Source organism: Lycorma delicatula, chromosome 7 (genome assembly GCF_047948215.1).
Source record: "Lycorma delicatula isolate Av1 chromosome 7, ASM4794821v1, whole genome shotgun sequence".
NCBI classification, from domain to species: Eukaryota; Metazoa; Arthropoda; class Insecta; order Hemiptera; family Fulgoridae; genus Lycorma; species Lycorma delicatula.
In genome coordinates, this window is record NC_134461.1 from 110,867,469 (window position 1) to 110,931,754 (window position 64,286).

Below are 64,286 nucleotides of genomic sequence, written 5' to 3' on the forward strand. Positions count from 1 at the left end.
TCTCAACCAAATAGAAAACGATACTTAATATTTATTTTACTGTAAGTATATACAACCGTATACAGTATATACGGTTGTATATACTTAAATGATATATAATTAAATGGCTTGTTAGATAGATCAATATTACATCTCTATCTCGTGTTTCAGAGATAATTATCATTAGAAACCCGTTATTGATAAAAACATGTTTCTGCTTTAATTAGATTAGTTTCGAATTCTCGGCTGTTTCTTTTACACTCTCACTGCGAATAAGCATGACTGCTATTATAATAGAAACTAATTAATAAATCAATAACTTATAGAAATACTTTTTTATTTATTTATGTTAAAAATAAACGTAAGGCAGTAGGGTTTTATTATTTGTAAAGTAAATAAATATATGTAAATATTATAGAATTAACAAAATTTGCATTTCTAAAATAAACCACATGTGGTTACATATCTTTATTAAGGTGGAATTACTAAAATGAATTTAATAAGTGACTGAGGTTACAGGATGCCGTAAAAATATTATCATAATACATTAAGATAAGATTTGTTTAATTTCAGTATTTTGTACTATGAAGTTTAAAATAATAGAATTTAAAATATAGAGGAATAATATGAATCTTGAAAAGATTAATTTCAATTATATACGAGAGGTTATCTTTAAAGTAAAGGCCATTTCATTCTAAAATGTTATTCAGAAAACTTTATACATATTTTTTATTTCTCTTAAACTACATACCTTATACTACTTCTCTATATAATCGCCACATGAATTGAAGACATTTATCGTAGTGATACATCAGCTTCATTATACCATCGTCGTATTCCCCGCGAATTGCTTACCACTCAAAAATTCTTTCAATTTCCCAAACTAATTGTAATCAAAAGGAACTAAGACCGGACTATATGGTGAATGATCGTAAATTTCCCACCCAAATGTTCTCAGTAAATCACGCGTGGACCCGCAACAAGTGGATGTGCATTATCGATAATCGCGGCATCCCGCATCCTCAGTTATGTTACATAAACTCGTATATACACATCTTTATAAATTTACTACGTTACATGAAAACAACGTATTTTTGTGTCACTGCTCTAAGATTTTATCATGGTTTCCAAGATCCGTCCTCACATTACCTTTTGTTATTTTTTTATAGTAACTTTCATTTAATCAAAAATCAAATTTTTGTTTGTTAGTACCAATTTCTTTCCTGTATACCTTTCTTATCCATACTCCATATTCTAATGACCTATTTATTTTATAGAATACAGAGTATATTCATTACTATTATTAGGGCAATTTGTTAAAAAGTTGTGAAATAACTTTATTTATTTAAATATAAAATCTTGATACTGTATTAATCCTACCTCTTTCATATTTATTCATTTTTTTGTTGTTTAAAGAGCTGTTGAATTTTGACTTATATTTGTTAAAATATCGTAATTATTATAATTTTTGTATTAAATTTACATATTTAAAATTTAAATTTAAAATCAAATATTTTTTTTTTTAATTTATATTTTTACATAATTGATTATAACAAATTAAAAGAAGCTAATTAAATTTAAATTAAAAGAAGAAACAAAATTTTTTGTTATATATTTTTATTGTTATACTTATTTTACAATTAATATTATTTACGATCCAGTTATCCAAAACTATTCTGAAGAGTATTTATCAATGTTTTTTAGCATATTAATTCATTACGAAACCTCAAAGGTTATGCCTAGGAATTTTTTGCGGCGATTTATTTCGAATATGAAAAATAGCTGTGATTCAAACCCGGGAATTTCCAAATGAAAAACTGTGATAATTCCACTCCTCCAAGATGTTCAACATATTTAGTCAATATTTTGCATATCGAAACATAATAAAATGAAAAGTTTGTAAATATTTCTCGTAATTTATTTTTTATTAAACTTACATCAAATGTTTTGTAGTTTCCGATATTACATTTCCACACTATGATTCTATTAAAGTAATAATAGTTTGTTTTTTGTCAGAAAACACTCTGGCAAAAATTCATTCATAAATGAATCCTTTAATTTTGCGTGTGAACAGGTTTTAAAAATAACTACATGCTAATAAAATCCATCACAGCCTGCTGATGGTTCATTCCAGAAATTTATGACGGTAAATAAAATTAATCGTTTATTTTTAACCTCTTACGGCAGCTGAACTATTTTAAATTAATTTTATCGGCTAATTCCAAATTTCTATATTATTAAATATTGTATCGGTAAAATCTTGTTGGTACCATTTATTATACTATTAATTCTTTCTAAAGAAGAAAGTTTACTTCTTATCTAACTATTGTAAGTTTCGAAAACCATATTGTTATATAACTGTTAAATGCTTGTTTTAACATTATAAACTTATCCATCTCTAGATTATATTCCAAATCTATAAAATAAAGTAATTTATCTTAAATATCCTGTCCCTTTATAAATGAAAAACGTTGATTGGGTAAAACATTTTAATCTCGATTATTTTATAATTAAATTAATAGTTTTAATAATCGTATCATCAAATGTCTTTATTTAGTTCAAAATGATTATTAGTATGTACTTAATCATACTTCCCAACAGCTTTTTAACGAATACATATTCATTAACTTCTTTCAATTACTACATACTAGCAATTTTGTAAACTGAATAAATGATGAAAACCATCTTTTATCGGCAAAAGGTTTATAAGGCTATAATACTCTATTATTTTTAAAATTAGAAAGAAATAGTACGTATTTATTAAGATGGAGTTAGTTAAAGAAGCGTTTTGTGAAGTGATATGATGAATTATATTTCTATACGAATATGAAACATAAATAAAAAAGTCATATTAATTTAGGTTAACTGCAGTAAACCCACCGGCTTAGTCTAGTGGTACGTGTCTTCCTAAATCATCTGATTTGGTAGTCGAGACTTCCAGCGTTCAAATCCTAGTATAGTCAGTTATTTTTACACGGATTTGAATACTAGATCGTGGTACCGGTGTTCTTTGGTGGTTGGGTTTCAATTAACCACACATCTCAGGAATGGTTGAACTGAGACCATTCATCTTGGGAACCCATCTCGCACACAGTTTGCGGTACTGAAGTCTCTTACTCACAATGGTGTAGAGAACTGACCTTGAAATTTGAGGAAACAAATCAGGTTCATAAAAATTGTGAACCTACGATTTTTTCGAATTGCCTCATCCACTCGCTCAACGAGATCATCGGTTGATACTCGCTAAAAGAAAGGTTTTATACTAGTTAAGTATTGTTCCTCTAATTCCCCAGATATTAATTTTATACAAAAGAACTTCATGGTTTATAAGATTAGACGCTTTTAAATCAATGAAAAGAGTTGTCGATTTAAAGCATGAATTCTTACTATTGTATACAAAAATAACGAAATTTAATAGAATCTCTTACCTGCCTTTAATAAAACCGCACTGTTTTTTTACATGGAAATTATTATTTGTGAATAATTAGTAAGTCTTTTTGACACTGCCACTTCCTTTTATTTTTGAAAATACTCATAATAACCTAACTGGCTGTAAATTTTTAACTGTGTTTTGTTTTTTGTTCAGAAGTATGGTTACTATAATTTTTTATGAAATATCAAAAAATTTCACTGCAAATATCTAAGCTTATTTTTATTACGAGTCATATAACTGAAGCGAGTATTAGGGATGCACCTTTAATCAGTCTTACAATATATGTTATAATAAACAATGGATATTTCATTTTTTAAAGATTTCATTATATTTATTACACCATTTATATCGTTGGTAAAAGAGAAATTAATTATTAAGCTTACAGTTGAGTTGTAGTTGTTTCAGTGTACGTCAAGTCAATATCATACTATGAACTTATATTTATGAAAATTATATGAACTACGTTAACTTTAGTTTTAGGATATTTTATCTGTCAAAATAAACCTGTTTTGAGTTTTAAGAACTTATCTGTTAACTCATCTGCATCTGTTAATTTATTAACAGTTTTCCCTTTTTTATTATTAGTCATAATTATGAGAATTTTACTTATCTATATTTATTTTTAATTTTTCAACATAATGCTAGTTTTTAAACATATATCAAAAGTTTTTTTCATAATTTTATAACATCCTTGTTTTTTTTAATTCAGTTCGACTGGTTTTTTTATCATATACATCTACAGTTTTGCTTATATCGATGTCAAATCATCTCCTAAAGTATCACTGTGCAACTGTGAATCACCCTTCACATACGAATATGTGCTTCACATCTAGTATATCTGCATTAAAAGTAAAATATTAATAGAGAAAAAATGATATTGTGCACATTTTAAGAAATAATTTCGACCAGTTTTTATTTTAATCGTATTACTTTTTTTAAATATTTAAATTAAATTATTTTAAACAATAATAAATGAAAGAATTGGGAGAATATCAAGCCGGATTTTACCAGGAAGGAGTTGACGCAACATATTTTTAAATTAAAATAAATAGTAAATTACACTAAAACAAAAGGAAAAGATAAAGATTTAATATTAGACTTTGTTGACTTAAAATAGCGTACGGTTTAATACATTGTGAATCCCCTTTAAAATCCTTTAAGAACTAAAATTAATAATAAAACAATAAATATAATTAAAGAAATATTGACAAAAACATTTTCATAAGTCAAACTTCAAGGCGAATTGTCAGATCTATTTTAAATAAAAAGCGATGTAAGACAAGACGATAGATTTTAATCAATACTATTCAACTACATTCTTGAAAAGGTAATAACAGACTGGACAAAAAAATTAAAAACCTAATTAATTATTTCGAAAACAGTAAAATTAGGTAAAAAATTAAAAGAACTTGGAATTGATATTTTAACTTTTCCAGATGATTTATTATTTTTAACCAAAACAGAATAAGCAAAACAAAAACACCAAACCTAATTTAAAAAATTAAAATAAAAGAGATTTATAAATTTTGTATTAAAAAAAAGAAATTAAAATATCAGAAAAAGAAACAATCAAAAGGATGAAAAAAAATTAAATATTTAGGTGAAGTAATAACCTCCACAGGACTATTTTTATTCCAGTATCTAAGAAAGGAAATGCGAGAGAGATAGAAAATTACAAACCAGTATCATTAGTCTCAACCCTTTCAAAAGCAATAGAATAAATCATGAAGGAAATACTAGTTAATTTTATCAACAAAAAAAATTTCTTTAGTAAAAATCTATTTGGATTCACAAAAAAGTACGGAAATGGTGTTGAATGAGTTATTTAAAGGAATATACTGCGATATAAATTTAAGACTAAAGTATCGGTCTATTCGTAGATATAAAAAAACATTTTGTACAGTCCAGCACAATATTATTTTGAGTAAGATGGTGAGAATGGGAGGGAATAAGGGGTACTGCGTTGTGCTGGTTTAAATCTTATCTGATAAATCGGTTACAGTATGTTAGAATAGGAGACGACTTGAATTACTGTACTAGAAACTATAGGTGTCGTACTCCACAAATTCTTTCTGTCATTCTGTTCTTAATATTCATAAATGACTCAAGTAACAAACATTTTATAGGAAGGTGCCGCTCCTTTACGGACGATATCGCATTTAATACAACGAGCCAAATTGGGAGATATAAATATGCAACGGAAAAAGATCTACTCATCATTAGAAATTAGTTCTATAACAATAGACTAATTCTCAGTACAAGTACAAATCTTTCCAGCCTCCGTGGCGCGAATGGTAGCCTCGGCCTTTCATCCGGAGGTCCCGGGTTCGAATCTCAGTCATGCATGGCATTTACACACACGCTTCAAATCATTCATCTCATCCTCTAAAACAATACCTAACGGTGGTCCCGGAGGTTAAAAAAAAAAAGAAAAGTAAATCAAATCTTGTGAAATCTTTGGATTAGTCGGAAACAACCTCCACTGTAAAGTATCATAAATACACTTGCTTGATCAATAAAAATTGTTTGTGTAAATGTATTAATGTAATTGATTCTATCAAATATTTAGCTTAGTTATCGATTCTGAATTAAGTTGGAAACCACAAATATTAAAATTAAAAAAAGAATTAATATTGAACACTTAAATTCTATAAGTTAAGATAGTATTATAATAAAAAATGGTTGTTATATATGTATAATTCACAAATTAAATCTTGACTTGAATATGGAATTATATATTGGGCTAGTACATATTATATATAGCTCTAGGACCTAAAGTATATAACATATTAGACAAAAAAATAAAACTTAAAAACATTGAAAGTAAATTCATTAAAGAAGAGAAGGAATGAATTGCTGATATTCAAGACATCTGTTTTCTCATATTAGAATAAATTAATTAAACTTAAAGATCAATCAGTTAAACTAAGACAAATCAATGTTAAAAGAAAAATTTAATTTAAAATGTTACGCTATTAGATTGATACAAAAACTTTACATCACACACCTCCATATGAGTATAAAATTTGCAACGTAGAACTAGACCTGATAGGATAAGTCGATAGAAAAGAATTAGTAAAATTAAATCAGATTATAAATTTAAGAAATTATTTTATTAATAACTCAGAAATTAGAGATTGATATTACTCTAAGTAGTCCAGAGAATATAACTATGAAAGTTTACTGTAAAAAAAAAGTACTATTGGAAATAAATTTATTATTATTATTATAACTCCGTCACCGATCTAGGCATATTCCTTGACTCCAAACTATACCTTTCTAAACACGCAGACGTGATTGTGAGCAGAGCGAAGAGAAATCTTGGTTTGTTGAAATGGATTGCGAGATCTTTTGTTGATCCTCTCGAACTTGTGTCTTACTCTTCAAGTCACTTGTTCGAAGCCAACTTGAATATTCCACCTCAAAATGAAATTTTCGAAGAGACTATACATCGAATAACAAAGAATCCATTCAGAACAACTTTCTATCTTGGCTGTCTCACAAATTTAAACTTCAGGATCTTGGCAAACAACAGCTTAAGTTACTTCATAATTTACCATCTCTTGTATGTCGAAGAGAATACTTTGATTTACTGTTTTTTCATAAAGCATTACACGGGTGTAATCCTACGGAAAACGAAATACAGCTACGTATACCCTGACGCAATATTAGAAATTTTTGTTCTCTTGTATACTCTAACAAGTTATTTCACCCACAGAGAGATGCATTTTAACTGCTGTAAACAAATATGATAAAATTAACTTTTTCCAACGAAGGAAGAATTTTGTTTTTGAACTGAGTAGGTTTTACTCCGGTATGATAAACGATATTAAAAACATATAAAGCTATAATATTGGATTACTACAGAACTACACAGACCCTCTTCTGCTTGTCCATAGTTAAAGTTATGTAAATTAAAACCATTTTCTATTAATAAATAAATAAATAATTATTTTAATAATTAAAATCAGTTAATATTGTATGACAGTGATATAAATTTATTTTGTTTTTATTTTTACCTGCATATATATTTATATGACAATGTTGACAGTGTTGTATAGGTACCAGAAATTCTAATTAAATTATAAAACAAATTAAATTGGAGGAAGGAGATAAGATGTAAATTTTTGAATTTATAATTATTATTATTATTGTTATTAAACTGTATTATTTAAATTTATTTTCTGAATTATGTGTACATGTTTATCTGTAATCTTATATTTATGCTAAGATATATAATAATATAATTTTAACATAATTAAAACACCAGTATTACTCTCGTTTTTAAGAACTAATAATTAATAATTATTATGAACTAATGATTAGATTTTGTATTTTTAATTTATATTTACTGTATATTTTTTTTTTTATGTACTATTGTGTAATACACAAAGTCTGTAGGCAGCTGCCCTATTGCAGAAAAAATACAAACAAATAAATAAATTATTATTATTATTACTACTAAAAAAAGAAGGAATGAAAGCTAGAATACAGATAATGAAAATAGCGTATCATTTAATTGGAAAACTATTCAATAAAAAAGTCAAAATCAAGAAAAACCAAATTAAGGATACTATAAAACAGTAAGTAATCCTTCTAGAAGGAATCCTTGGCTTCCAGAAGCCAGTAGGAGGCTTCCAGAATTCTATTATATGGTTCAAAAACACTATAAACATTCTCTAGTATCAATATAATCAGAATTGAAAAAGGATATCTCAGAAAAATATGTGGTCCAAAATAAAAGAATGGAATATATCAACTACTAACAAACGTGGAAGGGTTATGTCAAGAAATAAAAAATATTAAAACGATAATGATAAAAAAAAGATGAAATTCTACGGTCGTTATATAGAATGAATAATAAAAAAATGACAAAGATTTTTAATTTTATTAATGAAAAATATATGAACAAATTGATATAAACAGATAAAAAAACCTCGAGGTTTTTTATCGATGAATCTTAGTTGCCTAATGAGAATCTTAATTCAAAAAAAATAAAAATAAATTTCAAGTAAAGCGAAGAAATTGTTATGAACTCATAAATAATAAATACTTTATTATAATGTGCAGTTAATAATTACATATTTCACCATTCAGGTTTTAGTAGTTTTATGGGTAATTATGTCATAAACCTTGGCATTGTTTAAACCAGATTTGATCTCTTTGAATTGAACCGAGAATAAATTATACCATGCTGATATCCATAGCATATTTTTCAATCACAGATAAATAATGATCAATAAAACTCCTGGAATACATATCTTCATGTGCATTCTAAATCTTTTATTTTCGCGACTGGTTTGGATGATGAATTACCATGCCTGCGAATATTTTTTTTTTAAAACAAATTTAAATTATACCTTATTTTGTTTTCTGTTGAATTTAAAAAGGTTTTTTTTCCTTCCGACCACTACGATCAAGTTTGCGTAGTTTTATCTTATTTTTCTTATACCAAAAGGTTTTCATTCTTTTGCTCTGTTACTCGCTTTTCCTCCGTCTGTCTATTCAGGTTTATGTCCTTCTTTTTCATTCTGTTTCGAAACTTAATTTCTCAAATCACTTTTCTAAATTTATCTCAGTTTTAACACAGATCCTTAAAAAGGTTTTAATAAACATAATTATATATATTTATATATATAAGAAATATGTTACTCTGGGAAGTGTTTATAATGAAATCTAAAAATTTCTTCTATTTACCCATTTCTTTTTTCTAACAGATATTACATAATTCGTGAATTATGGTAAAAAAAAAAAAATCAATTTTAACCTGATTCACTCTTATCTTAGAAAGAATTATACAATAAAGAAGTAAACTATTTTTTTTCTTTTTTTTGTTTTCAGTCATTTGACTGGTTTGATGCAGCTCTCCATGATTCTCTATATAGTGTCAGTTGTTTCATTTCAGTATGCCCCTAAGTCCTATATCCCTAACAATTTTTTTTGCATATTCCAAACGTTGCCTGCCTGTACAATTTTTTCCTTTTACCTGTCCGTCCAATATTAAAGCGATTATTCCAGGATGTCTTAATATGCGGCCTATAAGTCTGTCTCTTCTTTTAACTATATTTTTCCAAATGCTTCTTTCTTCATCAATTTGCCGCAAGACCTCTTCATTTATTACTTTATCCACCCATCTGATTTTTTACATTCTCCTATAGCAACATATTTCAAAAGCTTTTCTTCTCAAGTACTCCGATCGTCCAATTTTCACTTCCATATAAAGCTACGCTCCAAACATACTTTCAAAAATGTTTTCCTGATGTTTAAATTAACTTTTGATGTAAACAAATTATATTTCTGAATGAAGACTTGTTTCGCCTGTGCTATTCGGCATTTTATATTGCTCCTGCTTCGTCCATCTTTAGTAATTCTACTTCACCAATAAAATTCTTCTACCTCCGTAATCTTTTCTCTTCCTCTTTTTATATTCAGTGGTTTATCTACATTACAAGATATAGTAGATATCTACATCCGTAGATAATATAATAAACTACAGAAGATTTCAACAACATCATTAACATTTGAACATGTGTGGTAAAATTTAGAACAATCCATAAAAATTCGTTCACCTAAAATTACAACGTAAAGTCCTATTGAATAAACATTTTTATCCAAGATAGTGACAATTTAGATTTAGAGGTAAATAGTGTTGGTCCTCATTAATCAACGATTTACCAGCATGCACTACATCTATTCTAAAATTATTCAGGATTAAGTAGTGTTCTTTCAATATAGGCGTTTATTATTTAATTTCATCCTAGTCCTAAAATAATCATTATCTCGTGAACGCTTATAACATGTTCACAACATTTCAAACTTCAGTCATTCAGGACAATATCCAGAATGTAAATAACTTGTATAGATCATAGTCGATGTCTCAAGATACTTTTCAGATGCTAAGCTATCAAAGTAATACGAATAATTTTCACTAGTAAATGAAGTACAATATTAATAAAAATAACCTTGTCTTGTAAGAACAACTTAACCCATTTTGAAATATTTTGATAAAATTTTGACAGATCCAGCCCGAAGTGATTTTATATTAAAAAAAGTTGCATTTTCTCTTACTCTATGATCTCACCAATCTTATGAAGCATTTTGTAACCACTGTTTAAAAGTTCAAAGTCGTGTATTTAATCTTTCAATCGGACTTCTATTTGGGAAATTATGTTAAATTGGTTTCGCATTACCGAATTAATACACAAATCTCTTACAGTTCAGTATTACACATTTTTAGTCATCGATTAAAATTTTAAGCTGTTTTTTATATGAAAATGTCTGGGTTATAAATCTAAAAGAATTAAAAAGTAAAAAAAAATAAAATGAATAAACAGGAAAAATGATGGTGAGAATAAAAAATAGGAAAAATATTTTAATGTAATTTTCCACAGCTGTATTGTAACGTTTGAATTTCGCGGCTGGGACCTGTATAATACTTAGGATCATTATGAAACATTTTTTTTATTATGATAAAGGTATTCAACCAATCAAAAGCTTACTCTTTTCAACTACTGACCAATCAGAAGCGGGTATTGTTTATATCAGCTGTATTAGGTAGATTTCATAAGAAAGCTTTCTATTGCAATATTTTTTTTTAGGGCGAGAAACGCCTACGCGTTATTCCTATTGTAATGGATACCATGATTCGAATTCCGGAAAATTTCGACATATCTTCGCGTTTCACATGCTCCAGACCCCAAAACCAGCGTCAGTTCAAAAGCTTATACATACATTTATATATATATATTTCACTTTTTTGTGGACACGATAATTGCCGTAATTTTGTGCCAATCACTTTCAAATTGATACATAAAATATAACGATCCAAAATCTCGGTCGAGTTCGTTATTAGGCAAAATCGGACCATGAGAATAGAAATGGGGAGGGATTTTTCGAAAAAAAAATATCGCTATAAATTTCTTATTAAGTAAAATAGTAGATAGTAAAATTACGGATTCGTTTAAAGTACTTACTATTCTTTGGATAAGGGCCTAAAACTTACCTAAGTAAAGTTTTTTGTTATCACCAACTATTGGCCAGGGCGTGGAAAAAATGGGGTTTCGAAGACAAAAAAAAATCATACCTTCCTTAATAGGTACAGTATCGAATCAGTTTAAAATGGTCGTTAGTCCTGTAAACTTTTGTTTGAAACTATTTTTGATATTACCAACCCTTACGGCAAGGGATGGCCAAAATGTTGCTGGAATTATAAGAAGATGGGGCTTGTCGTATGCTAAACATGTGAAACTTTTTTTCACATGATACGTGGCTGTATTGAGTAAATTTGAAGTTTTTCTTAACTTTAAGGTGGGAATATTTTTTATCCCCTATTTAACACCGGTGAAATCTACTTCCGCCTTCCGGCGTGCCGAAAGAGATTTTGTTTACTTGATTTTAATCCGATTTAGTAGTTAGCAAGCAGAGGTTAATTTGAAAATACATCATTAGGTAACTATGTTTTTTATTTTACGTAACTTATCATTTTGTAAATTATGTCGGATTCTGAGGAAGAAAGATATTTAACATCGATCGATATTAAAGAAAAGGCTGAACTTATAACTAATAACCTATTGATACAGAAATCTGTCGATTAATGTAATTTTTCCCGAGTACACAAAAAGGAGTGTTATATATTTAGGGTGTATCTATGTTTGTTCCACCGTAGCAGCTCAACGACTGAACCGATTTAGATGTATGACTCCGCGTTGGTATACGTTACCGGGAATGTCATAGGCTTATATACATTTATTTAAATAAATTAACAAATTATATTATAAACAAAATTCTCACCCGTACACCCTTTAATAATCCTATATTATTAATTAACCTATAATAAAGAACAATTTTTGTCAGCAATATTTTTTTTTGACCGTCGTGTTTTTTAATATTTACCTCTTGGAAGAATTTTTTTAAATAATCCGTAAGAGTAGTTTATACTTTTGCATCAATGGCTATCATTATGGGCTCATTACATAATGTACTATTTTTTTTTTTAAATTGAAATTAGATTTTTATGAGAAAGGAATTAAAACAGAATGATTCACATGTTCTACTGGTGAAAATAAAGAAGAAAATTCATATAAACATAGATTTGGAAACGCTTCGTTAACGAGTATCGGATGGTAGAAGATTTTGCTCTGATTTTTTCGCCTTCGGCAAAGTTAAGTTATACTTTAATTCTTGAGAACCGAATTAAGTAGTGTAAATTTAATGGTTTTATATTGTCTGACCTGAAAAATTGAAAGAAATAAGCCCCAGGACCGTATTTTGATTAGTTTTTGAAAAATTTGAGTATAAGACAAAAGAATGGGATCGAAAAATTCTATTTTATGTTTGGCGTAAAACAACTTTATTAAATGGAAAATAAATAAATATAAGTTATGAACAAAACTTATAGAGAATTCGATTCTGAGTAAAATGATATGAATAAAATCTAGAGAAACCAAATAGAAAAGTAACAATTTTGAAGTTTATTAAAAGCAAATCGTATCAAAATAGCTGTAAATAACATATACAAAATGTTATAGATACAATATGTTATTAGAAAATAACGTGATAAAATTAACTCTAAATAGTATATAGCATAAACAAGAAAACGTGACCCTCACTTACACTTGGAACAAACTCTCAGAAACTTATTATTTTATCATTATTATTACTTATAATTTATTGTAATTTTCATTTTATAATTTAACTACGTCATCCTGAGTTCAAATATTATTGTGGTTACTTCATTTTTCACCTTGATATCGCTAACTCTGTTCATCAATAGACCAAGTTCTACCTTTTTACTTCTGTAATTGTTTAGCTTTGACGAATAGCACTCTTTTTGTTAGTTATTGAATAACGTACGAGTAAATAGAATTATTTTCCTGCAGACGAGCAAATCAATATGGCAAGTTTTAGATTTTTAACTATTTTCTTATAATTTTTAAAATTCTCTTTGTCGTAAATTTATTTTAATAGATAATGACAATAATGGCAATTCCAATCTTTGTGGCGAAGTGGTAGCGCCTCGACTTTCCACCCGGAGGTCTCGGATGCGAACCCCGGTCAGGCATAATATTTTTCATACGCTACAAATTTCCATTTTCACATTCCCACGTATAGACTTCTTGGAAACCTTCTGTGATGAATAAATTCATCATTCAAATAATAATAAATAATATTTGAATATTTTTTCAATATGAAATACATATTTTTTTTTAAAATATGGAAATAATAGCACGCTATAGACATTCTGGCATAATTATTATTAACTTACATTACCGTACGAATATTTGTATTAACTTTAAAATTTTATTATAATCTATGAGGCATGTTTTTAAAGTACCATTTTAAAATTTAAAAAAAATTTTTATTTTTACGTGAAAGCCTGTACTTTAACTACTTTTCTACATAATTGCCACCAATATTAAGGCACTTGTATCGTGCAACAAACTTTTGAACAACGTCGTCATAGAAGTCCGCCGCCTAATTTAATAACCACTGCAACACGGTCACAATTTTCGATAATTTAAGCGTTCGATCACAATTTCATATACAACACTTCTTGAAACTTGAGGAAGCTCTTCAGATAGTGAAGAAATCGTAAAGCGTCTCTCTCACTTTTTCGTCAACTTTCTGGACCAAATCTTCAGTAATGACAGAAGGTCGTCCATTCCGTTCCTTATCATGAACATTCTGGCGGCCATCTTTAAAAGCTCTAACCCATTTTCGTTTCCATCGCTAATAATGTTTTCTCCATATAATTCACTGATCTGACGATGAATTTCAACCGCTTTCACGCCTTTAGCACTAAGAAAACGAATCACACCATGTATTTCACAGTCGGCGGGATTCTCGATCAGTGGAGGCATTTTAAATACTCACAACGTAAACAGTCGAATATCTCCGTAATGGTGTCTGTGGCTTGCCAACAGATGTACACAGTCCGCATGTGTGTGCCGACCGCAGCACACAGCGGCAAAATTTAAAAATGGTACTTACTTTAAAAATATTCCTCGTATAATAACTACTTAATTATTAACCTAATTATTATAATTAGTTTTAACTTGATAATTATACTGAAAGAGAAAAATAAAAGTTATCTCAAAAGAAAAACATTTATCAAGAAAAAAGGTTTTTTCTGAAGACTATCATATATTCGGATTACTAAAAAACCATTTATAAAATTTATTTTTTTATTTATAAAATAATAATAATATATATCATTAAAACAAAATGATCCATTACATTAGTCGATATTCTTGCATATCTACTTTATCAAAAAGATTTTTCTCAATTATTTTTCTTTCAAATATAATATATACTTCCTTGTAAGATGTAAAGGGAAGTATTGTGATCGCGAAAAATCTCGGTTTTCAGGTTTCAACGGAAACATCCATTTTGACTACCCCTGAATCCATTTTGACTAATTTCGGCGTGACGCATCTCGCATAACTCAAAAACGATTAGCTATAGGTTGTTGAAATTTTATATTTAAGACTGTTGTAATATCTAGCTGTGCACCTCCCCTTTTGATTGCAATCGACTGGACCAAAAGTGTCCAAAAAAGCCCAAAATCTAAAAAGATTTGGATTTTGGACTTTTTCTTAATTGCAGTAATAATCTCTCATTGAGAGCTTTTCAACGATATATCATAAGTGGTAGTTATTTTCATTGGTTCCAGAGTTGTAGCCAAATAACATTTTAATTAATGAAATATTTGGATCTTACAAGGGGAAGGCACATCGGTTCGAATTAGACTTCAACTCCTTTTTTTTTTTAGTTTTTTTTTAACTTAAATATATTGATTTATTAATAATTATTAGCCTCTACTTGTAATTTGTTTTACAATAAATAATAATTCCATAATAAAAAAAAAAGAAAATATATCAACAGTTATTAATGAGATAAAACTTTACGTACTTTTCATTTTAAAAAGGTATGTATATGTAATTTAATAGGCGTACAAGAAAGTCATGTGGTGTCCCCATCAGATTTTTTACTAAAGTTATTAATTTAATTTTCTTTCAAATTATTCCTAATACTTATTTTTTAAATGTGTAATAAATGATCCGTTTATTTGTAAAATTAAATATTTAATTTTTATTATCATCTTTTCTTCCGTTTGAAACCGCTTTCTTTAGCCAAAATAACAGGACAGGGTAAAGTGATTGCGGTCATTTTTTCTTCTAAAGCTTCCTTAGATTAAATATTTTTTGCCTTTTCCTTGTTTAAATTTTACAATGTAAGGTAAAAATATTATTTAATAAGTTATCTCATTAATGCCGTATCAAAGAAGGAAAACAAGAAATTATTAAACGCAATTCTCCTTTACTGCAGCTCCATGTAGGAGGGGATAAAAACTTTAAAAGACCGGTACACCAGGATCTACTTTACATTGATACTTCAATGTGTCATTAAAATTTTGCTGATATTTGCATCATTTGCGGATCATCGACCTATTTCAACGACAAAAAAGGAAAATAATGTTATCATCCAACTTATTATAGGTAAGAATGTTTTAGTTTATTTATATAATAATATTATGAATGGTATAATTAAGCTTAAATCAAATTTAATTATTTTTTTTAGAATAATTATTTATTATTTATAAACGAAATAAGCAGTTTCAGAAAATGAATGTATTACGCTGATTGTATTATGCTAATACTCGTATTATGTGGTTTAAATTTTGGCTTGATTTTCTGAAAAATTTATTCGATATATTTTTATAATATTTTATTTATCAATTTTATAGCAATTAAAGAGTAAATTTATTACTTATTTCTTCTTCCATCACTTTAAAGACAATTAAAATCGAAATTATCTTGACCAACGAATTCTCATTCATTTCAAGTCTGTTGGACATTACTATAAGATTACTATAAGATTATATTAAAGCCCGTACAAGGGTCAGTTAATCTTCTTTAAACTTTTATTCAAAGAACAGTTTTTAAAAAAACTAGCGTTTCGTTAACAAGAAAATAACATTTTAATCGTGCTAGTAGTATTAGTTAATTACTGAAAAAAAGATAAATACCTGGTAAGTTTTTAATAAAGTTGTGTTTTAATTTTACTTTTGAGCAATTTAAATCAGCTAATGGGAAATATTCATTCACAACACTTTTATGATTTTACCTTTCTGTATCGGAAACAATAAAAGTTTTAAAAATTATTAGTGCACCATGATAACCCGCCGGATCTAGTGTTTAAACTCGTCATCGTAAATGAGCTGATTTTGAAATCGAGAGTTCTCAGATTCGAATCCTAATAAAGCTTTTATTCGGATTTGAATACTAGATGATGGATATCGGTGTTCTTTGGTGGTTGGGTCTCAGATACAGTCGACTTGGGTCTATACAAGACTACAGCTGGCTTGGGTTATCTGGGGACTTCCAGAACATTTATAAGAGATAAATGAGTGTGTCATGGTATTCTAGTCGTTCTTAATCCCAGATGGTCTGCTACCGTAATGAGTTGTAGGAAATTCACTGGTTATGGATCAGAATAAAATCCTAGTTTAATGTTCCACACAGTAAAAAGAAAAAAAAAAAAAAAAAAAAAAAACCGAGTTTAATTATAGTTAAAAGAATACGGCTCGAAAAAGCCGTACCTAACTTCTATCAAAGGTTACATGAAATCTTACTTCCATCATTGGGTTGTTGTCCTTTAGAGACAAGGTGCCTTTTGACAAATAAACTCGGCGAGGAACAAAGAAATGCCCCCATGTACAATAATTTAACAATATAAAATATTTTTGAATCATCTCAATATTTGTGTATGAGAGAGAAAAATTTGTTACAATATTTCCACGTAAAAAGAGAGATTGTCACACTGACATCCTGAGATCATAAGTGACATACTTTGGGAAAATAATAGTCACATTAGTAACAACATAGACCAACAATAATGTAGATTTAAATTATTATAAAAATATTTATAAAACATTAAAATGGAAATTAAACTAAAATATATGTATCAAATTCAACAATTTAATCAGAAGTACTCATAAATAAGTCTTGTTTAATCTTTATTACTTGTTTAAATTTAACGAGATGTTGAAGTAAACGTGAAACTGGACAATTATCTTTGACCCTTGAATATTAATCTTTGTCCTTAATTGGAAAATTACCTTTGACTCTTGAATATGCACTACTTTTTATTTCCATGGCGTTTATTAGTAATTTTAGATCTGTTTGTGGAATACAGAATGTCGAACTGTCGCTTTTACACGTTTTGTAGATGGCCAGGCGATTTGGATGCCTCAATTTTTCTGCTAGTATGGTAGAAACTGAGGAGACCAATCGTTTTTTAGTTCATTTGATTCAGAAGCATATGTAGATAGATAAATCATTTGATTCACCATAATATATATATATATATATTTTTTATGTGTGTAAATCACCTAACGAGATTCTTGTTGTCATTGTTTTATTTCATTAATTTATCTTTTTTTTATATAAATACCCTACTTTTATGGACAACCACTAGAATTTTCCAATTTTTTAAAAAGTTACAGACCTGAAGCGTTCTTGTTACATAAAGATATTCTTTGAACAGCTAATTCAAATAGATTAGATTACGCAGATTTGCTTGTTAAACAAAACATTGCATTAAATCAACAACTTTTCTTGGGAATCTTTTACAGTGATACTTGATTGCAGTATTCTGAATATTTTATTTAATAATTCTTAGTTTGATTTAAAAATAGTTGCTCTACGTAAAGAACTTTCTAAAGCCTTCGACTCAATTGATCTTTATTCCTTTTACAAATGATTTAACAGTTTTGTCTTTTCGATATTCTTATAATATTCTTTTCCTTACATTTAATTTACTGACACGCAATGAATTTCTTATAAGGATCTCTGTATTACAATTTTACTGAACAATAAGTTGTCCACATTTCTAATTTTAGAATCCTTATTTTTCTAAAAATAATTTATTTTTATCAGTACAGTTAATAAGATGTGAAAATTCTAATTGAAGAAATTTTTTCTATAAAAATTATTATAATTCTTAAAATAATTCGTTTATAATTTTCTTGTAAAATTATAATAATTAGAAAATTAAAATGTTAAACTATTTTTAATGCTAACGATGTTTTCTATCTGAAAAATTCTCATATTATGTTTTTAGCTAGTGATCTCCAGATAGTGTAATCAACAGTCGTAATCATCAGTCGATAGTGTATTCTTCATAATCTTTAAAACTGAAGTACAATGGAGTTATTAATTAGAAAAGTAAACATCTTATTAATTCTAGCTGTATATATTTCAAAAGATACAATATTTGCACAAATAATTGAAGACACAGGATCTCTGGAACTTGTTGCTATTGTAAGTTAATTTTTTTTTATAATTCTTATTATACTAGTATTATCACTCATAAATATGAGGAAAAGACGTGCTAAACATTTACTGAAGTTAATTCAAAAAAATAAAACGCTCTTAACCAAAAAAACAAAACAAAAATTTGAAGGAAATGTTTATTATACATTTAATGTCATCCATCACCTTGATTTAAATTAAAAAAACTAAAATGGCAAGTAATAATGTCAATAATTAAATAAATAAACAATACAAAAAGAGTGTTTGTAAATAAAAAATAACAAATTCTTGACAAAAACCTTTGCAGTATCGTTTTATAACCCACCAAACTGGTCTAGCGGTGGACGCGTCTTCCCAAATCAGCTGCTTTAGTTCCAGAGTTCAAGTCCTAGTAAAGGCAGTTACTTTTATACGGATTTCAATACTAGATCGTGAATACCGGTGTTCTTTGTTGGTTGGGTTTCAATTAACCACACATCTCAGGAATGGTCGAACTGAGACTGTACAAGACTACACTTTATTTACACTCATACATATCATCGTCATTCATCCTCTAAAGTAGTACCTGAACGGTAATTCCGGAGCCTAAACAGGAAAAAGAAAGAAGTATCGGTTTAGACAACCCTAGTTAAAAAATTTAATTTATTCGCAAATTAACTGTCAAACCATTCGATTTCCAACAAGTGACGTTCATTACTCTTAACGTAATAAGATTCTAACTTACGCAACGGGATAATGTAAGGAAAAGTATCAAACGCCTTTTTAAAGTCGAAATAGATAGCATCAACCTGTCTTTGGTTATCAACCTTCGGGGAGATAAATGTTAACTTATCACATAGATATGTAGCAATGTGTAAATCTGTAAGGCCATGAAACCACACTGCCTCTAAGTAATATAAATAGACAAAGAGCTGGACGGATAGTTCTCTCGAAGATATTAGCACCCATATTTGAAATAAATATAGAATTTAATTGAGATAGCTTTATTGAAGATGAAACTTGCTTCCCGAAAATCAGGAAAAATACCAGAACACAAGCTAAATTAAAAATCAACGAAATCAGTTCTGAAATACCTTTAAGTTCTTTGATGAAAAGAAGGAAACCATCAACGACGGCCATACACACTTTGCTTTAAACCTCGCAATATAACCAGATATTTTTTTCTTTTCAATGGCTATCTACACCAGACAAGCAACCTACATTTAACTAAATAAAATAAAATTTTGTTAGACCTATTATTATTACAAAAAGCTGACAAAGCAGTTGTAGGACTTTCCCGTCACGCGGCATTAGACCTACAACTTAATTTAACATATTTATAATTTTATTTAAATATAATATTTATTCGTTTACCGTTATTATTCGAGTACCCGCGCACTTTTTTTCTTGGAATTGGAGAGAAAAAATAAGGGTGCGGGGCTTACTTGAAACATAGCCTTTAGCCAGGATAATTTATATTTAAGTTTTCTTAGAAGTACCTAAATTCAATCACATAAATATAGTTACATTACGCTTTCGTTTATCAATACCGGATGCCGCTTACACAGAATACATCCTTAATTATTAACATCCTGTTCATATTATCGATAGGAACGAAGTTACGGTATTTTTATAAAACTGATTCGTTTTGTTTAGGCTGCATCCGGGTCTAATGATACTACAGTTACAGTATCAGTTACCCATCGTCGTCTTGTCTTTTCACCATAGTCATTGTACTGTTTGTATATATGAACGGTTATGTGCATTTAATCTGTTTAGTGTATCTTGTAAAGTTTAATACGGTGATTTATTTTAATTATGGCATTAAAATAAGTACAAAAGGACAGCGTCCACGATCTTTTACAGTAAATGAAATACTGCGCGTTATAGAAGAGGCTGAAAAAATTGGAAATTGGGCGGCAGGAAGAAAATTTGACGTAGATGAAAGCTGCATTCGAGACTGGCGTAAGAAGAAACAACTTCTGGTGAAAGGCACTGGTAATAAAAGGGCTTTTCGTGGCTTAAAAACAAAATAAACAGACATAGAAAAAAATTGTATGACTTTTTTATGGAAAAAAGAAAATGCGGTTATGCTGTCACAACAGAAATGTGTCAATCATATGCTTGTGAAATCGCTAAATCAATTAATAAAGTTGATTTTAAAGCAAGTCGTGGATGGATAACATGATTTTTTTGCACGAAATGATTTATTTGTAAATAAGACGAAAAACGACCATTTCTCAACGACTTCCACACCCTTATGAACAAAAAATAATACATTTTCACAAATACATAATAAATCTTAGAAAAGATAAAGGCTATTTGCCTTTTCAAATAGGATACACTGATCAAACCCCCGTATATTTTGAAATGCCATTTCACAAACCGTAAACAAAAAACGTGAAAAAATTGTTACGGTTCGCACTGGTGATAATAAAAAATAAACCCACCGGGTTGGTCTAGTGATGAACGCGTCTTCCCAAATCAGCTGATTTGGAAGCCGAGAGTTCCAGCGTTCAAGTCCTAGTAAAGCCAGTTATTTTTACATGGATTTGAATGCTAGATCGTGGATACCGGTGTTCTTTGGTGGTTGGGTTTCAATTAACCACACATCTCAGGTCCAGTCTAACCGGACTGGTGTAGCCGCGAGGCTTAACGTACCACGTATCGATCCAACCGGGCGATCCAGTTCAAGACCGAACCAGACGGGGTTACTTTTTTACACTTTAAATGTTATTCATTTATTTAATTCTACCGCCGCTCATCTGTAACGTCACAACATAGGAAACGATAGCAACAGCATTTTTGGGAGTGGAGATGCGATTTCGCAAATAAAATTTTTTTGACAAATATTTTTTTTTTTTAATTATTATAAAATCTGCCTAAGGAAAGGTATGACCTTAATTAGATGAAATCTCGAGATACTGAGGATGACCTTTCTCTACAGCCTCACCCGCTTGACCTTTTAAATTGAAAATGTAATGGATCGATATCCCATATGTAGAAGTAATCTGATCAAGTTTGGCCAAAATTAGTTCAGTAGCTCTGCGGATATAAGGTGATTTAAAGGCCAACACCGAACACACGTATGTATATACGACCATTAACATCGGGAAAATTTCCATCCTGTTTTTTGGGTTCCTTAGGTGTCAAAACGTTGTTCTTTGGTGAAAACCGGTGTTCTTTGCTGGTTGGGTTTCAATTAACCACACATCTCAGGAATGGTCGAACTGAGAATGTACAAGACTACACTTCATTTACACTCATACATATCATCCTCATTCATCCTCTGAAGTATTATCTAAACGGTAGTTACCGGAGGCTAAACAGGAAAAAGAAAGAAAGGTGTCAAAACGTCAAGATCCGGTGTAAACCGCATATGTCCAAATTGTTCCGATTAAATACTTTCCCTGCACTGTAGCACTGTAGCGAGCTACAGTGCTATCTAGACGGGAAACTAAAAATTAAAAACTTATTTATCATTATACATATATACATATTTTTTTTTTTTAATTTATTCACCAAATATTATTAAACACATACTTTACATATTATTTTTAATAAATCATACAGCTAACTGATATTATGAAAAAATCATCTGGCACTACAATGGTTTTCAATTACTTTTTTAAAAAACTTTATTACATTTAAAATAAAACATTACCTACTCCTAACTTATTTTATCACAAACGGGGGATATACGGAATCTTATTTGTAAACATTTAATTTAAAAATAAGTTGTGCATGTCAGTTTTCCCTGTGTGGTAACAGTGCGTAAATGATTATTCAAATACTAATTAACGTTCTGGGAAGGGTAGCCTTATAGTGGAGGAGAGTGCCGGCTGACCTAAAGAGGAAGTTGGCATTCTTTAATGAAGCTAGGAGGACCCCGATGGGAAGACCTCAGCCTGAGGTTAAACAGGGAGGGCAGACTGCTGGCACGACAGTCCGAGGTAACTGAGTTTTGCTTAACTGCTAGGACCGGTTGCCTTGGGGGTGTTTAAAATGGTCCAAAAAAAAAAAAATACTAATTTACGAGATTCGATCACACAGCAACATCCTTCAATCACCATCCGTTCGACGATTTACAATAACTTTATTCTTATCACACATTTATAATCGCTCATTATACTATCACAGTTTAAACTATTCATGCAAATATTGTTCATTTGCTGTTCTAGGCAATCGCTAGTCAAAATAATTTTCTTATATTGACTTCAATAAGATGTACGAACTCCTTAAAATTAGGTTTCCGCTAACAATCACTTTTTTATGATCAATTTACCTTATACATTGGCATATGAAATGGAAATTTGTATCGTATGAAAAACGCATGCCTGACCGGGATTCGAACCCGGGACCTGCGGATGAAAGGCCGAGAGCAACCACTTCTCCACGGAGATCGGACATTTCGATCAAATAAAATTAAAAAATGTTTATTACCTATTTCAAAAAAATTATTTATCTACATTTTTACTCCCTAATATTTTACTGATTTAAATATTTATTTCTGTTTAATAATAATTTCACTCTTAGCTCTACAATAAACAAATTTTCTAACTCCTGGTTCCAATAGTATCATTTCTTCATTAAAGTATTTCGAATAATATTCTATAGAATTATTTTCTACAAACATTTTAGAAAAACGAAAACTATATCGTTTAACTAACTTAAATTTAATTTTTTAGACCAGCAACATTTTAATTAACTATAAAATAAATAATTTTATATATATCCTTAATAACATCCTGATTAATGGTATCCATTCATTTTTCACTGATTAAGAAAAAAATATTTTCCAGATAAATTGAATTAAATATACTTTTACCCGCCGCAAATTTTCAAATTTCCTTTTTAAGCTTACAAAGCTGAATTGTGTTTGAACAACTAATGAGTGATCACGTTCAATTTCTCTGTGTTTTTTTTTAAATCTATTTAGCTTGTAATTTTCGGATCAATATAATTTTTTTATTTACTGCATCATGGATGAGAAAAACTTAACTGAAGTGATTTCTTTTGATTAACATTTATTTTTTGGCAGAAAATATATTTTATAACAAAATTTTCCTAATTAAAGGTTGTCATTCGTTACAAGATTTGACCTTAAAGATTTTGGTTGGGTGAATACGGAGGGGATTAACTGCGTCAATGTGACTTAGATACCATTCCAAGAGAAGAGAGTATAGTAGTGTTCCGATTCTATTATAGTTTACCTTTCCTTATAGTCGGTTTTTAAAGAAGACGTCATACGCCTTATGATGAAAGTTGGTGTTATTGACTGGCTAAACGGGTTTTCGTTGTCCACTGCTAATAGATAAGTAAGATTAAATATATTACAAATGAATAAAAAGTATTATGCTATGTTATTTTAAAATAGCGATGAATTAAAATTTTTCGATATATAGTGCTGGGATGTGGACTATGATAACAATTTTAAATCTCTATAAGAATCAAACAAAGCTGTCTCTATTAAGGCTTGTTTTTTCTTTATTTACTAATGATACTTAAATTGACGTAGTCGTAGAGATAATACTGATATAAATGTTTTCAAAATGTAAACGATTTGATTATATTAGCTCAGGATAGACTTATTTTACAATGCGTGATGAATTCGCTAGAAACATTCCTATCGAGATGATATAGAGATTAACTTTAATAAATAAAAAGTGCTCAGATTTAAGAATGAAAATAAACCTTCTAAAGATGAACGTAAATTTTTTTTAAACAAAAAAGTTGAGTGGTTTGCAGGTACAAATATTTGGGAGCTATTTTTTAACTTCTAATTGATTATTGGTATAATAAGAAAATGATATTATTGTCTTGAATAAGGTTTCATAATCTTCAATAAGGTTTTTATAACATAATATTTTTTAAATTCGAATTTTCTCTTTTCATAGAAATTAACATTTTTGTTATAACTGTTTTATAATCAATTACTTGTTATGGGGTCAAAGTTAGGGCTCTCTGTTATAGTAATGTTATATATTCAATTTAAATGCTCTGTAAAAAAATCTTTTAGTTTATTAACAAACTAGAATTTTTAATTTATTTGTAGAATAATATCTTTTGTACGCTAATTTACTCCTTTTGATTGGAGACGTAATTTTTTGCAGTTTCCTCTTTTTAAATTTTCATGTTTAATTGTTAATATAGTCGTTAAGAAAAAAAATTGTTGTAGTACAAGGATTGGGAGCACCTTTAAAACAAATATGGTTTTATGGTAAATGATATACGTATTCGTAAAATTAAAGTAGATGATTTTTTTAAAAAAGTTTTATTATTCATAAGAGTTTAAAATCAAAGCAGAGAATAGTCATAGTAATAGTTTATAATTAAAAAAAACCACAAGATTTTGTTAATTAAAACCCAATTATAAAATTTAATTATTCGACTTTTCCACTCGAAGTAAAATACAGCATCCGGCAAAAAGAATAAAACTTTATTTGGATGAAAAGATTCAACAGTAGTCTTTTTAGGAGAAGCGTCAAAGTTTGTTAGGGAAAAATTATGTGATGCTTTGCCGCGGGATTGATTGGAAAAGTGACCTCCGAGTCAGATTAAAGATAATTTTTATAATTTAATCAATCATTTATTTACTCTTTAAGTAGTCAATCAATAAATGTAAGTAATACTACTTATCATACAATGATCGAATAACAATAAATTTAAATTTGTATAGTAGTTACTTTGTTAAAGAGTAGAATTTTTATGGAATTTAAAAAGAATTTAAGTTGCCTTTTTAATAACAAAAAGGATAAACAATGACCAAGAAAGTAGATTTCAAATATTATTAGGAATTACGAGTATACTGAATAGACGTTTATAATAGTTTAATTTAACTGAGAGAGTGATTACTCTAATAAAATTAAATAATATTTATATTTTTCCATCCGTTATTTTTCGGAACAATTTTTTTATTTTACTGGATAATATTTTATTATCCAATATTATATATTTCATATTTTATTTTTTTTTAATATATGATATAAAGAAATTTCTCATTTACATTTATGGCGTATAAATTAAAATTTCTAGTTCTTAATATTTTACTTTCCTTCGAACAGCATATCTCTAGAGCTATGTTGTATGAAGTAAAGTATACTTTCCTTCATACAGCATACAACATATTTTATTTACTGGTAATCAGTAAAAAAAAAAAGGGGGTATGGGTTTTCTTTTGCACATTTCTCGGCAAATCATGACTCAAGTACTCAAAAAAACAAAAAAAAAAAGTGAGGGGAGAATGTTTGTACGCACGTACATACGTGTGTTTGAAGCTTAATAACATTTGACTGAATAAACCGATTTTTACGAAATTTGACACAGAGACTCGTTTGTATGGGGCAATTTGTGGGTAAACATTTAGGTTAAATATCTCCAGAGAGTGGGGTAGATAGTTTCTTTAGGGTCAATTTTCTTAAAATGTTGCAAACATAAGCCCACTTTATATCCAGCTCAGTACATACACACATGCTTATCTCATTTTTTTTAAAAATTGCCTCAGAATTCCTCCCTCAAAAATCTAAAATAGCTATATCTTTATTGCATATTTTTTATTTTAATTATTTATTATTTTTTTATTTTTTATTAAAATATCAATTTAAAAAAGAGTTTAATGTATCATTATTTTTCCATTATATAAGCAAAAATAACCAATGCCAGAAAAGTTTAACAACTTTGTCAGCTTTTTTTGAGTTATTTAGGCAAAAAATACCACCCTACGCTATCCATTTCAGAATAGAGAGAAGTAGCTCTCGCATAAGTTCTACACATTTTGAAGTTCTACACATTTTTATGCTCTCGCATAAGTTCTACACATGTTTACGTGTTGTAAACATACACAGTAGCTTAATTTAAGTAGAAAAATGAAAATAATAATTCCAAATTTTCATTAGTTACATGTTTAAAAACTATTATAAAGAGTTAATTGAATAAACAGTTTATGTCAGGAAACCTGTAGTTGCATGATTAATTGAAGCTATTTTATAAAATGTGTAGTTACAGATAATGCGACCTAACTATCCAAACTCTAGATATGAAATCTTTCAATTATAAAATAAAAATGTTTAGTTCTTCATTGTTTTCCCATTTTTTTTTTTATATTTGATTTTTTTTTTATTTTGCTTATTTATTTTAATTTAAAATTTTGATTTATGTATCAAAGATCTTTTTTATTTTAATTATTTTTTTTTTTGTTTTATGTTATTTAATTTCCAAGAACTTATTTGATAAGTACTAATGATGTTTGTAAATAATAAGCAATCTATTTTTTATTTTAGTGAAAAATTTTTTTTAATGGAGATGAGTTTTTTTATTTCTCTTAGGTTTCAATTTTAATGTTTGAAAAAAATATTTAAAAAATTCCCAATATATTTTAAAAAGTAAGCTAAAAAATGATTTAGTTTTAAAACATTTCATTTGTCATACCAACAAAACACATAAACAAGAATGGAATACACAAGTGTAACCATTTAAATATATATATATATATATATATATATATATATCTAGATAATATCCACCTTGGTGTAGTACCTTGGTTAGAGTAATTACTCTATGTATTTACTGCTGGTTCCAATAATAAATAAACATAGATATTCATCACTTCATAATTAGATATAATCCTTTAATATTTGAAAGAATAATACAAGATTATGTATATAAATGCTTTTAATGATTCCATGAATGATACATTGTTAAAGAATATATATTATATTATATTTTGTACATTGAGTCTATGACGATTGATAGAAGAAGGCTGGAAGAAGACGACTGAATATAGTGTGCAGCTAGCTTATGTAGTGTGTAGGAGACCACTGATTAATCAGGTGCCAAGTGCATCCAAAAGGATCTATGTGAACTGATAGAAAGACCTTTAAATTTTAAAGTCCTTCTTAAATAAATTTTTAATAACATGCGCTTAGTCTAAACAATATATATATATATATATATATATATATATGTACAAACCCATTCACCTGAAATTAAATAAACTAAAATATCCAGTACATATAATGTTGGTTACATAATATGTCTGTCACTAAGCGTTTTTGATTTTCTGTTTTACGAGGTGCATTAAGTAAAGAACAAGTTTAAAAACACGTAGTAAAAGAATACACATAATTATTATATAACGCTCTGATATATACCACACTACTATTACACAAAACTGAAACTTTTTCATTAAAATTGTTTACAGTTACATTCAAATCCACAGGATCATACAGTAAAAATAAAAAATAATAATAATAAAAATATATTGATGAAGATAACAATGGGCGAATTAAAATGTGGTAGCATTAGAACTGATACTATTGATATATACAGACCAGACTTGTTTACAACTTGTAAATATTTCAAGTAACATATACAAGTCATAAATCCAACATACTCTATGTATATAAATTGACAAAATTTATTTTTAAAAAATTAATTAAACACCATAAAAACCAAATATTAAATGTTTTTCCTTACTACGTCATGATAATGATCATTAGAAATTAGAACACCACTAATAAAGAGCTACAGAATTGCTAAAAGCAAAACTTGTGGAAGTACCTTTTCCATGTATTTTGAAATGTCTTTTTTTGCACTAGTTTTAACCATTTCAAAATTACTGCCATGCAATCCATTCAGACCAATTTTTTATTTTTTTATTTACTAAAACATTTAACAAAAAAAAAATTTTAATCAAAAACTCTTTGACAACTATTATGAAAAATTGTACAAAAATAAAGAATAAAATGAAGAAAATCTTTGTTAATTTTTATTACTTCAGAATCAATTATATAACTTGCTGAGAAAATACTTTTGAATGAAATGTCACCAGTCAATAAAAGTACAATTGCTACATACATGAATACAATTTCAGATTCTATTTTATTTTAATATACATATATACACCTGGAAAATTAGTTTCCAGAATGGAAAGAAAATCATAAATATTTCACTGCAGTATAAAAGTGTAAATTTCATTAAATTGTCATGTTGTTTTATAAATGTTTTCTCACATACAACCTTTCAAAAACAGAATTATTTTTGCATAACTCAATCTTAGGATTTGAGGAAAAATTTCATTCTTAAAAAAAAAATTGTCACTGAAATGTTGATGAACAGATACATTTATGTTAACATATGAAAAAGTACTGTAATGTTTCAAGCTATCAGAATATTCCATGACTTTAAGGAACTAAGTAAATCGGTATACCATTATAATCATTCCTTGATTATCTTTAAATGAAAGAATATATAGGAATAATATTTGAGATTAAAATTAAATTGCATTAAATCATTTCAGGTGCTGGATTAGTTGTATGCAAATAGAAAATAAAAATATTTATAAAATATACATATTAAAACATTAACTCTGTTATATACCTACTTATCTACCTGTTACAGCTTCATCGTCATGGTGACAGAGCACCCTTACATTTTTATAAAAATGATCCTTATAAAGATGAAAAGAAATACTGGCCTAATGGATTAGGTCAGTTGACAAATGTAAGTAATTGGACAACAGATGTAAAATAATAATACGAGTAGGTAATGTAAAAACAATAATAGTTATGGCCGACTGTTTTGGACAAAAATAATTATTTTATTTAAAAATGTCGGCCTGCAAATCATTCATCTCATCCTCTGAAGCAATACCTAATGCTGGTCCCAGAGGTTAAACAACAACAAAAAAAGTAATAATAATAATTTTTTCTTTGCTGTATGGCAACAACTGATACTTTTCTTTCTGGTCTTTAACCATACCATGAGAAAGATGCATCTATTACCCGTTGTCAAATACTGAATGTTCTCAAAAAAGTAACTATTCAGAAACTTTCCTGACACTTACCAGTGTTAGCATTTCTAAATCTTCTTTGGTTATAAATCAAAAAACACAAAAAGAACAAAATCGCCATAGGATAAAGTACCTTAACTAATCCCTTTCCTTTTTTGTCTGTGGCAGAGTGCACTTGTGATCCAAGTGTGATTCTGGGTGGCTTTGCAGTAATGGAGATTAAGTTGCAGATCCCTCACCTTCAATGCTAAACACCTTTACTTGACGACTACTACTATCTAAACATTTATCGAAGCATGGAAAAAAAGTGAGCCTCTGCTTTGTACTGATTGCCTGTAAGCTTACTGATGTGTTCACTGAGGCCAGTGTTATTCCCTTTATTTCTATTAATATATATTTTACGTTAGAGTTTTTCTCCTGGGTAAGTCTAATGTAGAATTCATTATCTGCCTTATACTTACTACCTTATCCAAATCCAAGCCTTTAATTTCCATGTATAGCACATTCACTATAACTTGATTGCTGTTTTCTTTCAGATTATCTTTTTAATTGATGAGAGTAATCACTTCCTATAAACTGGTGAAATCTTATTCAGTTACATGATTAGTTCACTGCAGTATTCTAAAATTTTATTTTAAATTAAATGTAAACTCATATTCTCAGTGCTGTAACTTTCTCAACTACTATTAAATCAAAAAGAGTTGTATAAAAAGCTTATCGCATATATTATAATTATTCAGGTATTTTCAACTTTTTAATTTGTTTAAATGTTAAACATTTTTGAAAAAAGTTATGATTTGTTCAGAAAACTAAACTAAATTACCTTTGGCCTCTATTGTTAGGACCATTTTTTTTAGCCTCAGGACCACCATTAGGAATTGCTTCAGAAGATTCGATGAAATAGCAATTGATTGGATTTAAAACAGTGTTTTCCATGCTGTTAAAACATTAATTTAATGTCTTATCCTAAATATTATACCTTCTTTCTACTTAGTAATTGTACCAGATATATCAGACATATCTACGTATCAGACATCATTTATCAACTTTCTTAAGCATAACACTTATTTATTTTATTTTATTTGTATTTGATTGGTTTGTTTTTAATTAATTATGTAAAATTTTGTATCAGCTTAACAGTACTGTAAATATTGTTTGAATCTGAAAATTTTCAGAAAATAATATTCTGTGATGTAATTTATTAATTTAGAAGTTTATTCAGTTATAAATAAATCTATTGAAATACTGTTGTTAATATATGTGGTATTTTTATTCCTTGTTAATATGTTTGTCTGTTGCATAATATGTGTATGAGATCATAATTCTTTATTTATAATAGTTAGAATAAAAATAAAAGAGTTCATGACTGGAATATGAAAATAGATTTTCTCATTTTCTATTTTTAGATTTAACTCTTTTTACAAAGAGAAATGATTAGTAAATCTATTTACTTACTTTTGGTTTGTAGAATTATATGATATAATGCAAAAAAAACACAATATTATATGCTGTGCTACATTATTCAATCACATTTTAGCACATATATTTGGTTCTCTCTGCCTATATATATAATTTTCAAAAGATTTTGTTTCATTTAATAACTATTTAAAATCTGCCACATTTTGATGCGTTTTGTTTTTAACAAACTTCAAAATTGTTATGTTTTTATTAAGTTTCTAGAGTTTTATTCATAACATTTTACTTGAGTCAAATTCTCTATAAGTTTTGTTTAAAATGTTTATATGTTTATTACACAGTTATCCAATTTATTTTATGCAGCATAGTGTGTTTTTGAGCCCCAATCTTTCATCTTCAACCCCAGATTTCTCAAACACTACTAAAAATAAGTTCTGGAACCTATTTTTTTTTCAATTTCTCATATAAGATTGAACATAAAACAACTAAATTTACCTCCTAATTTGGGTTCCAAGAATTATATTCTGGTTTAATTTTAGCAAAGGTGTAGAAATCAGGGCAAAATCTTTCATCAGCCAACACTGCTAACAAATCATTTCCAAACTTATATTTTTATCTACTTCCTTCGTTATTTCCTCTAGTTCTGAACATTTTCCTGATTTCCTGAAAGGAACATGTGCTGAAAGTTTGTTACATTCTTCTTTATTTATATATATATACAATAGAGAGAGATAGTGAGTGAGATAAGAGAGAGAGGGAGAGGGAGTGGGTATAAGCCCTTATATTTTAATTATTGAAGTTTTATTGTAAAAATTTCATTCAATTACTTCTAAAAAAAAAAATTGCATCTTATATTGGAACATAAAGCTCTTTAGTTATTTTTTATTCTATTTTATGCCCACAGGAAGGAAAAAGGAAACTCTATAACTTGGGAAAAGTATTTCGAGAGGAATACAAAACATTTATACCAAAATATTCAGCACAGGCTGTTAGAGTTAACAGTAGTGATATGGACAGAGCTCATATGAGTGCTGCAGCTTTATTAGCTGGAATGTTTCCACCAGAAGGTAATCAGATTTGGAATGATCAATTGATTTGGCAGCCAATACCAATTCATTCAGTACCTAACACTCAAGATAAGGTATTATTTCTTCCATTATTTTATTATTAAAAACAAAACAAAAATTTATATATTACATCCTCTTTGAAGTAATATGATGATTTCTCATGAATACTTTAAGTTTTTAAGACACTTATGTAATAATACAGTATAAGAACTCTAATATACACTGAAAATTATACATGTCATGCATGCAAATGATTAAATTTTAGTGGGAATAAAGGATGGGCATTTTGATATTTTTTGACAATCAGATGCCTAATGTTAATCGTGTGAGGCAAGTTGTTTAGTATTTATTTCATTAACATTGTTACACCTATTCTGGAGTTACATGGTGCCTTAAACATATAAGATTTGAAACACATTAAACTCTTTTCATAATTGAGTAGCTTCTGGAAGTCTTATATGTAACCTTTCTTGAGAATATTTCCCAGTGTTTTAAAAATATTAGTGAAAAGATTAGAAGACAAATTAAATAAATACTTACTTGATTCAACAAATAGTTAAAGAGGTTTATATTGACCTGTATACAATTATAAAAGTAATGACAAACTCTCAAAAGAGGAATGTTTTACGTATAACAACTATCAGAAGGACAAACTCAGTATAAGAAGCTATTGAAAAATTCTCAAATACAGAATAATTTTATTTATGATTGTTTATTGTGTAGTTGATTATTATGATGAACCATGATAATACAAATTTAATATATTTAGTTAATTTTAAATTATGTTGTAACAGTTCTTACAGAAGATCTTTCCAAAGTTAATTATGCAGATTTGATTTCATTGAAGATGCAGAGTTGTAAATCGCATTCTTCTTAAAGTAGTTAGGAAATCCCTTTATCACTTAGTGTGTTTTATATATTTCAACTAGATTTTGATTTTTTCATTTAATTTTCTGTTCTTGTGAAGTAAGCATTTTAAAATTTCTTTTTGTTAAAAGTTGTTAAAATTTTATTTAATTTTTTTATATTATTTCAGATTCTGGCACCACTAGCTCCATGTCCAAGATTCTGGGCAGAACACAAAAAAGTTTTATCGTTATTAAGTAAGCTAGAAACACCAAAAGATAAAAAAATGTACAAATATTTAACAAAATATACGGGGCAGAACATAACTTCAGTTTGTGAGGCTCTAAGTATATATGACACTCTACTAGTCGAAGTAAGATTTTAGTTTCTATCAAATAACAATAATAAATTTATAATAAATTTTTTGTTAATATTTTGTACGTACATACTGCTCAATTTCCTAAATACTTTGTGTGCTTTTTAAGGATAAAATTTAAGTTAAAAATTCTACTTTATGCAACTCTGAAAAGGTATTAATGTAGACGTGCATTATAAAGATAATATTTTTAGATAGGAAGTTGTGTATATTCCTTAATTTAAATTATAACAGTCTACTAGCAAACCCAACAATGCTTCAATATAGCTAGATTTGAGTATATATATATATATATATAGATTAAATGAACAGAACTGAAAATTTGATAAAACATTAACAAATGTTCATCAAATTTCATTTGATCAATTTCATTTTCATCAATTTGGTGAAGTTTGGTAAACTCCACCAAATTTAACTTTCCCCTTTTCCCCTTTATCCTTTTTTCGTTTCCCATTTTACTTTGCCCCATTTTCATCTTACAATATTCCTTTCCTCTTTCTCCATTCCTTATTTCCCCATTTCCCTTTCCCCATTTACCATTTTTCCTCCATATTTCCCTTATTTCATTTTCTCTTTCCTCTTTCCATTTTCTATTTCTCCTTTCCATTTCCTTTTCCATTTTTACTTTTTCCATATTTTCAATTTTCCCCTTCTTCCCTTTTATCTTTTTCGATTTTTCCATTTTACCCTTTCTCCCTTTTTCCTCTTATCGGTCCAGTAGTTTTTTAGTCTATAGAGGACACACATATCGGAAACATTGAAATGGAATTGTAAAATATTTAGTATTGCGTGTGTTACTTTTACGTTCCACTGATAGCACTGTTTTTCAAAAAAAGCATGTCTTTAACTGTCACAGGTGTGACGTCTTTATAAATAGTAGGTATATAAAAGCACGGGCTTATTCGAATTCAACGTTGGGTCAAAATTTCAAAACAATCGGTGAAGAACTTTCGGAGTTTTAAGATTTTTAACAAACAAACATTTGCATTTTTATTTATACAAATAACAATAACTGAAATAATTTTCATAAATATTTAAGCTGTACTGGAAAGAATTATATATAAGAAATGTAAATCATCGATAAATCCATCATTGAACTATGTTGACTTTAATAGGAATTTGATTTTCTATCCTACCCTACTCGTAAGGGGCATTTGTATGTGTGCTTGTCTGTCTTTGTGTGTCCGGCCCCCATAACTTAACACCGGAATGTACCAATCGGGTGTATATTTGTTATATTATTATATATTTATTACTTGTACTCCTTTTTATTATTAACATTAGTAATACATATATTTATCTCTTTAATCGATATATATGCGAAATATATACCAATAATTTTTTTTTTCATTTATGTGATTGTTTTTCTTCATAAAATAATGAACTATAACCAAAAAGTATGCACCGGAATATACCGATCATTAGCGGAAAATCCTGATTCGTTAGTACATGTCTCGTGGTGGTCAGATGTATCCTTGTTAAATAATAAATAAAATCGGTCAAAGTTCCGTGTGTTTTCGATTGAAAATAAATCGATTAACGAAGTTGGTTATTTTGTCGATTTCTTTTAGGTAGATCTCATAAGAAAGCTACCTATTGAAATGTGAAATGAGTACCATGATTCGATTTCCGGAAAATTTCGACATATCTTCCCGTTTAGCATCCCCCAGAACACAAAACCACCATCAGCTCAAAATTTTAAACACACACATATATATATATATATATATATATATATATAAATTCTTGTGGACACGATAACTGCCGTAATTTTGCGCCAATCACTTTCAAATTTTTCCTTAAAAGTAACTCGTCCCAAAATTTCGATCGAGTTCGTTAACGGCTAAAGTTGGACTATGCGAATGAAAATGGGGGGTAGGCTTTTTCGAAAAAACAAAATATCTCTATAACTTTCTTATTAAGTAAAATATCGAATTTGTTTGAAGTTATTCTATTCTTTGAATATGGGCGTAAAACTTATTTCAGTAAAGTTTTTTGATATCACCAACCATTGGCCCAGGAGATAGAAAAAATGGGGTTTCAAAGACAAAAAACATCATACCTACTGTAATAGGCACAGTACCAAATCGGTTTAAAGTGGTAGTTAGTCCTCTAAACATTATGTAAAACTTTTGTCTGAATCAATATTTGAGATGACAACCCTTAGGGCAAGGGAAGACCATAATATTGCTGGAATTGTAAGAAGATGGGCTTGTCGTATGCTAAACATGTGATATAGGGGGTACATCTACATCTGTAGGGGGGTTGCATGTGTTATTTTTTCACATGCAACCATTGTCGTATTGAGTAAATTTGATGTTTTTCTTAATTTTAAGGTGGAAATACATTTTATCCCCTACCACCACTGAAATCTACCTTCTCCTTCCTGCATGGTGAAAGGGATTTTTTTTCTATAGGGATCCCATTTTAATACAAGATATATTGTTTTTATCCTACAACTAATTCTACAGGATGAATTAAGTAAGATACGAAACACTGTTAAGAATATTATATGAAAATAAATTGTGATACATTTTGTTCATCATATCTCTTTCGTTGATATCTAATATATAAATGGTTTGCAAAAAACATTAGTTCAACATAAATATGTTTAGAAATAGATTTGTATATAGAAAATAATGTCTTGTATTGAAATACAAAAGAAATTTCATGTAGTAGGAAAATGATCACACGAAAATTTAAGCTTTAAAGAATGTGTTTTCATTTCATTTCTTTCATAGTTGAAGATATAATTGTCCATAGAGTTCCTATTTCAGAGTTCATATTTTGAACTGAGTTAGTAGTGTATTCTACATATACATATCATTCATATGTATTCTTATATAATTCATCAAATAAGCTAGAAGCTTATGTGCTTTTAAAAGTGATAGGATAAAAATATCTGAATATAGAAATGTAATATAAAATAAATTTGGTAAATGACATTCATAATTTAAAATATAAATCATTATTATTATTATTATTATTATTAAATTTTAAATAATATAGTGGCAAATGATTCATATTTAAATGTTACAGCATTTTTTTTTTTTTTTTTTTTTTTTGGAATATAATGAAAGTGTATTTACTCATTTTACTCAAAACATTTATGTTGATGGCTTTGATGTTTTCAGAGTTAAAGTTATTCTCATATTTTATTAAATAACCCCAAGAGTAAGTAATATAAAGTTTAGAATGAAGCAGCCATACTACTTTACTTACTGAGTACTTTTTTATCATTGCGTTGTGATGCAATTCAGTAAGCTATAATAAGCATGGTATTAGGTCATACTTTAGTAAAACCAGTACTTTTCACATTTTCATTGAGTTGGTAGGAGAAATTTTAAAAGAAGTGGAGATAAATCTAAAGACTCCTTGTGATTACACTGGTGTCAAAGAATATTTGATTGTACAATTAAAAAAATGAAAATCAAATTCTAAGTCTTTTATCATGAAATAAAATGTAATACTGATCAGTAGCTATTACACTGGAGTGTTAAAGAGTTATTCATGACAAACAATTTGTGTTTCACTAAGCAAACCATTACAAATATTAGGTTCAATGAACCTCCTTAATGACCTTATAACCTGAATGAAAGAGGTTCAATAACCTTCTTTCATTCATAGAATGTAGCTTTTTCCAAACATCTCAGAATCAAATAATATCTTTTGCTGTATAACCTGAATGCTGAATGTTCAATCCAAATGTAACCACTTGACCCAATAATCACCACACTTTTTATAAGTATCATGTTATTTTAACAATTTGAGAGTACAATTTGCAAGCAAATAAGTGATTGACTGTTGGAGGTACTTTGATTATGCAAAGTGAATTTTAATTGTTGCCTATACGATAAGATTTATACATACAGAGAACATATATACAAATGTACACACATAGCAAAGCTTAAAGTTATAATAATATAACACTTACATTTTTCTAGGAGCGTAATGGATTTATCTTACCACAATGGACAAAAAACGTTTATCCATACAGATTATTAGAAAAAGCAAGTATATGTCCATCAACCTTCACTTGGAACAATATTATGAAAAGAATTTTTGGAGGTATATACAAAGAAAAATACATATTACAATAAATTTAATATATATATATATATATACAATATTATTAGACCAACCAAAGTACAGAATAAATACACATTTAATAATGTTAAACAGCACACAAAAAGCTGACAATGTATATTTAAAATATGTATATACTGATAAAATATTTGAACATATTACACAGGTTTATGATGACAATAAATTTAAACCTGGGTGCCAGACAAATAACCTCATAATAAAACACCTAATAAGTAATAGATATAATGATTCATCTGATTTATATAATTTAAGTGGTATTTCCAAAACTGAATGTAATGTTTGAGACCATATTTATTCAGTAAAGACCACAAGATCATTTAAGGCTAGATTCTTGGAATATTTTAGAAATTATATAATAGGTAAACTGAGTTTCTCTAATGTATCTGATCATCTGATTAAGAGTAAACACACAATATCTGATATTAGGACAAATTTAAAAATACAGGAAATTGAAAAATATAATTTGAATACAAATAGTAAGGGATTAGACATTTTACAAAGATAATATATTTATATAAACATAAAAATAAATTTAATATTATCAACCTTCAGACAGAATATGAGGATGACAGTATTTTGAAAGCTGCAGTAGATGGCACCACCATCTATTTTGATAGGGATGTATTATTTAATATATTTCAATCAGTATAGTATAAAGTAGGTTCAGTTAATTGGACAACATGCATAATTGCTTTACTTAAAATTATTTTTATTTGTTTTTAATTTTAATTTTTGATTTTTATGTTTATTTGGTTTTATGTCTTAACATCATATTTTTACATATGTAAAAAACATTTTTACAATTTAATTTTAATTTTAATTAATTTTTCATTTAATCTAATTTCATTTAATTTAATTAATTTAATTTAATTTTTAATTTAAGTGAATAAAAGTTTAAAATAATAACATTAAAGGTTTTAAATTCTTAATAAAATAAATAAATTCATGATATGTTATTATATTTTTTGAAGTTTGTGATGTAATTTGAGATGAATGTATAATGCAGTTGATGATGCAAGTAAATCACGAAAGCGCTCCTGCACAAATAGTGGAATATTGTAAGTCATCCTACTTTATTTGTACTGTACTTTGGTTGATCTAGTAGAATAATATATTTGTATATAGTACAGAGAAGTATGATTCTTAAAAGAATTGATTTAAAAAAATAGTATATATATAAAACCAAACATCTCCGGAATGGTCAGCCTGAGTCTGTACAAATTATATCTCATTTACTCATCATACATCATCCTCATCTGTCATCTCATTGGACCTGGGGGGGATGCTTGCTGTTCACTAGTTGAACAGATTGCAACATACACATTAGGCATATATATAATTTTACCAAATCTGCTACTGCCTTTTATTACTTTGAATTAGATTTTTTTTATCACTACTATTTCACCAATAAAAGTATTTCACTATAAATAGTTTAAATACTCTTTTTTAGTAATTGAGAGGTGTAAAGAAAGTTTTTTTCTTTATAAACATCTCTAGGAATAAGTATTTGAATAAAATTGATTGTTTGGATTGATTATTCTAGTGCTATTGTAACTTATTAGATTTTAGCATACTATGTGTATTCTATAATATGAAGAGGAAATGGAGGGTTTACTGCAATAAATGTATAGAAATAATTTTTAAGTTACTCAACATGTAGAGCTACATCTATTTTTATCTACCTTTCTATGTACAGTAAATTTTTTATTGCTGAAAAAAGAAGATAGCTCTAGAGCTGCCTTCTTCTTGATCTAATCAGCTGATACTTTATCTGTGACATACTGGTCAACCTGCATATACAGTTTGTTGTTGTTGGTTTTGGAGGTAATATTGATATGTTTTATATTCGTAGAATTATTATATTAATTTTCTGAAACGGTAACTAAAAACCTTTCAAAATTTTGTTTTAAAAGTACATTGAAGATTATTTAAATAGCGTTAGGACGAATGATTTAATGAATCATGAAGAAGTAGTTTTGGGTCATGAGATTTTTATAAACCTGGTAATAGTAAGGGTAGTATAGTAGCGACAGTGAATCAACTGTGCAAGGGAAATTCTGTACAGTTGTGAACCATTTGTAGAACTTCTATTACAGCATTCTTTTTTCAATTTTTATGTTTACTTTTTCTGTCTTGTTTAACTGTATTAGTTTTTTTCTTGTTGAGAATCACACTACACTAGGGATGATTAATAAACATAAATATTGGTCAATAGATCTATTTATGGCACCAACACGTGCTTTTTTTAAAAAAAGTACCCAGTGTTCAAAAATGGCTAAAAAATATATAGGCACAAGTGAAATGCCATTTTATTCTAATTCTAAATCTAAATCTTACATTATGCCATCAAAATCAGCAGAAGAAACAGAATATTTTTCTGAAAAAAACTTTATCAAACATTGACTTTATAAAACATTTTCTTTAAAAGTTTTAAATCACCATCGTGTGTGAATGTTAAAATCATTCAATTTTCATGAATGAATTTTTTCTTTATTTAAATACAGAACATGCCCTAAATCCTTACAGTTTCTTCATGAAACACTATGCATGTATATAAAAAATAGTTTTAATATTTTTCATTCTATTCTTAGAAAACTGTAATATATATATATATATATATATATATATATACATATATATAATTTAAAATGTAAACAAGCTTTTGCTTGTTTACTTCGTTTAATAAATAAAAAAACGATATTAATTTCTGCACGTACACTCATCTAATAAACTTACATAATAAAGAAGAAACTCCAGTTTTTCAAACATTGAAATAAGACTATGTAACTTTGAGTAAAATGCGTTTAATAAGTGATATTTAAAAAAGTGAAGTTTTTAAAATTAATTAAATATATTAAAGAAAATAATAACTTCCATTTTTCCAAAATTGATAAAAATAAGGCTTTCTCTTTTTTGCAGAAAATTCTTAAAAAAATAAAATGAACTAGTTTTAATTTTAAAACTGTTTATCAAAAGTTTATCAAAATTTTCTTTCTAAATTAGATTAATACTAACATGTTTTATTACATGTTATCTTAAAATTTTGATCTAGCACAAAAAATTCACTTCAAAATAATCAAAATTTGTAAATCATACAAATATAATTATTTCTCTTCTATCGGCATTAACCAATAATCATTTAATTTGAGCAATAATTTTTAATTCTATAAGAGATTACACCAGCAGCAGAATAATCAGATATTCAGAGTTTTATTTAAACATGAATGACAGGTTTTGTATATCATTTTTACTGAACAACTATTTCTAAATAATGAATTTTAATTTTTTAATTATTTTTAGCATAATATAGTGAGTGTTGAGTTAGAGTTGAGTGGGAAGGTTATGTTTAACTTGGCTTAGTAAATAATCTATATTTTCTGAGAATTAAAGTTGTCTGAATGAAATTAATTAAATACAGATAGAAAGTAGTATAATTGTAGAACCAGTGAATAAAAACATTTCATTTCAAAAATAATGATTAAATAAATAAAATGAAAGAGTAAAATTAAAAAGGAACACAGGTATACATTATGTAAATAGTAAGTTGAAAGAGATTAGCAAAAACTGGTATTTTAAGTAGTTATGAACAGTCTACTATTAATACTGAGTAAAGGTCAAATTTCAAGGATAAAGAAATAGTTTATATTATTGTTTTTATCTTGTTTTATTCAGAAATAATGATAAGACATGGGTAGTGTTTTATGACCAGTAACTTTTTCGATTCCTGATCTACACCTATAATAATTTAATATAATTTAAATTATTTATTTATTCGTTATTTTAATAAAAGCCAGTTTTTTCAGTCATTATGTAATAGAGAAGAATGAAATAATTTTAGTACATGGTCAGGAGAATTAGAAAGGAGATACAAGTATAAACTCCTTTTTGCAAGTGGTAAGGAAAAGAAAAAGTGGAAGCAATTGTTCAAGTGATTTTAATATTAATATCTAGGATACCTTTTTGAAAGAAATTTGCAATCAGAGAAGAACTAAAGTTAGTTTTTATAATGTTTGTCATCCATATCTTGATGAAGTTATTGCACCAGGATTGCCTTAAATAAATGAAAATTCCAGGTAACAATAGTGTAAGTTATCATTTCTAGAAATGTCTACCGTAGAATTTGCTTTTATAACTGGAATCTTTTTAACAAAATTATAAAGCGAAAAAGTTTACCAGTTAGTTAACGAAATGTAGTTATGATTATGATTTTTAAGAAGGGTAAAGGAGATAACTTGTTTATGGTTCACTTATAAAGGTTTTGTTAACTACCAACAAATGACAATTTGGACATCAAGGGCAATTTGATTATTTTTGGAGACTGTTATATGAATTTAGTGAAGAAATTGAATATTCTGGATCAGTGTTCAAAAAAAAAAAATTGTCTGAAGGATGTTGGAAAAAAAATCAGTGAATTTTCATTAAGGAGAAAGCAAAAGTTTAATAGTTCCCTTTTTATGTAGCGGCAAGGTAATTGAAATGGTTAAAAATTTTACATATTTGGATGAAAGCTCCTCAAGATCTTTAGCAAAATTCTGAAAACTGCTATTGGTAAGGTCACTGTGATAATGGTGACACAGTGATAGATTTATTATAGTGTAATAGATATATTACATTTAGGAATGGCTAAATCTTGGAAATCGAGAAAGCAATTTTTTGATTCCATTATTAAGAATGATTTATTACTATATACTTCTATGGTTTGGCCACTGAAATATTTGAATGAATTGGAAGGAATTCAATTGAGTTTTTTTTTTAAAACCTATTGTGTTTATCAAGGAATACTGCTGATTATCTGTTAAAGCTGGAAGCAGATCAAATTCAAAAGGAATAATAGTATTGAAACAAGTATTGAACTGATTGGCTAAATTGCCAGAAACATGGAGGAACATAGGCTACCCAGAATATTTTATCAGAGTTTACTGAGTTATGGCAGAACAGGTGAGTATTGGCTGTAATACAGTGGACTGGAATTGGTTTATGCAAGTTAAGTATCAGTATCAAAAAGTATGTTAACTACGACTATTGAGAAAACTAAAGGTAAAACTAAAGAACAGTGTAAATTTTAAGAAGTTGGAGTCATAGTTTTATGTTAAAGGCAGATGTAGAGACAGTGTATTATTCAGGTGAAACAACACTAAGTATATGTATGTTACATATATTCAGAAAAGATGTGTACTTTTTTTTGCTTGCATAATTAATTTACTAAATAACCTCACAGCTTATGTGTAAAATGTGAAAATGAAAATTTTATAGTGAATGAAAAATGCCTTGCCAGGATTCAAACCCAGAACCTCCAAATGAAAGGCTGAGATGCACCACTCTGCCATGGAGTTTGACAGAGTATATATTTGTAATTAAAGTTATTATATTTATAATTTAAGTTTCAAGAATTTGAGAATGGTTTAATTTTGCAAATATCAGGGCAAGATTTTTTTGTAAGCTACAACTCAAAAAAAAAGTATTTTTTGACCCGTGCATACATGAATTTTTCCTTTATTAAAATACAAAACATGCCCTAAATCCTTACAGTTTCTTCATGAAACACTATGCATGTATATAAAAAAGAGTTTTAATATTTTTCATTCTATTCTTAGAAAACTGTAATATATATATAAATTAATATTCTATTTTTATTTTTACTCTTAAGCTTCTCTTTTTCCTTCTCTAGTCTCTTATAGATAATTTAGGAGTATCATATTTATGGCCCACTGCATGATTTCCAGTTTTCTCAGCTTCAAAAAAATTTTTAATTTTTTGCTGAAAGTAAATGAACTTAACAGTTTTATATAATTTGTTTTTACTAACTTGCTAGGTGCTCTTTTTGTTCATGAAAAGAAAACATGATATATATATATATGTGTATGTGTGTGTGTGTGTGTGTGTGTGTTCACACACACATGCACACACATTGTTCTAATATGTATTTACACATGTGTTCCATGGCTTATGTTTTAAATACAAAATAATTTAAATTTCAGGTCCTATGGTTAAAGAAATAGTTCATCAATTTCAAGAAAAGTCTGAAGGACGTATAAAAGACATGAAACTATTTTTATATTCAGCTCATGATACCACTATTATAAGTTTATTTAGAGCACTCAATTTTAAAAATTATTTGTTACCAGATTATGGAGCATCAATAATATTTGAATTACATAAAAAAAATAATAAATATTATGTAAAAGTAAGTATTATTGTAATAATTTATCAAGATACATGTTATTATTACATTCAAACAACATTCACACACCCATCCTACATTCATATATATATATATATATATATATATATATATATACATGAATATTCTATTTTATATTCTATTCACCCAAAATCCAAATTCTTTTGCATTTTGGGCAAGATACATACATACAGATGTCACACCGAAAGTAGTCAAAATGGATATTTCCATTGAAATCTGAAAACTGAAATTTTTTGCTATCGCAATACTTCCTTTACTTTGTACAAGGAAGTAAAAAACAATAATATGATATTAAATTCTTGTAGATTACACACTCATTATGTTAACATACACTCATTATGTAACACTTTTATTCTGTGTTGTATAAAATAAAAAATTTAAAGAAAAAATAATTCACATAAATGCCCCACTTAGAGAGTACCTGGCCTTGTAGTTGATGGTGAAACTTGCATGTACCTTTGATTCTGAGAGATATTTTTACAGTAGCTTATCTACTGGCAAAGCCTCCTAAATTAGACTGGTGGAAAGTTGGAAGCTGTACTTAGAAGTACTTTACCAGTGTCTATTTTCCATGATAGGGGTGACTTCAGTAGAATATCTATTATATGTAGGCTTCATAATGGCTTTGTTAATTTCAATTGCTATTTAAATTCTATATGATAAAAAAAAATCATGATATATAAACACAGAACTTGATGCTATAATTGGAGTTGCTACATAAAAGATTGTTGATGATAAACGTTGCAGAATATTCTAAGATTTTAATTTAATTCAAACAACTTCATAGTGATGTATTTGGTTTGCTTGGCATTTATCTCACCATTACCCTATTCAGTCACCCTAAAGCATAAGACCGAATGTCTGTGCCACAAACGGCTACTGAGCCTCGAAACAGTTTAGCGATCAGTGTCCTAAATAGTTCCTAGAGCTTACCTAACAGCGTGAGTGAACTAAGCACGGTGCCATACACCACCGTCGACACGTGTTGAGACAGCACATGTCTCAACTGCTCACTTGTCATATATTTACTAAAATGGGTAGGTGCACCCCATCAACTACTAAAAATATATATGACATCCATAAATTAAAATTTACTTTGTTTAAACTGCAATTCGCTGCCATGTCTGGGTTGCTGAATGCCAGCATGTACCTGTCCACCATATTAAAGCGCTTGGAACCTTTGTATTTAATTGGCTGGTGGTCAGTCATACATCTCAAGGCTAGCTTCCCACAGCAGTGCATTAGGAGTCTTTCCCTTAAGTAAACTACAGATGTCAATTGAACATAGCAACCACATCAATGGTCTGACAATGGAGCTCTAGCCACTTTGACTCACCGCTTGTGAGTGGCTAATTTTCCCCTTGACCTCTAAGTTCCAGGGTGGCCCGGTTTCTGGTCCCCCAAAAGCAAGGCAGTCAAACATCAGGTGCTCATTTGACTGGATCTCCCTGCAGGTGCACAACTCATCAGCTACCAGGCAGAACCGAATTAGATATTAGTTCAAATTAACATGGTTGGTGAGCACCTGGGCACCCTTAGCCTTAAAAAGAATTTGAGGCATACCATCCTCCCAGATCCCGTATAAACTTGTACAGGGATCTTCCCTTAGTCGTGGTATCCCATTCCAGATGTCATGCTTCAATTGTGAGGCTCTGCAGCCTCTTCCATAGGCAGGAGATGGGCAACTGAATGAAATTTAGATCGGGTGCATTGTGATCACCGTTCCATTCCAGTACAGGCCCGGCCCAAAACCACATCCCAAATACCACGGCCTCCCAGCCTTTTCATAGTGATGTAATTACTTTCCTGTAAAATTATTGTTGTTATATAAGGATCCTATATTTCTTTAATGGCATCTAACTAAAGAAAGATTTGCAATAGAATATTTCACACAAATCAAATTCTGCTATCAATGTTTTTTTTTTTTTTTCATTAACGTATATTGTTATTTATATCTAATAAATGCTGACATAGTATATATAAACCTAAGCTCTTTAATTTGGTAGCCTGTGGAAGACAGGTTGTTAAATTTAAATTACATTTTGGCTGTGGGAATTCCATTATCATTTGTATATTTTAGTAGGAATTAGAAGGCCCAGTTTTACTGACAAGCACTTCAGCCATTAGACTTACTGTGCCGTATATGAAACAGAGTCCTCCAGGCAGAAAGTGCCTTCTTTTTAAAAATACTTAAGAATTTTGGAGCATCTTTACTCAGATGGAAGCAGCATATTATTTACTGGTCAATGATTTTATTAAGTTTGAATACAACCCAACAAAATTTGCTATTCTTTCAGACATTATAAAACCAAGAATAGACACAATTACCAACTCCATCCATGTTAAAATAAAACAAATATATAACCGCCAGTTATTAAATAGCCATCAGATAAGTAGAAAGATTCAGCAGCAAGGGACTGATGTCCAGGCTTTGTGATGCATAGGGAGATAAAAAATTCTCCTGTACTTTTGCATCCTGTTCTCACCCAAAAATAACAAAAGATTTTTTTTAAATCGACAACCTCAGCCTTCCCAAGATTAATATGGCTAAAGGAAGTATCCAACAGTAAAATATTTAGTTCAATTCGCACTGGATGTAAATTTTAGCAAATATTATCATTTGAATATTCATTATGTTGTGGTGATTAATTTATTTTATCATCATTAGAGCACCACTAACAACATTTATGATAACCAGCAATTACTATATCATACTGATCTCCATGGAAGAGTGGTATCATCTTGATTTTTCATCCGGAGGTCCCAGGTTTGAATCCTGGTCAGGCATGGCATTTTTCATATGCTACAAAATTGCATTTCCATATCCCATGCAGAAACTTCAAGCTTGCGTGATATAAAAAAAGTCATTCAAATTACAAGAATTCATCATCAATTTTATAAAAAAGCTGGGTAACTGGAAAAAAGCCAATAGAAAGCTAAAATCCAGATCTATCCCAGGAAAACTGGGATGTTTGGTATATATAAGCTATAGATTACTTTTTATCTAATGCTTAATACTTTTATTATTACTTTTTTTTATTAATACTTTTATTATTACTTTTTTTTATTAATACTTTTATTACTTTTCATCTAATTTTTTTTTTTAAATTAAATTGTTTCAAAATTAAAATGATTTTTGTGTTCAGAAAATTAAATTCTAAGAAATACAAATTCTTTTTTAAATATAGTTTTTGCGATACATATATATCATTAAGTATTTTATTTATGTTAGATTTTATTCAATCTAGACTTTACTGCAGTTCTTTCTTTGCTGTACTACTGTTGTGATTAATATGGAGGTTAAAAAAATAACAATGTTATTACTGCATGTACTAAAGAAAAATGAAATTTCTGATATACACATAATAATCGAAAATTTGTGACGCTATACGAAAGACTATTTGTTACTGTTCTGATTAAATGACCAGGAACAGTTCTTAATTATCTAAATGTATACTATAATAGTGTACAATTTTTTTATGTATATTTCAAATTAAAACAGCTGATTATTAAGGTACTGTTGAAAATACTAGTGCCTTAAGACAATAGTTATTTATCTTACACGTTATTTATATTACTTTATCTTTTGTGTTTATGTTTGTTAAATAAGTTAACTAACAAATATTATTTTTTCATCCTATTTTTTTATTACTGTTATTATAAATAAATATTTATGTATATTTTTTTGTTTCTAAACAGATGTTTTATGCACATTCTGCTGAGATAGTTCCTTATGAAGTAGAAATACCAAAGTGCATTGTACCCTGTCCGCTACATAAATTGTCACACATTACACAATATGTTAGATCAGTTAATTGGGATACACAATGCTTTGAACAAAAAGACGACTGAAATTATATATTTTTAAGAACAAAAATATTAATAAACATCAATTTTGTATAACAGACTTTTTAATATAATTTTATAAATATATTATTTTAATATAATTAGTATTATTATGTCTACAATTGCTCTAAAAACCTTTCATTCTTTGAAATTAGACATAGAACAATTAGGGACTGGTTTTCTTAAGCCAGTTTGGATACAAAAACATTTTGATTTCACTATAAGTATAAATTTTTGCTTTAACTTAGGTAACTTTCCTAGTTTAAGTATCCTTGAATGAAGAAAAAATGAATTCAAAAATAAATGTTTTTATCATTTCTGACTGGCTACAGCAAAAGCTAAATTTGATTAAGTTATGTTGGTATTTGTAAATAGTCTAATAAATAAAGAAAAACTTTATTATCGCAGCTTAAACTAATTAAATGGCAAGTAAATGAATCATTTCTGTTATATCACATTGCAATTAAATGATAAAAGATAAAAAGATAAAAGATAGAAAGATTTTTTTAAGATTGTGATAAGATTGCAATTACAGAAATAATTTTATAAATTATAAACTAAAGTTCACAATTGCTCTACTCTTTTCTTTTAAATGTACTGAAATGTATTGCTATAAGAATATTAACTCTAGTTTCTTATCCTACACATGAAGTTGGTTTAAAAACAATCAATGTTGATTTAAAACCAACTTTCTTCTATACATAAGTAAGACAAAATACACACAAGATTATAACTACAAAACAAAACTTATTTAAGAATAATATTCTTCAGTTACATCATTCACAGAACTATGAAGTATACAATAACTCTACTTGCTTTCAACAAATGCGTAAATAGATTACTTTTTATGGGTGGGTGATAAGCATCATTAACCACCTGTTATTTACTTATTTTGACATTCTAATGACTAATAAAAGCCTGAAAGTTCAATTATAGTACGTGAATTACTATTAACTGAATTTGTAATAGAGAATGGTTCTGAAATGATATTTGAATCAACAGATTGATTAATGGGTGGGTGTTTGTATATTTTTGATATTTTGATGTTTGCAAATTCATATTAATGCTGCCGTCTAACTGAAAGGTATGTAATGTATTTTACTTGTTTATAAAAATTTGTGCTGGTTTCCTATGAATAAGCTGTAATTTGTATATTTATCTGTATTCTGATTATCTGATAAATATATTTGGTAAGGTTTTTTAAGACAGGATTATTTTCATAAATGATACTGGGCAAACTTGACTGCTAGAAATGTACATTTATATTTATTACACTATGTCCTGTTTACTCAAAAGTAAAAATTGTATATATTTATGCTTTATTAAAAGCAGGGCACAAAACTGTGACTTATTAAACATCAAAACATTACTAAAACTGTACAACTTACTTCCCTTCAATATACATTCCTCTATTGTTGCATATGAATTTTCCATTGTCAGAATACTGCTGCTAATCATCTGCTTCTTAGCTCAGACAATTTCTTTTCACCTCATTCATTCTCTGTAAATGGTTACCCTTCAACGTGAATTTCAATCTTGGAAAAAGGTAAAAGTTGCTAGGAAAAAGGTCTGGCGAGTAAGGTCCAATAATTGAATCTTCTGATAGCCAGATGCTGATTTACAGTATACAGTATTGAGGGTTGGAGCATTGTCATGATGAAGAATACAATCGTTCTTCCACAGAACTGGTTCCTTCTTTTTCATTCTGCTTGGCCAGAACCTCGATGTAATAATGTTGATTAACTGTCTCACCTTCTGACCAGGCTGTAAATATAAAATATCATTCAATCATTACCAGGCTGTAAATATAAAAAATTATCAGTTCTGATTTCTCATTATCATTTTTTTCATTCGTGGTGAAATTGTAGTTTTCCAGTACATTAATTTTCCCTCTGTTTATGGACTGTACTGGAAAATTCATGTCTCATAACACGTGATGATCTTCTCCTGCAAATCCGACTCCACTTTCATGATGCCACTACATGATATCAAGCAAAAATTTATTTCTGGATGTTTTTCTGCTCCTTACAAAAGGTTCTGGCCACCAGTTTGCCACAGGCTTTGTTTATATTCAATTAATTGTATAAAACTTTTTGTGCACCATAAAACACCTCATCGGTGATCTTTCCATACATTTCATTAATTTTTACACCACCATTTTGTTGAGTTTCTGCCTTGACTGGGGATCCGATCACTATATGTCAACATTTTCTTGGTCTTCAGTAAAGCATTTGTGGCATTCAGATAATACATCACCATTTCACCATACGTCCTGTAACAGTTTAATACTTGGGTATATGATCTCTCAGATTTTATGAAAAATTTGAGATTAATGGGCTGGTCAAGTTTAACATTAGATATTATTTTGATAAACTGGTTTCACAGATGTTTCTTTTATAATAGCCTATAATATAATTACGAGTAAATGCAATCAATGCTTGTATCAACTGTTACTAAAATGTTCATCCCACTGTTACTAGTACACATTCAGATAGTGTTTGTGTGTGTGTGTGTGTGTGTGTGTTTGTGTGTGTGTGTGTGTGTGTGTGTGTGTGTGTGTGTGTGTGTGTGTGTGTGTGTGTGTGTGTGTGTGTGTGTGTGTGTGTCTAAGTGTGTGTGTCTAAGTGTGTGCGTGCGTGCGCGCCTGTGTTAACAAAAACAAAACTTTTTTTGCAAACAAGTTTTTTTTTTGTTATACCAATATAATACTTTTTATATAAGATATAATACTTTTGTGTTGAATGTGCAAAGTGCATATTCGACACAAAAGTAGTAAAATTGTGGTTGTGTCTGTCAATGCACATTGAGAATTGTGGTCAACCTGAAAAGATATTTTTAAATTAATAAGTTAAAAAACTAAAAATGTTTAATATGATGATCCACTAACATAATTTTATGTGACAGAAAGAGTTTTAATAGTTTACTTTTATAAGTTTTAATATTTAATTTTATTAATTGAATTTAATTAGAAATAAATACTTTTTTTATAGAAAATATTTCTTTTAGTCTAACATAATATATTAAAATATAAGTAAAAAAACAGATTTTTTTTTAATTTATCGCAGACTGCTCTTGGTATTTTTTTTTTTTATATATAAAAAAAATGTTTCACATTAACATATTGCAGTACAAATGAAGTTGTATCTGATAAGTTTCACATATCGCTTCGTTTATTTAACAACTGCCTCCGGTTTCAACAGCGTGTCACCTTTGCGATTTGTAGACTTGACCAGGTATTCAACAAAATCTTTCATCTCTTGTACGGCAAGTTCGATCATTTTTGAACTGAAAACAGCTTTAAAAATGTTAGTTGGTTTGCTCCCATCGACAAAACTAAACATCCCAGGATGTGCGTCAAAAGTAATGGAAAATAATAAGATAATTTATCTTATTTAGATAGAAACTTTCGTTGTAACTTATGACATAATAGGCCTAAAAATAGGTTAATTTTTAGTTGAGAGCATATGAAAATTCGTACAATCATGAAAAGAAGAAATATTCAGAAATATGTAGATGTTACCATTTTTTTTTTTTTTTTTTTTTTTTTTTTTTAAATAATGGTAAGAAAAAAGTATGAATTTACAAAAATATTTATTTTTGGAGAAAAACAATGAGGGTTTATTCTTGTCACAGGCGTTACGGAATCCTGTTATAAAAATTTATTTAAAAAATATTATACGGCTTAATCTTCTGAAAATTTTTAATGAAATAAAACTAAATGAGAAAATTCAAAAAGGGGTTTTTAAGAAATTTAAGTTTGAAAAATTCAGAAATTAAATTAATATTTCGAACAACATATAACCTATTCAAACGATTTTTTTAATTAAACATAAAACATATAATTGTCTATTACTGAAGTAAAAACAGTTTATAAACACGTGTGCTGACTTATTATTTGAAATGATACGTTATGAATAAATACTATTGAATAAACATAAATAAATAAATATACTATAAATAAACAAAAATATCAGAAAATGGACATCGTCAACCCAATTTTATAAAAATTTCGAAAAGTTATGTAATGAAATTACAAAATATGCGATTTTTTAAAAGCTTTTTTATTTTTATTTTGAAATTGTTTGTTTTTACTTTTCTGTCATCGTAGCGCTAGGGCTACGCTGCAAGAAGGAAAGTTTGGTAATCAGTCAAAAAATGAAATGGGTTTTTTGCATTTCTCGATGTTTCATGACCTAGAAACCCCAAAAAATGTGAGGGGGTAATTTTCGTACTATGTATGTACTTGTGTTGGCGTGTTTGAAGCTTAATAACTTCTGACTGGATAAACCGATTTTGATGAAATTTTATACAGAAACTCATGGGCATATTACATATTGGACATATTGACTACAGGCCTTCCTGTAGTCTATATAACCAGTATATAGGCTGCATCGACTCTTCTTTGCTGTTACAGAGATAACGCTATCAATCACTAGCTGCTCTTTGCAGCCCCTATTACCCTGACGACACCCTTTCTGCTCCTCAGCTAAGATCTGATGTCTCTCAAGATGCTTATTGATTTTGGCAGTGAGAACAGAAGTAAAAAGCTTATATATTGTAGGGAGACAGGTAATAGGTCTGTACTTGGACGGATCTGCCGTCGCAGTAGAAGATTTCAGGATCAGATAGGTCATCCCCTGGGTGAAAAAGGTCGGCATTAGACTTGCATCTCGCAAGATGGCAGAGTAAAATTCTGCAAGACGCTTGTGAACAGAAGAAAAGCGCTTGTACCAAAAGTTATGCACTCCATCAATCCCAGGTGCCTTCCAATTATGGGTTTTCCTAATCGCCTCCTGTACATCTTCTAGTGATTAAATGATCTACCATTGTCTGGACTCTATCAACTCGTTTTCATTCCTCACGGATCCACCTTGCCCCACTGTTATACTGTGAGGAACACGACCAAAGCGGTCCCCAATAACCCAAGACCTCCTCACTAATAGGGGACGCGTTCGCCTGAGGTTGTTGCTGAGGTGAAACTTGCAACTGCTTATACAGCTCCTTTTGATTAGTACGGAACAAGTGAGCTTGTTCCCGGCGCATGTTACTCTGCCGATACCGCCGTAGCCGACATGACAGTACCATCAATCGTTGCTTTAACAAATCCAGAATTTCATGGCCGGTGGTGTTTTCCGGGTTCTCATACGTTCGGATTATCGACTCCGCCGCCGATCGAATCCTTCCACTGGGGTTAGCAGATGTTAAGAAACTGGACAAACGACCAATCTCTTTCCTCAGCTTATCGACTCTCTGCGACTGTAGAAGAAGCGATAAGAGCCGACTCTCTGTCGGCTCTTATCGCTTCTTCTACAGCACTTTCATCTGAAGATGGGCTGAACAACAACCCTAATTCCCTAGAAACATCAGCTCGGATTAACGCCACCATATCCGCAGGAACCCTATTAGACTTAAAAAGGGATCTGCGCTGATCCAGGATGTTTTGGACAGACTTACATCGTAGCTCAGGGAACTTCTCAACCATCGCTTGGTGCAGCGGAACACTATACGGTTTCATGTCCGATTCCATTTTTGTTATAGTTAGGTAGGTACGGTAAAAGAAAGGCATTATGTTCATCTGTCCATTTAAACCGCTTCCTACCCCGGGATTCTACAGCACTGGGTGACTGTACTTCAGCCACAACAGAAGCCACAGAAGACGTTCCAGGCCTTGTAGTACCAATAGGTGAGGCGCCGCCCCTCACTCCAGCACTCCTCACCACAGACTGAACATCACGACGGCTCCGAAGGGTGTCAGCCCGCAACTCCCTATCGCCCCGGTATTTATTCACATCGTTGTACTACATTAATTTTCAAAACAAATGGGTAACAGGATAAGCTCCTGCGGGCAAGGCTCCGACACCTCTAGAAACGGCCGTACCTAACATGGGAAACAGACGCCGACCAAATGCCACCCAATCTGGAACAGACGCGTTGGATTTAAAGTACCTGTTATGGTCCGCGGGTGAGCCTTTGAAGAACACCACCTACCCTGTATATTTACAGGGCCTTCCTCTATCCACCACGTTGAGGACGCGCCCAGTAGGGGGACAGGATCCCCCCTGGGTTATTATTATTATTATTTTTATTATTATCATCATTTGTTGTTATCAAAGACCTAGGGCTTCGGCTTCAGGGATCGTTTTAATGATTGGCTGTCCTCTTATCTTCGTGACAGGCGTTTTTCGGTGCGTTTTGGTGGACAGATGTCTGAGGAATCCTTCTTGGCTAAGTCTGGAGTGCCCCAAGGCTCTGTTTTGGGTCCCCTTCTTTTTATTCTTTTTATAAATGATATCGGGGATCTTTTGACGTCCAATTTTCAGATGTTTGCGGATGACATCAAAATATATTGTCCGATCAGAAATAGTATGGATCACCTGTTGCTGCAATTGAATATTAACAAGGTTGTTGAGTGGGCGATTAGACCTTTCCAGGTTATCTGATAGAAGAACGTACTTTGACTTGGTTTTCTTTTATAGAGCTCTGCACAATAAACTTCCGACGCGTTACCATGTTGTCTTGCGGAACCAGGCCAGGTCGGTGAGGTCTTTTAGGCAATTTGTGACGCCGGTTGGTTCCACCGTGTCTCCGATTGACCGGTGTACCAGTGTTGCAGTGGAGTTCCAGGATAAGCTTTTGGGAAGATGAGACAACCATCATTAAAAATTTGAGAGGGTTGCGTGGCGATGGATTATTGTCCTTGGTGTAATGCTCACTTTCATGATTTTAAACTTATTGTTGTTTTTTTAAGGATTATTGCTTATAACTTGTTTTATTTGGAATGTATTAGTAATATTGTGTTTTTGTATGTTTTCATCTATGTGTTTTTATTATCACTCCATAGCTACCATTTTTAAAGTTCTAATTATTTTTTGTATTTGACTGTATAATTGTTATTATTATTATTGTGTTTTGAATATTGTATTTTTAATTTATATGTGGGTTGTTGACTTGTGGCTGTGCTTTTGTGACTTTATGTGATATTGTGTAGCATACAAAGGTCTTGTAACTGTTCTGTTGCACAAACAAAGCAAATAAAAATAAACGAAAACAAAATTATATTTATTATTATTATTATTATTATTATTATAATTATTATTATTATTATTAATGTGTCTGGTTGTAATTATTAACGTATTTAAACCAACAAACTGTAATTATATAAACATTCTAAATCAGAAAGAATATTTTGTATTCTAAATTGTCAACTTCTCAATATCCTGATTGAGCCGCGAAACACGCGACAATATACTTAAAAGAATCTTTTGCAGCTTTTTCAGCATGTTCCATTTTCTACTGATTTTTATAAAAAAATATATTTGATATTTTGTAGTGACCTCATTGATGACCTCATTACTAACAAAATTCTTTATCATTCCATTTTTTAAATGGCCAAATCCAAAACAGCAATTCAGCTTGCTGCTTAATTTCTGTTTTACAGTTCGCTAAGATGTACGTTCTCAGTGATTTTGGTAAAATGGAAAAAAAAAGTACATGTAGTCATAAAATTTTATTTTTTAATGAGAAAATGTTAACCAAAAAACTATGTATCAAAAAGAATGACCCATTGTCAGAAGTGTTTCATAATAAAAGTGTGTTGCAATTAAAAGACAAATTATTTACTATTTTAAAATGTTTAAAACTTCACTTACCAAGTTATAAATATTCTATATACCCTCCATCTGCTGTATGGATAATATCAAGACGGTAACTGCATTCTTCCGCAACGCGTTGCAGACAGTCTTTTGTTACAGAACTGTCTGCTATGTGAAGTTACCGTGTGAACTGTCTAAAGTCTGCTGTGTGAAGTTACTGCAGCTGTGATCTTGGTTTTTAGTTCATCCTAATCAACGTTAAAGGTGGAATACAAACACTTCTGTTTATCCCCACAAGAAAAAGTCAGAAGGTGTAGTGTCTGGGGATCTTGGGGACAAGAGTGTGGTGCCAAATCTTGAGCTCCCGTATTTGGCATTGAGGCAATGCTTCATTTAGAAATCGACGAATTCAGTTGTGCGGATGTGGTAAGTCCCCACCTGCTGAAAAATGAATCCTTCAGAACCGTCATTTAACCAGTCCTGCAGCAACTCAAGATAAAAATGCCATGATTTTGTGTTTCTTTCAAAAAGGCCATACATTTTTATAAACGAAATCGCAAAAAAATCATTAAGTTTTTGTGAATCTTGCTTCTGCTGTACAATTTCTTGAGGATTCTCACGTTCCCATATGCAAAAATTGTGATATGATATATCACCGTTTAAATGAAATGTTGCTTCACCACTAAAAATTAACCACGGTAAGAACCGTCTTCTATATCAACTATAAATCATATCACAGAAATCTTCACGTATTTTTTGTAAATTACACAGTTTGTTTCAGTTGTAATAGATATGACTTGAAACAACGCAAACGTCGTAACACAGTCATATGAGAGATCGCAAGTTCTTGACTAGTACGACGACTGGACTTTTTCGGGCTTCGCTGAGAGGCCTCTTCAAGTTGTACATTTTCCTCTGAAGTGCGTGGTCACCCTGGACTCTTGCATAAACACCTAATTCTTCAAATTATTTATAAGAGCGATAAACGTTCTTAGCCTATTGTGAATCAATGCGGAAACCCTGTTGAAACGCACGCACGCATTCTGTCTTGCTAAATAGCAGAACACAAAATGCCTTCTGTTGCAAAGATGCAATTTTGTTTATTGATTAAGGTTAGCATACGTTTTAGGGCTAGTATTCCAATCCGGCAGCCAGTATTTTAAACTCTAAGACGCGCATTTTCAAATCTCATTCATTGTCTATGCGTAGTTACATAGGTGTATGTTTTTGAAATCGGGTCGTTCTCTTAGGTACATGCTGTATAAAGCAAGTCAGACGCTATGATTCTGAACCATCATTTAAAACCGTTCACACTTTTATTCCCGAGTTTAAAGTGAAAACGAACATCGCAGTAGACGCGCAATTGAGATGACAAATGACGAAATGATCACAAAAATCGTTAAATACCGTTTTGGCAGAACCTAAATTGAAAGTCATAGAAATAACTCCGACGGTATGTATGCTTACTGAAAGCGTACACAACATCCTACACAAACATTTCTGTATGAAGAAGTTTTACACATAATGGGTTCCGCCTTTTGCTCGTATTTGATAAAAAATTGTTCCAATCGATGTTTCATTGGAACAATTGAAACATCTCACTCATTGGAAGAGTTGAAAGCATTAAAAGCGAAATGAAAGCGAGTGTTTGCCCAGATTCATAACCATCAATTAAATCTGGGATCTTCCCTACACACCTAAAACAAAGACGCATCAACGTAATAGACAACAAGAGACAACCGACGCCGAAGAAATGACTTCTTTGATGCTATGACTTTCTTTCCAGTAGAGGGCGTCATGCCCTCTACTGGAAAGATCCCTGCTCTTTGATATATCCCTACTATTTGATTACAAAAGATCGAAGGGATTGAGGTTATTTGTTACAGGATATCTTTTTAATATATTATTCCAACATTATATAAAAAGACTCACTGTAATATTATTAAATTCCTAATTTTAATTTCACAAGTACATATAAAATGCTTCTTTAAATTTTATTGATGCCTTTGCATGTACAAAGATACATCTCGTGTTTTCACATACATAGTGTTAGGATCATAGTAAATTAATATATGTATATGTTCGAAATATTCTTCCAGTCCCTGATCTCTTCGTAACTAAAAATGAATATACGTCTAATATATTTAAGAAGATCATGCTTCTCGTGTGGTCTATTCAGTCCTGCTATATGGCGCCGAATTGTGGGCGGGCGTTGTTAGATTTGCCAAGTACAGGGGTAAATTGGAATCCATCCATAGGAGGTGTTGCATTAGAGTAGCGGCCGCCTATAGGACGGTGTCCAGAGAGGCGGTTGAGGTGATTGCTGGATTCCCGCCTGTAGACTTGATGATAATGCAGCGTAGCAGAACTAGGGAACTGAGAACACTCCCATTAGAGAAAAGGAAGCGTTTTGATGAAGAACTAGAAGAAGAGATCGCACAAACATGGCAGGAGCGGTGGGATCGGGCCATGAAGGGTAGGTGGACCTACCGCCTTATTGGGAAAATCAGGGCGTGGTGCCGGAGGACCCATGGCACGCTGAGTTTTGAATTAACGCAATTCCTGGCGGGTCATGGGGGATTCAGGTCTTATTTGTATAGATTCGGGCTCAATCAATTTGAAAATTGTCGGGAGTGTGAGGTGGAAGAGACCCCCAATATGTTTTCTTTTTGTGTCCGCGATTCGCCGTAGTGCGTAAAGAGATGCTCGGCAACCTGAGATGTGAGCACATGTTTCCCCCTGAAGATACCCTACGAGTTCTATTACAAGGTAAGGCACAGTGGAAAACTGTGGAAAGTTTTGTGAGGACGGTCATGAGAAAGCTCCGATTATATGAGGAGTCCCGCAGAGGAGAATCGTGCCGAAGGGCGCGGGGGCGGACAGGTCCTCGGCTGAGTGCCTAGGGGACCCCCCGTACGTGTGGGGGTTGCCTGAGTGCGATGAAGCCGGAGACACTCTGCGCGTGCGTCTGATGTTGGCTACTGTTAAGTGGTGTGATTTAAGTTATCTGTCTTGACGGCTGTGTGAGTGTGCAAGGCGTAGGTGTTGTGGATGTTAGTAGCGTGTCCTGTTTTCTGCAGGTTCTTGTGTGTTGTTGTCGGCGTATGTATTTGACGTGCTGTATGTGTTGCTTCCAGTAGAGTTTTTTGTTTGGTGTGTGACATTGTTGGATTTTTATGACTGTGTGTGTGGGCGGTTTCCCCTTCTTCTGATGAAATGTTTTTACAAGCAGTCCCAGGAAAGGGGAAGCCAGGGGTGGAGGTTTAGTCGGTAGTGAGCAGGTATGGCGCACTACCTCGGTTATAACTGGCGGAACCTGTTAGCGAGCTCGACACTGCTTGAGCGCCCGTAAATGGTGTTCCTCCACCTTTAAAAAAAAATAAAAAAAAGATCATCCTCCTGAAGTGATTTTGTGTCGCCGTACTTCAACGAATTACTTTCCCGTCTATCGCTATAGCAGTAGAAGGGGAAATATTGTAATCTATCCAATTTGCGCATATGTGGTTTTCACTGGATCTTGACGTTTTGACACCTATGGAACCCAAAAAAACGGATGGAAATTTTCCGGATATTCATGTGTGTTCAGTATCGCACTCTAAATTACCTTATATCTCCAGAACTACTAAACTGATTTTGACTAAACTTAGATTACTTCTGTACTGATACCATTAAATTTTCAACTTGAAAGGTTAAGAGGGTTATTCTGTATAGCAAAGTCACCCGCTGTATCTCAAGATTTCACCTAATTAAGGTCTTATTTTTCTTACGTACATTTATTAACAATTAAAAAATAACAATATTTGCAAAAAAGAGTTTTGCAAAATTGTACCCCCACCCCCAAAAAATGCTGTTATAGTTGACTGCTATGTTGTGACGTCACAGATAACGCAATAGGAAGGTAAGCGGTAGAATTAAATAAATGAATAATATTTCACGTGTAAAAAAGTAACTCGTCTGGTTGAATAAACTCGATCGCCCGGTCGACTCGGTAGTTAATCCATTAAGCCTCGCGGCTACACCAGTCTGCCGACCATACTAGCGATATTTGTTTCATGTAAGTTGTAAAATTACATTAGTTTAGTTATTGTCGACCGTCGCCGCTAGTACCGCCACACCCGAGTGAATTAAATACTATATGTGCGCGCACTTTAGTTTAGAATCGTTGAATTAAATAAACGAAAAAATATTATATTGAAATAAAATGAAAATATTTTAAATTAAGTTATGTGTGTAAGCCGTGCATCAGAAGCAACCCACAGTTGTAGCTTTGTAAGCTATTAGAAATTTTCCTTCTTTCAGTTGTAGGCTCCGAGCTTGAAAATCAAACTTTGCTTTTTTTTCAAGAAATGTAACTGAACTTGTAGTTCGAAAGTTAACGAGCAAATATTAAAAAAATTTGTTAGCTTAGATGTGACTCCTCTAATCAGAATTATTCTAGCTGATATCTTCTTTTTTAAAGCGGAAAAAATTAGCTTCTCTGGAGTTAAAATAAATGTTGTTCAAAGAGGTTTAATAAATATATTAAAACTTATATTAAGACAAATGTTAGATGATAATTTACTTCTTGGTGATAATTATAAATTTCGTGATAATTTTTTCTTCATGCAAGAAGAAAATTATTACCCATAATTTTAATTATAATCTTTTTTTTAATTATAATCTTTCGTTCTTCAATAACAAAATAATAACGCAATCAAATCGCAGAACTTACAATAATCATTTTTTACCGCATTGCAAGAGTTTAGATGTAATATACGTAGATAAAATTACATTAACCTTTTAATTAACCTTTTACTATACAGTTTGTGATATTAAAATTGATACTGTTTGGCTCAACTAGAAATAGAAGTCACCATTAATAACTTTTTGTTATTCAATAAATCATTTTTTTAAAAACACAATAACATTTAGAAATTTTTAAAGATTAGAAAATTATATAAAAATAAATTGATCTTAATATTACAAATAAAATTAATTTCAACATGTGGTATTTCATATTTAACTCCATAAAAAACTAACACAATTACTTCATTTAGATCTACACTTGACAATCATTAGTACTCGTAAATGACCTATGTGGGTCCACTATAACAATAAATATTATACCTGTCATTTAAGAGACCGATATAGCAAATAGTATTATATCATTATTGCTAAATCGTAACTTACACATAGAAGTAAAATACTGTGCGTATTTTTTTCTCTAAACTCTACACATTTAATAATAAATTAAAAATTCATTCATCATATTTTAGCATACGATGTAAAATAATTCTTAATAGTCGTCATATTCAACAAAATAAATAAATATAAATTCCAAAATGAACACACATTTGAATAGTTTGATGAGTTCGAATGCTTTTCTCCACAATCAACCAAAAAGGCTGATTTAAATAAATAGTCTGATTTTAAAAAAATAGTTCAATTTTAAACCAGTAATTGAAATAAAATCTAAAAAATTTAATAATATTTTTTTAAAGTTTTTGTTGAATTTTCCTATTCAATACAAGTTTTACTTCCCAGTTTCTATACTGTTACTTAATGAGAGCAAGGATTTTCAAATTTAAAACAGAAAAAAGAAACAATTTTTATTCTACAGTAACCAAACAAGAATCAAATCTTTATGTAATCAGTTATGACCAAAAGATAATATAGAATTTTAATCTACTAAAATGATATTATAGGAAAATCATGTTTGAAAATGAGGAAATCCATAACGCAAATTAATCATACAAAATATTTATATATATATATATATATATATATATATATATATATATATATAACTAATTTTATTCTTTAGTACACATAATAAGTTTAAAATCTAAAAAAAAAGTATAATTTTAAGTATATTAACAATATAACACAAAAAGGGTTAATTGTAATGCATAAAAATGAGAAATAAAATTATAAATTTTAACAAATTTCATTATGTTATCTTTTTTTCAGGAAGAACAATCTCAATTTTTGTTCTGTAAAATAAAGTACAATCATAAAATTTTTGCGCAGTAGAAATAACAAATTCAGTTAAACAAAATTAATGTTAAAAAATTCTTTTGTTAAAATCAATTAAAATACATAAAAAATTATTGTTTGTTTTGAAGTTTTTTTTTTCACTTGCATTCTAATCCATAAAAATACAATCTTTACTTTGCCGGCGAAAATGGCTAGAATAATTATATTTAAGAGGAATGTGGTATCAGGTCAAAAATTGGGAATCGAGATTTTTTGCAAATGTTTACGTTTTAGTGTCCAATTAGTTCTTCTTTTTCTGTTTACCCTCTGGAACCACCGTAAGGAATTCCTTCAGAGGATGATATCTATGAATGTCTTGTACAATTTCAGGTCGACCATTCCTGATATGTGTGGTTAATTGAAAACTAACCACCAAAGAATATCGATCTAGTATCCCACTTCCAACTAATTCATCTGGACCAAACCAACATGTCTATGTATATGTATGAATGTGCACTGCTTTTTGCCTTATATCTCAGGACTGACCAAACCAATTTTCTCCAAATTTGACTCGAATATTTCTATATGAGACATTGATAATATTCATTTTTTTCAAAATTTGTCAATGGGGATATAGCAAAAAAACCAATTTTGATTTTCTTTAGAGGCATTTTAGAGAAAATTTTATTAAAACAAATTTATTATATACAATGCCTACATAAATAATCAATTTTTTTTTTCAAAAAAATCAATCCTCACCACTTAAAACTGAAATATGTTGTTTATTTATTTATTTTTTTTTTTTGCTTTATCTTCCTTAGGTTTAAATATTTTTCAAAGATGTTTTGAAAGTTTATAGTTCGTACCCAGAGCTATCAAGAAATGTTATAAATTAAATATTATACATTTTCAAATATACATACATACGCATACATTTAACATTTACACTTATGTGTTATACATTTATAAATTATAGAACCCCGATCTAAAAAGCAGTTAAGGTTTTGAAAAACATTTTTTTTTTTTATTTTAGCTTCTTATTTTAGGACTATGAAATTTACAAAAAGTTTTACTTAAGAAAATTTGTTAAATTAACCTATATAGGAATATTTTTATAAAAGGTTTTCTTAAAATTTATTCCCCACCTTCAAAAAATATATATTTTATATATTCTCTTTTTTGTCTTTTATCTCTAACGCTTTTAATTTTTATTACTAATGGCCGGGGAAGTCATGCAATACTTTTCCAGATTATTTTAATGTAGTTTTCTCTCTTATTATGTGTAATTGTTTATCATTAGTTTTAAATTTATATTTATAGCCTTTTTAATTTATACATCGAATTTTTTTAAATCCGTGTTGTCAATTACTAATAGTTTATTGTTGTACCAGATAGGCTAAAAATTCTCCCAATAACTAATAAGAAAATAATTACTAAAAAAAAATTAATAAAAAGGTTCGCCATTATTACACGTTTAATTCAAATTAGAAAAGAAATTCAAATTGCTATCATTTTTTTTCTTATGAATTTTTTGATAACTTTTAACTATTTAATTGCGGATTTTTTTCCAATAAGATTTTGTATCCATTTTAATTAAATCAAGTTTTCAATTAACAATTTAATATGATTGAAGTTTTTGGATCTGAAGAAAATATGTTTACGAAGATTCAACAGCACAGAAATTGCAAGTTGCCAATTCACATGTACATAGTAGCCATTCTATTTTATCTCGACGTCTTATTTATTCTGAAAATCTTTGGCTGAGGTTGTATCTTACTTAAAAAGCATAATGAGAAGGTTCTTCCTGCAAAAAACATAATGACAGCTAATATCAAACAAAGTATTGTCTAATATCTCGGGAATAACATTTCGTATAAGTATAAATCCCTGATTACACTTGTTTAGAAGAAATAAGGTTCCAGCACTCCATCTGAGATCCCCCAACAAAACACAAGTATCAGGAAAATTAAGTTTCTTCACCATTACTACGTGAAGATTTTCCATCAGACCATTAAACAAAATTATGTTTAATACAACAATAAAATTGAATGATGATTCATCAGACCATATCTCTGGGTTTCAAAACTTAAAAAATAAAAATAATAAAACAAAATTAAAATTAAAATTAAAAGACCTAGAAAAGGCATTCGATAATGTAGACTGGAATAAAATGTTCAGCATTTTAAAAAAATTAGGGTTCAAATACAGAGATAGAAGAACAATTGCTAACATGTACAGGAACCAAACAGCAACAGTAACAATTGAAGAACATAAGAAAGAAGCCGTAATAAGAAAGGGAGTCCGACAAGGATGTTTCCTATCTCCATTACTTTTTAATCTTTACATGGAACTAGCAGTTAATGATGTTAAAGAACAACTTAGAATCGGAGTAACAGTACAAGGTGAAAAGATAAAGATGCTACGATTTGCTGATGATATAGTAATTCTAGCTGAGAGTAAAAAGGATTTAGAAGAAACAATGAACGGCATAGATGAAGTCCTACGCAAGAACTATCGCATGAAAATAAACAAGAACAAAACAAAAGTAATGAAATGTATCAGAAATAACAAAGATGAACCACTGAATGTGAAAATAGGAGGAGAAAAGATTATGGAGGTAGAAGAATTTTGTTATATGGGAAGTAGAATTACTAAAGATGGACGAAGCAGGAGCGATATAAAATGCCGAATAGCACAAGCTAAACGAGCCTTCAGTAAGAAATATAATTTGTTTACATCAAAAATTAATTTAAATGTCAGGAAAAGATTTTTGAAAGTATATGTTTGGAGTGTCGCTTTATATGGAAGTGGAACTTGGACGATCGGAGTGTCTGAGAAGAAAAGATTAGAAGCTTTTAAAATGTGGTGCTAAAGGAGAATGTTAAAAATCAGATGGGTGGATAAAGTGACAAATGAAGATGTATTGCGGCAAATAGATGAAGAAAGAAGCATTTGGAAAAATATAGTTAAAAGAAGAGACAGACTTATAGGCCACATACTAAGGCATCCTGGAGTAGTCGCTTTAATATTGGAAGGACAGGTAGAAGAAAAAAATTGTGTAGGCAGGCCACGTTTGGAATATATAAAACAAATTGTTAGGGATGAAGGATGTAGAGGGTATACTGAAATGAAACGACTAGCACTAGATAGGGAATCTTGGAGAGCCGCATCAAACCAGTGTAAATGACTGAAGACAAAAAAAAAATTAAAATGAAACAGCCAATACAATAAGTAAATAAAACAAGAGGAAATAAACCGTGGGGTTAATAAAGTTGTTTTTTTTTTTTTTAGATTGGATTAAGGGTATTGGTAATTTTATTTTTTTCGTAGGTCATTTGTTGCTTTAGAAAGAAAAGTAAATTTTTCACAAAATTTCACCATTCTA

At 29.6% G+C, this 64,286-nt stretch overlaps 1 protein-coding gene across 1 annotated transcript; it reads left to right on the forward strand.

The window, feature by feature from the left end:
* The first annotated feature begins 13,174 nt into the window (after window positions 1-13,174).
* LOC142327405 (testicular acid phosphatase homolog) lies at window positions 13,175-47,459 on the forward strand. Its single transcript, XM_075370439.1, has 9 exons — window positions 13,175-13,307; window positions 15,740-15,909; window positions 18,536-18,735; window positions 29,104-29,205; window positions 31,815-32,051; window positions 33,014-33,196; window positions 37,144-37,267; window positions 43,285-43,490; window positions 47,208-47,459. Exons 3-9 carry the CDS (start codon window positions 18,619-18,621, stop codon window positions 47,358-47,360), a joined length of 1,122 nt encoding a protein of 373 aa, XP_075226554.1. The 5' UTR covers window positions 13,175-13,307; window positions 15,740-15,909; window positions 18,536-18,618; the 3' UTR covers window positions 47,361-47,459.
* The last annotated feature ends 16,827 nt before the right edge of the window (window positions 47,460-64,286 follow it).

Excerpts from the sequence above, each read along its gene's own strand:
- LOC142327405 (XM_075370439.1), top strand. The coding sequence starts at position 18,619 with ATGGAGTTATTAATTAGAAAAGTAAACATCTTATTAATTCTAGCTGTA. Across the intron at positions 29,206-31,814 it reads GATTAGGTCAGTTGACAAAT|GAAGGAAAAAGGAAACTCTA; the intron begins GTAAGTAATTGG and ends TTATGCCCACAG. Across the intron at positions 37,268-43,284 it reads TATGAAAAGAATTTTTGGAG|GTCCTATGGTTAAAGAAATA; the intron begins GTATATACAAAG and ends TTTAAATTTCAG.